At 51.9% G+C, this 64120-nt stretch overlaps 1 protein-coding gene across 1 annotated transcript; it reads left to right on the top strand.

Annotated features, from left to right (window-relative positions):
• The first annotated feature begins 27145 nt into the window (after window positions 1-27145).
• ANGPT4 (angiopoietin 4) lies at window positions 27146-59242 on the top strand. Its single transcript, XM_036245337.1, has 9 exons — window positions 27146-27525; window positions 41975-42130; window positions 43647-43768; window positions 47186-47418; window positions 50814-50929; window positions 52937-53038; window positions 54660-54826; window positions 58108-58238; window positions 58936-59242. Exons 1-9 carry the CDS (start codon window positions 27217-27219, stop codon window positions 59094-59096), a joined length of 1497 nt encoding a protein of 498 aa, XP_036101230.1. The 5' UTR covers window positions 27146-27216; the 3' UTR covers window positions 59097-59242.
• The last annotated feature ends 4878 nt before the right edge of the window (window positions 59243-64120 follow it).

The following is a 64120-nucleotide window of genomic DNA, read 5'->3' as shown; positions in this document are numbered from 1 at the left end:
GGAGCCCGGAGGGTGGTGCCGGCCGCCGCCCCTCCAGTGCTATTCCAGTGGGAGAGAACGGGGGCGCGGCCGAGCTGAGGGGTTCCTGCCACTCCGGCGGGGCCACACCGGGGCCCTCTCCCCACCTCGCTGCGCTTACCGGTCCCCATTTCTGTCTGAGGCCGCGCCACGGCCCTGCCTCTCGTTCCACCTCCTGTCACTAGAGGGCGCCACCCAACCAGAAACAGGGCAACAGCCCGGCTGGTAAGGACGTATTCCTGAAATAGGGAGGATGCGTTGCCTTTCTCTCCTAGCGAGACCTGGGAAGGGGCGGGGAGGCTGCCTCCCGCCTCAGGCGGAACGACAAGAGTTGGACCCGGCTGAGTGACATTCAGAGGACCTGAACCCAACATCCCACAGCCAGTAATCAAGATTGTGGCAGTTTCTGACTTCCTGCTAAGACACTCAGAGATGGGGGACAGTGTTATGTTTCTCCATTTTCCCTTGTAGGAAAATTTCAAACTATCCTATGTGGTCCTTCTGACTCGGGAAATGTGAATTCTTATAAAAACAGAAATAACAGTAATCATGATAATAAGGATTAATAATAACAATGTCTTACATGTATTGAGCACCTACTATGTGCCAGACAGTGAAGTGCTTTATTTCATTTCCTTTGCTCTTCTCTCCTCAATAAAGATCATAATAGCTCCCATTTGGCTGATTTGCTTTAATGTGCAAACATTTTCACATCCTTATTTCTTCCCACCCTCCCAGAAACCCTGCAAGCTAACTTATAGAAGTTAAGTTAAAGTCACTCACAATTCATCAATCTCAATTATCCATCCATTCAATAAATATGCCAAAGTGTCTGCTGTGCTGGGTGCTGGTGATAATGGCTCAGGCTTGTTGCTGGAGCTTCCGGTCTGTAGACAAGTCAATTACAATAAGGGCTTCCACAGAGGACAGATAGCCAGGCTGATAACAGAAGAATGAGGGGGTGTTAATGGGATGGTTGGGAAGGGGTCCCAGCTTCAGGACACAGAATGTGCAAAGGTCTGGAGAAGAAGCTACTAATGGAGGTGCCAACCCCAGAATTTCTAAGCCTCCTGGGCTGTCGGACCCTGGAACACAGGGACTCAGCCCTGGGGACTGCTGGCTCCCCCACCCCCACACCTCTGCCATGGCTCCGAGACTTTCATGAAACCTATCACCCACATGGTGGAATAGGTCATCCAACCAGACCTGCAGCTGAAGAGGCCATCTCAGAAAGGGGTCCTCCTGTCCCAACTGCTCAAGTACCCAGGTATAGTCTTCCCAGCTAAGGCCCCAGCAGAGAGAAGCTGGCCCCACTCCATCCTGTGTGAACTCCCGATCCTCAGAACCACAGGCATAATAAAACAGTTGTTGCTTCATGCCTCTCGGTTGGGGAGGTTTGTTTCACAGTAATAGACAAGAGGAACTGAGGTTAAAAGGGGTTACTAGCAGCACTGCTCTCCTGGGTGGGGGGCAGGGAAGTGAGGCAGACAGCAATGCCACGAATTCCATCTCCACCACGGACTAGCTAGGAGCCTTTAGGTAAGGTCCTGTACGTTTCTTTGTGCCTCAGTTTTCTCATCTGTGAAAGGGGATAGTAGGAGTATCCCTCACAGTGTCACTGCCAGGTTTAAATAATAGAAGTTTTTATTATTACATATATTTTATTTATTCATTCAACAAACATTTTGCAAACACTAAGTCTGACCAGGATCTGTGCCAGGCACTTAATATTGAAAACCTAAATCCATCCTACCCAGAGCCCTCTGAAGTGGATTTTATTATTAGTCCTACGTTTTACAGGTGAAGAATCGAAGATTCTGAAAGTAATGAAGTGAGAACTCAAAACCTTGCCCTCCACCAGAGGGCGCTCCGTGCAAGGCACCCACAGGGCACATCCCACTCAGCCCAGGGAGATGAGCATCACACGAGGAAACGCTTCCAGAGCTCCACGGTTGTCTTCCACTCCGCATCTGGAAAAGGAACTCCAAATGACTCCTACACACACCGGAAAAGAACGTCAACCTCACTCAAATTAAATGACAATAAAGTCACACAGAAGTATCATTTTTCACTTATCTGATTGGCAAGGAGCCACAATTTGAAACCACCAGGCTGTGGGTGGGCTGTAGGTGAGCTGGTGCTTTCTCCTACCTTCCTAGGGGAAGGGACATGGCCCCGCCTCTGTGGAAGGTGAATTAACGACATCTATCAGAATTACCATGTACGTGTCCCCTAACCCAGCAAGCCACTCTAGGGATTTATCCTCTAATCAGCCTCGCCCACATGCAAAATGACAGGTATACATTGTACACATCTGTTCTCTGCAGCCTACGTGTGATCACAAAAAAACAAAAACAAAAACCGGAAAACACCCTAAGTGTCTATAGCAGATGTGGTTACCTTGATCATCTTACAGGTTTCAGCTGTGACTCTGCTGCCCTCTGGAAGCATTCCCTGACAAGCCAGGTGCCTCTCTCATCGGCTCTGCAGATATGCCGGTGTTGACCCCGACTCTTTGTGTCTGTCTTGCCCATAGACTGGGAGCCCATGAGGGTGAAGCCTGGGACTCATCTCTGTGTCCCAGTGCCCAGTCCACTCTGGCACAAGGGTGGGACACAGTTGAATGTATGGATGGATGAATGAATGACCCCAGAGTGGCTCTGGGCAGGAGTGAGATCTGGTGTTACCTGTCAAGCAGCAGCCACAGTCCATGGCATCCACAGGCTGCAGCGGATCAGCATCCAGTCCCCACCCCAAGGCCCCAGCCAACAGCCTCCAATGTGGTCATTGAACCCACACTCCCCACTCCCTACTCCCCCTTCAAAGCCCTGTCTCATTCTCACACGATGAGTGTGAACAAATAAATCCGTGCAACCCCTATCTCTGTGGGCATTTGGAAATAGTTATCAAATTTACTAACATATGTATGTTTTTCTTAAATATCAGGTTTAATGCAATATAATTTACTACAGTAAATAAAATTCATTCCTTTGAGATGTAAAGTTCATTGCATTTTGACTAGCATGTACAGTCATGTAACCACCACCGCAATCATGATGTAGAACAGTTCCAGCACCCCAAAATGTTCAGGCCCCTTGGCAGTTGATCTCATCCCCCCGCCCCACCCCCACCCACCCTGGCAAACACTAAGCAGGCTGCTCTCTGCCATGTGGCTCTGCCTCTTCCAGGTCATGTTGAGTGGGGTCATACAGTAGGTAGCCTTCTGAGTCTGGTCTCTTTTACTCCACATCATGCCTTTGAGATTCCACTGTATTTTTGGATGTATCAATCAATAGTTCATTCCTTCTTATTGCTGAATAATAGTCCATTGTTTATTCATTCACCTGTTGGAAGATGACTGTTTTTGATGATTGTGAGAAAAGCTGCTATAAACATTTGTGTACAGTTTTATCACAATTTTCACTTCTCTTGGGTACATACCTAGGACTAGGATTGCTGGGTCATATGGTAGTCATATGTTTAATTTTATAAAAATTGCCACATTGGTTTTTCTAGTTCCAGTTGCTATGTCCCCTCACCAGCACTTGGTATTGTCAGTTGTTTTTAAGTTTGGCCATTTTAGTACGTGCAGTGGTATCTTGCTATGGCTTTAGTTTGCATTCACAGATAATATCGAGGATTTATTCATGTGTTTATTTGCCACCAATACCAGTATTTTAGTGAAGTATCTTTTAAAATCTTTTGCCCATTTTTATTGGATTACTTGATTTCTTATTATTGAATTGTGAAAGCTCTTTAAATATATTCTGGATACAAGTTTTTAAAATCAGATATTACTTTTGCAAACATTTTCTTCCAATGTGTGGTTTTCATTTTCTTAACACTGTCATTAGAAGAGAAATGTTTAATTTTGATTAAGTCAAGTTCATCCTTTTTTTTTTTTTTTTTTTTTAATGTTTCATGCTTTTTGTGTCTTAACTAAGAAATCTTGCCTGGCCCAAGGTCACAAAGATTTTTCTCCAGTGTTTTTGTCTCCATGTTTTACAGGGTTAGGTTTGACATTCAGATCTATGGTCCATTTCAAGTTAAATTTTGCACGTGGTAGGAGGTATGGATTAAAATCATTTTAAAAAACACATTGATGTAGAATGCAATTTCACCTCGAGAAAATAAGCCCAATTTATATCCCACATTTATACAAAGTGAATATTTGTTGCAACCTTGATTGAAAAAGTGGAACGTTGGAAACAGCCTCAGTGCCCTCACGTGAAGATGGGTTGGTAATGTGGGCACATCATGCAATGAAAACACTGCGCAGACGCAGAGCTGACACCAGCCACCAGCACCGAACCGCTGGGGGGACTGTGCACTGCTGGGGCCATCTGCTTGGTCAGTGTCCATGCTGAACAGTTGTGTGATGTTTTGAAGGTCACCTTACTCAGCCATCAAAGAGGATCAGGCACTCTTTATGGAGTGATGTAGAAAGATCTCTAAAGTGCGTTGTTAAATAACAAAAGGACAGAGCAAAGTAGTGGGTGAAGTTGGCCATCACTAGGAAAAAAATTCTTATGTGAATTTCCTTGCATGTACATAAAATATCTCTGGGAAAATTCACAAGAAATTGGTGACAGAGGCTGCCTGGGGGAAGGGACCCTGGGGGACTGGAGGAGAGAAGTGAGAGAGAGACTCACTTTCACTAAGTGCCTTTGAGACTTTGTGCTGTGGACATGTATTATACATTCAGAAAATAAATACAAAGAGAAAATTAAAATCGAACCGAAAAGCTCTACTCCTCCAGGGGTGCCTGGCTGGGGAGAGTCTGTTTGGTGTGCACAGTCCTCCACAGTTTGGAAGATGCTCTCATGTTCCTCAAGTTTTCAGGTATAACAGCTCTGCCCGGCCAGCTCAATGGAGAACACCTCTTCCTCAGATGGAGAAACTGAGGCTCCGAGAAAGGCTGACATTCCTGAGGTCTCCTGCCCCAAACGCAGGTACCATAGTTATCTTCCAGGGCCAGAGGGGTTGAGAGCCAGGACAGAAGCCTGCAGTCTAGCCCTGTGGGGACTCAGACAGAGTCACTTAAGGTACAGCTCAGAGCCGAACCCATCTGGAAGTTATCACCCCCCACACCCCAGGCTGCAGAGGAGACATGGGTGGGAGCCCTGACTGTATGCACATCTGTTCCTCATCAACACTCACGCTCTGGACCAGGCTCCAGCCCTGGAAATCCCATTCCGGGCTGGGCCAGGCCACCCTCACGCCAGTCATCTTCCCCACTGGGACCTGAACAGCAGCACATGTACGGGGAGCAGCCCTGGGATCCAGGCCTGCAGGTTCGTTGCCTCTTTACCTCTCAGAGCTTCAGGTTCCCCTAGTGGCAAGGATTAAATAAGCCAGTTCATGCAAAGCACTCAGCACAGTCAGCGTTCAGTGTAAACAAGGGCTGTTACTCATCTCTGCGCTGATCTCCCTCCCAGTCCTATCGCCATACGGTAGGTGCCCAAATACCAGCACCAACAGGGACGGTGCCCAGCACTGTTTGAAGCACTGGGTCTTTCAAACTCCACAATAGCTTGAGCTAGATGCTCCTACTAGATTGGCTGTTCTGATGACCCAGCCAAGGCTCAGAGATGTTGAGCAACTTGCCCAAAGTCACACAGCCAGCAAGGGCATAGCCAGGGTTCAAACCTGGGCCACCTGGCTGCAGAACCCCAACTCCAAAGCTCTCCCTGCGCTACCATTGTGGATCTGAACCTTTTTCCCACTGGTCCTTGATTTCTGCAAGTGCCTGTGACAGTGTGCCTGAGACAGTGTCCCCTGAGACAGTGCCCCCTGAGACAGTGCCCGTGTGACAGTGCCCCCTGTGACAGTGCCCGTGAGACAATGTCCCCTGTGACAGTGCCCCCTGTGACAGTGCGCCTGAGACAGTGTCCCCTGTGACAGTGCCCCCTGTGACAGTGCCCCTAAGACAATGTCCCCTGTGACAGTGTCCTCTGAGACAGTGACCCTGAGACAATGTCCCCTGAGACAGTGCCCCTGAGACAGTGCCCCTGAGACAGTGCCCCCTGTGACAGTGCCCCTGAGACAGTGCCCCTGTGACAGTGTTCCTGAGACAGTGCCCCTGAGACAGTGTTCCCTGTGACAGTGCCCCTTGTGACAGTGCCCCTAAGACAATGTCCCCTGTTACATTGTCCTCTGGGACAGTGTCCCCTGTGACAGTGCCCCCTGAGACAGTGTCCCCTGTGACAGTGTCCCCTGTGGCAGTGTCCCCTGTGACAGTGTTCCTGTGACAGTGTCCCCTGTGACAGTGCCCCTGAGACAGTGCCCCTGAGACAGTGTCCCATGGACAGTGCCCCTGTGACAGTGTCCCCTGTGGCAGTGTCCCCTGTGACAGTGCCCCCTGTGACAGTGCCCCTGTGACAGTGCCCCTGAGACAGTGCCCCTGTGACAGTGCCCCTGAGACAGTGACCCTGAGACAGTGCTCCTGAGACAGTGCCCCTGAGACAGTGCCCCCTGTGACAGTGTCCCCTGTGACAGTGCCCCTGTGACAGTGTCTCCTGTGGCAGTGTTCCTGTGACAGTGTTCCTGTGACAGTGCCCCCTGTGACAGTGTTCCTGTGACAGTGTCCCCTGAGACAGTGTCCCCTGTGACAGTGCCCCTGAGACAGTGCTCCTGAGACAGTGCCCCCTGTGACAGTGTTCCTGTGACAGTGTCCCCTGTGACAGTGACCCTGAGACAGTGCCCCCTGTGACAGTGTCCCCTGTGACAGTGCCCCTGTGACAGTGCCCCTGAGACAGTGCGCCTGTGACAGTGCTCCTGAGACAGTGCCCCTGAGACAGTGCCCCTGAGACAGTGCCCCCTGTGACAGTGTTCCCTGTGACAGTGCCCCTGTGACAGTGTCTCCTGTGGCAGTGTTCCTATGACAGTGTTCCTGTGACAGTGCCCCCTGTGACAGTGTTCCTGTGACAGTGTCCCCTGAGACAGTGTCCCCTGTGACAGTGCCCCTGAGACAGTGCCCCTGAGACAGTGCTCCTGAGACAGTGCCCCCTGTGACAGTGTTCCTGTGACAGTGTCCCCTGTGACAGTGCCCCTGAGACAGTGTCCCCTGTGACAGTGCCTCTGAGACAGTGTCCCCTGTGACAGTGCCCCTGAGACAGTACCCCTGAGACAGTGTCCCCTGTGACAGTGTCCCTGAGACAGTGTCCCCTGTGACAGTGCCCCTGAGACAATGTCCCTGAGACAGTGTCCCTGTGACAGTCCCCTGAGACAGTGTCCCCTGTGACAGTGCCCCTGAGACAGTGCCCCTGAGACAGTGTCCCCTGTGACAGTGCCCCTGAGACAGTACCCCTGAGACAGTGTCCCCTGTGACAGTGTCCCTGAGACAGTGTCCCCTGTGACAGTGCCCCTGAGACAATGTCCCCTGAGACAGTGTCCCTGTGACAGTGTCCCTGAGACAGTGCTCCCTGGACAGTGCCCCTGAGACAGTGTCCCTGAGACAGTGTCCCCTGTGACAGTGCCCCTGAGACAGTGTCCCCTGAGACAGTGTCCCTGTGACAGTGTCCCTGAGACAGTGCTCCCTGTGACAGTGCCCCTGAGACAGTGCCCCTGAGACAGTGCCCCTGAGACAGTGTCCCTGTGACAGTGCCCCTGAGACTGCCTCTGAGACAGTGTCCCCTGTGACAGTGCCCCTGAGACAGTGCCCCTGAGACAGTGCCCCTGAGACAATGTCCCCTGAGACAGTGTCCCTGTGACAGTGTCCCTGAGACAGTGCTCCCTGTGACAGTGCCCCTGAGACAGTGCCCCTGAGACAGTGCCCCTGAGACAGTGTCCCTGTGACTGTGCCCCTGAGACTGCCTCTGAGACAGTGTCCCCTGTGACAGTGCCCCTGAGACAGTGCCCCTGAGACAGTGCCCCTGAGACAGTATCCCCTGTGACAGTGCCCCTGAGACAATGTCCCCTGAGACAGTGCCCCTGTGACAATGTCCCCTGTGACAGTGCCCCTGAGACAGTGCCCCTGTGACAGTGCCCCTGAGACAGTGCCCCTGTGACAGTGCCCCTGAGACAATGTCCCCTGTGACAGTTCCCCTGTGACAGTGCCCCTGAGACAGTATCCCCTGTGACAGTGCCCCTGAGACAGTGCCCCTGAGACAGTGTCCCTGTGACAGGGCCCCTGAGACAGTGCCCCTGAGACAGTGTCCCCTGTGACAGTTCCCCTGAGACAATGTCCCCTGTGACAGTGCCCCTGAGACAGTGCCCCTGAGACAGTGTCCCTGAGACAATGTCCCCTGAGACAGTGCCCCTGTGACAGTGTCCCTGAGACAATGTCCCCTGAGACAGTGCCCCTGTGACAGTGCCCCTGAGACAGTGCCCCTGAGACAGTGTCCCTGAGACAATGTCCCCTGAGACAGTGCCCCTGTGACAGTGCCCCTGAGACAATGTCCCCTGTGACAGTGCCCCTGAGACAGTGCCCCTGTGACAGTGCCCCTGAGACAGTGCCCCTGTGACAGTGCCCCTGAGACAATGTCCCCTGTGACAGTTCCCCTGTGACAGTGCCCCTGAGACAGTATCCCCTGTGACAGTGCCCCTGAGACAGTGCCCCTGAGACAGTGCCCCTGAGACAGTGTCCCTGTGACAGTGCCCCTGAGACAGTGCTCCCTGTGACAGTGCCCCTGAGACAGTGCTCCCTGTGACAGTGCCCCTGAGACAGTGCCCCTGAGACAGTGTTCCTGAGACAGTGTCTCTGAGACAGTGACTCCTGTGACAGTGCCCCCTGTGACCATGTCCCCTGTGACAGAGATGCACACTGTTCTCAACCAGTGCTGTCTGAAAAATGAGCACTACAGCACATTTGGGAGTCGATGCTCCACCCTCTGGCCACCTTGAATGGAACAAGAAAACAAGAGAGGTGAGGGGACAGGCAGAATGGGAGAGGGGGTGACAGGCGCCTCCACACACCGGCTGGGCAGCAAGCTTGCAGGTCTAGACGAGCCTCCTGGGGAGGTAGGAAGTGACAGCACCACACACAGAAAGAGCAGAAAGCACACATGCTGTCCACAGCCTCGTGTCCAGGGTCTGCCTCAGAGAGTGTCCATGTGGAAAGAGGCATGACCGGGGGTTTTCCCTGCGGCCCTGGTAGAAACAGAAGGAACCAGAGCCCAGAGGTCCATCAGGGGCCGAGGCTCCACGGACAGGGTGGCCCAGCCACTTGGTGACAAACTATGCAGTGATGAAAAAGCCTGACGCAGGGCTCATGGGCTACCGCCCGGCCAGACCCCATTGTGCAGAGGACAAAGGGAGCCCCGAGGCTGCGTGTGCAGGGTGTGTCCCTCTGGAGCTTTCTGTGTGCAAAGAGCTGGGGTGGGGAGTGAAGGGGACCCGGGCACAATTTAACTCTTTGCTTTATGTTTTTCTAGATCTTCTTTCACTGACTTAATCATTGTTTTATTAGAACGCGAAGAGAGAGGGCTTGCTGCGCTGTGCCTAGCACATGGAGGGCTCCTGGGGACTGCTCGGTGCCAGGGTAGAGCTCCGATGGGGCCGTCAGGGTCCCTTCCCTGGACTGAGAGCAGTTTCATGGAGGTGGCAGGAGAGGGGCAGAAAAGCCCAGACGAGAGGACAGTGGGAGTCTGAGGGCTAAAGTCTTATGGGGGATTCACCAAGTGCTTACAGGGGCCTGGCGCCGCTAAGCATGAAGTCTTCCATTATCATCCCCTCGGTGCAGATGAAGAAACTGGAGCCTGGGGAGCGAGCAAGGGGCTGCCCACCCGCCCTCCTCAGTTTCCTGCCCAGCCTGAGCACTGCGCCAGGAGTCTGGAGCCTGGCTCGTGATTCACTCTGGCCTCTGTCCCTCGTCCCTGAGTCTTTCCAGTGCTGGATGAGGGCAGCCAGCAGCCATGGCCACGCAGCCAAGAAGGCTGGGAGAGATTAGAGCCTAGCCACATGGTTCTGGACGGAGGCGCCTCTGCATTTTAATCAAGGGGGGCAAGAAGACAGCAGCCCACGCTGCTGCTCTCCAACGGGGCTGGGGCAGAACTGGGGGAAGGGTACACCCTCAGAAAGAGGGGAAAGCACTGCATGGATGGGCCAGGAGCCAGGGTGGGCAGGGAAGCATGCCGAATGTGGGAAACACTGCCCCCTGGGACCTGATGGGGACTGTCCTCTTGGAGATAGCAAATGCTTGGGACACCACTTCCTCCCTTTTTCCTTCCTGCCTACTTTCTGCTCCCTCCAGGCTCTCCAAAAAAAAAAAAAAAGTTCCCCTAGTAGCCATTTAGGCCTCAGAGATGATTTCTGGTTCTGTCTTCTCTTCCTGGTGGAAATGATATTCTTCAGGGAGTAAAGCTTCAGAAGGGTGTCGGGCAAGGACAGCTGCAAGGCTGGGGTAGAAGAAGGCGGGGGGGGGGGCAAGCTGGGTTCTCCACCCCAGATACAGGCAGAGCATCGGGCAGCAAGGTGAGCATGCCCCTCAACCCTGGCCGATGGGTATAGGCAACAACGAGGCCAATCTGAAAGGTGGAAGGGGCCTCAGAAAGGTTCTGCATTAGAATGGTACAATAATAGTAATAACAGTCCTTCTTAGCAGTTACTGAGCACCTCATTGTACATTTAATTCTCACCATAACTCTGGGGACTGGGCCATCCCCATGGACACTGAGGGGCGGGGAGGTTAGATGGCTTGCCCACGGACAGATGGCTGGAAAGCGGTGAAGCCAGACCAGCCCCCTCCTCAGTGGGGGAGAAAAGGGAGGCCCAGAGATGGGCATTGGGGAGCACCAGGTCACACAGCAAGTTAGAGGCTGGGCAGGGGCTGTGAGGGCCTTGACTCTCAGAGTGTCTGTCCCTTTCCTTTGTTCTGCTGCAGGCTCTCCACGGTCCAGGGATGTGCCCATGTCGTTCCAAGGGCCTATGGATGCAAGCTTGGGCCTCATTTTCCCAAGGAATCTAGCCTCCACTTGTGTGGGGAGAGAGAGAGGTGTCGAATGGAGGTAAATTTGGACTGAGACCTCTTTTCTTCTCTCCTCCTTTGTCTGTACCTCCAGAGCTGGCACCCAGATGAATCTTTTCAGGATTGTCCTCTACCCCTCCCACCATTGCCCAGTCAAACTTTTCCTTTGCCCCATCCCTGCACCCTCTGCGGCCTCATCACACCCCTCCCTCTCCTGCTCACTCCTCTTTAGCCATAATGCCCTTCTTCCTGTTTCCTGAAGATGCTAAGCTCATTCTAGCCTCAGGGCCTTTGCACTTGCCCTTTGCATGTGCTGTTTCCTCTGCCAGGGACACCCTTCCCCAGAACTTCATGTGCTGCTCTCAGATTAACACCAGGGAGGCCTCCTCTGACTTGGAAATTCAGGATACCACCTCCTCCCATCGCCAACCTGAAGCTTCCCGACCTGATGCCGTCATGTTACTTGTCCTTATCTGAGCCCTTCTTGTTGATTTGCTTGTGTACTTACTGTCTGTTTTCCCTCGCTGGACTATCAGCTCCACGAGGCCCAGCATTTCCATCTATTTTGTTCACTGGCGTGACCTCAGCCCCACAAACGATGCCTGGCACATATGAAGCGAAGGCGCAAGCCCCAAGGAAAGGCTGTGCTGTGGGAAGGAAGTGTATCTCAGGGAAATGCTGCTAATCTAAAGATTCTGCCTTTTGGAAGGTATCTGCAGACACCCATGGGCCTCTGTTTTCTCACCTGTAAAATGGGGCTGACGCCAGCAGTGCCTTCCTTGCTGGTCAACGAGGATGAAATGAGATCAGGCCCATGAAGCGATCAGCCCAGTGCCCGGCAAGTGGTAAGGACTTTGAATATTGGTGGTGGCTCCCATTATTATGATCATTATTGTTAGTGTTATTATTAGTCTCTTACCTGGACTCCAGGCTTGACATCATGAGCTTCTGTCTGGTGGCCAAGGGAGGAGGGCTCAAGGCAAGTCTGGCCTCAGCACCACACAGTGTGGTCACTGCTGGCTCACCTTCTGCTTTGCTGGCACACACACGGGGGGGGGGGGGGGGGGGGTGGCCCTCTTTGACTGATCATCCATCACTTACCCTACAGGTCTTTCCAGGTCACCCTCCTGGGGGTGGATGAGGTAGGGCAACCTTAATAGGCCCAAAACATGGGGTGCAGCAAACACCATAGTGGTTTATTTCTCACTCGCCCAGCGTCTGACATGGGTGCACCCAGTAAATGAGCACTTTCCCGAGCAGTGACTTCAGACCCAAGTTTCCTCCATCTCATGGCCCTGCCACTTCCACTGTGGCTCCCAAGGGCTCCAGGCCTGTGCACCCAGCCCACAGAAGGGCAGTGGAGCTCAGTCACGTGACCTCTCCCACCTGCTCCGGCCTGCAGGGGAGGCTGGGGGCGTGGCCTTGCCGCGGGCCTGGGTTGGTTCACGTGTGTGGCGCTTGCCTCAAGTGCAAGCAGCTTTTCTGGCTGGGGTCCTGGGATTGTCAGGGAAGGGTCTGCAGAGCACCCCTCTCGGTGCTGCTCTGGCCACAGGGCCACCAGGGACAAGCACTTAATCCACTCTTTCTCATGCCATTGAGGGTCCTTCTGTCCCCAGGGTTAGAGACACAGGTACAGAGAGGTAAGATGACAGCTTGAGGCCACCCCCCTGCAAAGGTAATGGATGTGAGTTTGAACTCAAACCTGTCTGGCTCAGAAGTCTTACAGGGAGGGGGGGCAGGCTGAGGAAGGACAGGCTTGTTTTCCTCTGTTTAGGGTAGCAAGGAATGTGGTGTGATAGGATGAATTCAGGCAGAGGCATGGCCCAGTCCTGGGCACAGAAAGGACACTGTGCACCACACTGCATGTCATGCTGCCTTTACAGCTTGTCCTTTGCCCTTCTCTGGATAATTCCACTGAACTATCCCCCCCCCTCACCTTCCCCAGAAAAAGCCTGGAGGATAAATGAGCCAGTATCTCCGTGGTCCAGGAAATGATGCAAGAAAGCTTAGGCCAAGAACAAGTTGTCTTGTCCCCACGGATCCTGGGGCGTAGGGAGTATAGTCACCATTGCCCTCCTCTGCTGACAGCCCCCTGCTTTTTCACTCCAAGCCGATGAGGCGAGGGTGGCAGCTGGAGTGCTTGGCTGGCATGTCCCACCTCTGCTGGCCACGTGGTTGGCTTAGCCGTGGGGACGGGACCCCGTCAGAGCCAAGGTGATGCCTGCCTAAGGACTTGCCTCCGACTTGACACCGAGGTGCAGCAATCAGGAATGCTTTCAGCTACAAGTAACGAGGAATTTAATGCCTTGAGTTTTATTTTTCTCTCTTAGGAGAAGTCTGAAGGTAGGAGTTCAGCAGCTTGGCAATGGCAGGGCTAATGCCATGGTGATATTTGGGCCTTCCTGTCGTGGCTCCAAGGTGGTCCATGCTCCTTGACCATGCTCGTGGTCAGAGCAGCAGCATTTCGCCTCCTGCCCACTGGCGTTGGCTCGCACCACACTGGCCATCACTGTGTCACGTGCCCCCACAGCTGCACGAGGGGCTGGAAAGGTGGAGATTTAGCTACACACAGTGAAAGGAGCTAGACAGGAATGGGTGCTGCATCAGCCAATGCCAAGGCCTGTGGCGGGGCCTTCCTTTTGCCTCAGGATTTGGCTCTTTGGGGAGGTGGGGAAGGACTGGGAGGGCTGGCATTGCAGGCAGTCATCTTGCCACTATGGCTCGAGAGGCCATCGGAGAATGGAGCCAATTCTGGTGATGCTGTTTAGGACCCAGGATCCAGCTGTGCCTGAAGGCTGCCACTCTTGGATGTAGCCATTCCATGAGCAAATAATGATAATAATATATTCATTGAAATTTCTTTTTTTTTTTATCATCCTCACTCGAGGACATTTTTCCATTCTTTGTTCAGATAGAGTGGGAGGGAGAGAGAGGAACAGAGAGAGAGAGAAACATCGACGTGAAAGGGACACATAGAGTGGTTGCCACCCGCACGACCAACCAGGGCCGGGGACAAACTGCAACCGAGGTACATGCCCTTAGCGGGAACCGAACCCGGGTCTCTCCGGACCGCAGGCCGATGCTCTAACCGCTGAGCCAAACCGGCCAGGGCCATTTAAATTTCTTATTTTATTTAACATTTAAAATATACAAATATATTTCATAAAATATTTAAAGGTATTTCTATATAAAATATATATCATTTATTTTGTATAAAACAGTACATACATTTTTTTTTGCCCCCTTGGGCTACTTAGTTAAATTCTTTCTCTTGGGCAAGAGAGGCCTAGTGGTGGAAGAAATAGCGCTCAGAGTTTAGAATCAGGCCACCCGGGCTCCAGTCCTGGTTCTGCCGTGAGTTTGAGTTTGGCCAGGTCATGTCACCTCTCTGAATTCCTGACGCTTATTCCGTGAAATGGGCTACTGAGTGGACGGAGCCGAACGTGATGTGTGAAAGGTCCTGGCACAGAGCGGGCCCTCCGCACGTAGTACCTGCCTTTCTCCTTCCTTTCATTCCCTTGCGCGAAGTGTGCAGGGCTGGAGGTGAACTTCCCAGCTGTTTTGCTGTGGTGTGTGTCCACATTTCCCTCTTCCCCGCTGCTTGAGGCCAGGGGCTATGTCTGGTTTATTTCCACATCCACATCCCGGAGACCATAGGTGCTCCATAAGCTTGAATTCGACTACATAGTTCAATATTTGTCCATTTAGCAAATATTATGGTATGCCAGGTACACTGTACACAGTGGGGACAGAAGTGAGTGCCTTAGATTCAGCCATGCTCTCAGGAGCTCACAGTCAGGTGGGGGAGACAGACAGCTAATGGACAAATAAATTAAAACATGATGTCAGATGATAAAAACACCATGAAGAGCCCTGGCCGGTCTTGCTCAGCGGTTAGAGCATCGGCCTGCGGTCCAGAGAGACCCGGGCTCGGTTCCCGCTAAGGGCACGTACCTCGGTTGCAGTTTGTCCCCGGCCCTGGTTGGTCGTGCAGGTGGCAGCCACTCGATGTGTCCCTTCACGTCGATGTTTCTCTCTCTCTTTCTCTTTCTTCCTCCCTCCTGCCCTATCTGAACAAAAATGGAAAAATGTCCTTGGGTGAGGATAAAAAAAAAACAACAACATAAAAACACCATGAAGAAACCACAGTGGGGAAAGGGATAAGGAGTTTGTTCTATATGGTGTCCAGGGAAGACCTCTTTGAGGAAAGATCCTTGAGCCTAGCTCGAATAAGATACCCACTGAGAGAACAGTGATCCAGGCAGAGGGAACAGCAATGACAAAGACCCTCGAGTTGGCCTTAAAGACTTATTCATGGAGCCCTGGCCGGTTTGGCTCGGCGGTTGGAGGGTCGGCCTGCGGTCCAGAGAGACCCGGGTTCGGTTCCCGCTAAGGGCACGTACCTCGGTTGCAGTTTGTCCCCGGCCCTGGTCGGTCGTGCGGGTGGCAGCCACTCGATGTGTCCTTTTCATGTCGATGTTTCTCTCTCTCTCTCTCTCTCTCTCCCCCTCCCACTCTATCTGAACAAAAAATGGAAAAATGTCCTTGGGTGAGGATTAAAAAAAAAAAAAAAAAGACTCATGCATGGAAAATGTCTAAATAAGTGAATGAACCTATGGACAGCAACCCCTAGGCTAAGAACATTCCTCTTTCCTCAACGTGGAATTAAAAAATGACCCAAGATGCCCTGGCCAGTTTTGCCCAGTGGTCAGAGCGTCGGCCCATGGACCAATGTTCGATTCTGTTCAAGGGCATGTACCTCGGTTGCAGTTAGTCCCTGGCATTGATTGGGTTGTTCGGGGGGCAACCAGTTGATGTAGCTCTATCACATCGATGTTTCTCTCTGTCTCTCTCCCTCCCTCCTACTCTATCTAATGATAAATAAAAAAATACCCTCGGGTGAGGAATTAAAAAAAAAAAAATACCCCAAGGCCCATTGAAGAATTTCTGTCTGTCACAGAAGTTCATCTTGCTGCCAACTCAAGGAGAATGGTGTCTGCCAAGGAGGTGCTGTCTGTGGGGAACATGGGCTTGTCCTCCAGAATCTCCCGGCCTGGCCTGGCCTCTGCCTCCCCGATCTCTCCCACTGTGCGCCAGGCCTTGGCTCCGCCTTCCCTTCCGTCCAGTTACTCATTTAATCCTCCCACAACCCTTGTGCGGTAAGGACTGTTCTCTCCCCTTCCAAAGGCAGACCCTCGAGAAGGAGGTCAAGTGGCTGGCCCAGGACCGCCCAGTGGGAAGGAGAAATGAGCCCACGATGTCTGAAGCCAGAGGCCAGTGAGCCTGGTGCCCTCCTGTGGCTGGAGTGTGCAGCGATGTGGGCTAAGAGGGGCTCTCCGCCCTCAGGGGCTCCGAGTGGGCTCTGCCAGGGCCAGGCCTTGGTGTCACCCATGTCTTCAATGCACTGCTGGGCACATGGCAGGCACACACCAAATAAAATATACAAGTAAACATGAACGGATGTTGTATGTGGAGCAGGAGCACTGCACCTGGTGCACAGAAAGCCTCACTGAACGACACCGGGATGACTGTGCAAGGTCACCTGCACGACTCTTGCATTAGCCAGGGTAAGTCAGTGCATTGGTTTCTTGGCGCTGCCATAACAGAGTACAGCGAACTGGGTGGCTTCCGACGACAGAAACTGATTCTCTCACAGCTCTGGGGGCTGGAAATCGAGGTATCAGCTGGACCACGTTCCCTCTGAGACTGGGTGGAATCCTGCCTTGTTTCCTCCTGCCTTCTGATGGTGGCCACTCATCCTTGAGTTCCTTGGCTTGAAGCTGCATCAGTCCAGACTCTGCCTCCGTCTCCACATGGAGTTCTGCCCCCATATCTTCCCATCATCCTATAAGGACACCAGGCATATTGGGTTAAGGGTACAACTACTCCAGTATCACCTCATCTTAACCAATTACATCTGCAACAACCCTTTTTCCAAATAAGGTCACATTCTGGGGGTTAGGATTTTAACATGTATTCTGGGGAAATAGAGTTCAACCCAAAATAGTTGTTATGTTGCCATACAAACAGCCCAACACAACAAGGATTTTATTTTTTTCTTTCTCATGCTTCTTGTCCCCAATGGGGATCATCAGGTAAGCTCACTGAAACCACACAGGGACCAAGAATTTTGACCATTCAATGCTGCAGCTATCTCAACAGTCTCCTGGTTCTCTGCAGTTAGGGAAGGAAGTACAGAGCATCACACAACAGTTCTTCAAAGTGTCCAGTCAAATTCAATGGTTAAAGCAAGTAATGTGGTCATGCCCAGCTTCAAGAGGGAGTGTCCTAGAAGGAGAGGAGACCTGGAAATCTAGCACTAGGGATAGTCACACAATTGCCATTAAATACTTACAGCTTCGTGTTTGCACTTACAATGAAATATTAATACCACCCTGAAAACCTGAAAAGATGAGCAAGTTTTTTTTGTTTTTTGTTTTCCTTTATTGATTTTAGAGAGAGAGGAAGGGAGAGGGAGAGAGATAGAAACATCGATGAGAGAGAACATCGACTGGCCACCTCCTGCATGCCCCCACTGGGGATCAGGCACACAACCTGGGCAGTTGCCCTGACTGGGAATCGAACTAGCGACTCCTGGTGCATGGGTTGATGAAGATGAGCAAGTTTTGGATAAAAGCAAAGTCACGTCCAAGACCATCAGGATGTGAAAGAGGAGTCTTCCTGTGTAATACTGACATGCGCCATCTCCTTACAAGGATATAAATATTTGGATATTTATAACATAATTCACAGGCCATAAAAATTATCAACTTAAAAATTAGCCTGCTATATTTGGTCAGGCTAATTTGGTGAGGCGTGTGAAGTTAGCTGGTACTGATTCCGTGGGCCTTATACAGCTCACGAGCCAGACGTTCCCCACCCCTGCAAATTAGTTCGTCACAACTTTGAGAGACAGATATTATCCCCCATTTACTGAGGGGAAAACTGAGACTCGGCAACTCACCCAAGGTTCACAGGCAGGAATAAACTGAGCAAAGACCTGACCAAAGCTGTTATCAGCTCTTAGTGTCTAACAAACCATTCCCTAATTTGGTGGCCTAACACCACAAACCTTTATCATCCCCATCTGCTGTGAGTCAATTGGATGTGTCACCAGTGAGACAATGAGACCTCAGTTCTTATCTTCTTGAAGGAAAGATTGCAATCAAGAGACGATGTGTAGAAAAGCAAGCAAGAATGTATTAGCCACAGCGAAAACACACACAGGACAGTGCAACAAGAAAGGGCACCAAAGAAGCAACAGGAGAGCCTAGGCTGGGCTGCTGTGACTCACTGGGCAGTCAGAGGCCTTGGAGACAGGTTAGGGGGTTAGCCTGGGATGAGCTGCCGCTGCCCATTGCTCCCCTGGCTGCACGTCTCGTGGGGTCCCTTAAAGGGAAGAAGGGGGAAGGGAATGGCTTGGGTGTGCTCCAGAGCATGCACTGAGTCCTTTGTGTTAAGGGTATTTATCTCTCTCTCGCAGGTGGGAATCTTAGGGGAGGTCTCTGCGGAGGGTCTTAATAGACTATTCATCAGCTTTCCAGGTGTGCTTGTTCAGGATTGTGGTCTCCACTAAACACAATTGAGGCCTTGATGTTATCTTCAGGGAGTCTAAACTGCATGACTCGTGATATGAAAAGTCAGGGGGTCCAAATCACATGACCAGAGACATGCTAAGTGAGGAAAGGTTACCCTGGGGGTGAGGTTTTTGCTTTCCCAGTTTGCCCCTTTCTAGGCATCTGGGGCTTTCTGCCCTAGTGAGTTTGTGACCTGGCCCAACCTCCTTGCTCTGCTCGTGTCTAACTGCCTATAACAGATGATTCTTTCGGTCTGGGCTGGGCGGTCTAGGATGGCCTCACTCATGGATCTGCAGATTGGTTCAATGTCAGCTGGGATGACAGGATGACTTGGCCATGTATCTACCTCCCATCATCCAGTTGGCTAGCCAGGGCTGCTCCCACATCCCAGGTGAGCCAGAGCGAGAACCAGTGCACAGCCCCTTTAAAGCCTTGGGAGCCTCACATTTGAAAAGGTCCCATTGGCCAAAGCAAGTCACACGGCCAAAGCAGATTAGAGGAGTGGTGACATAGACTCCGCCTCTTAATAGGAGGAGCTGCAAAGTCATGTGGCAAAGAATCTGGTTTACCAGGGTGGGAGGAGCCTGCTCAGTTTTGCAATTTACTGCAAAAATAAGGCCCTGTGTCCAACAACAGCGAATCAGGAAAATCCCAGCAACGCCCCAGCGGAGGCTTATTCCGCTATTAAACATGTGCTTATAGAATAATCTCCTGCTGGGGAGAGTAGTTCATAATATAGTGTTAATTAAGAAAAACGGGCTATAAAATACGCATTTTTATGCACCGGTTCCCCGGCATCCGACTGCCACAAAGTAAAGCCTGACAATACTAAGGGATGGCAGGAATGTGAAGCAATGGAAATGCTTCTGCATAACTTGGCAGTGTCCTCGGGCTGGCATGGGATACACACCACGTCCAGGGAGGAGTGCCCCTCTATAATATCCTAGAGAAACCTCTGGTTGTGGGCACAAGGGCACGTGTATAAGACAATCACAAGTGCCTCGTCGGGAACAGCAGAAGAACAGAATTAACCCAAATGTCCATCCTTCGCGGGCTGAATTAGGAGTGCTGTTAAGGTGATGCTGCACAACAGTGAAAAGACATGAGCCTGGTCACAAGATCTATGTGTGGAATTCGGATAGATCTGGAAAACATACTGTGCAAGCCGGACATTGCTTATAGCTTAATCGCACATATTTAAGTTTTGAATATCTTTAATGTGCATTACTTATGGATATACAGGGGTGGGCAAAAGTAGGTTTATAGTTCTTCATATGGAAAAGAATACAATGAGTAATAAATAATAATACAAAATAAACTCTGTTTCATGTACTCACAACTGTAAACCTACTTTTGTCCACTCCTGTATATAAAATGTGCCTTATTTATGGATACATATATATGGGCAAGGAGGGAGAGGAAAATGAGATGGGGGAGGAGGAGGAAAGGGATGCCAACTTTACCTGTGATACTGTTTCATTTCTTTAAAAATCTGGGACAGATTTGCAAAATGTTAACATGCAAAATGTTGACGTGTTCGTTTGGAGTGGTGGGGTTATATTATCCTGTGCACTTTTCTGATTCCTTTTTTTCAGACAGTAAATCCAAAATAAGTAACAGTTTTTTAAAGTTTAGCGAACGTTTCTCTGTTTGTTGTTGTTGATGTTGTTTTGCTAGGAAACCCATCCAAAAATATATGCATCTATATGTAGAGGGAAGTGAGATTAGGAGGAAAATACTCCAAACCGTTAGCTCTGCTTTTGCCTCAGGCTGGTGAGAGCACAGGCAACATTTTTTCCCCTCTTGAAAATATATATATATTTTTTCTGACTATTCTATGAGGGACATGCTGTGCTTGTTTAATAAAAACAAACAAATTACAGAGGGCCCTGTTGGTTCTCTGGGTCACAGGCTCCTCTGAGCCTCCACGGGGTCCCAGGTTCCAAAATAGATTTGTGCTCTGCCTGGCAGGCTCATTTTTCACGTCCTCGAACGAGTGCCAGACGTGGGCTCAGAGGCGGCCGAGTCCCCGGGCCTGGGATAGGACTGGAGTGGCTGGTGGCCCAGCTAAGCAACACAGTAGAGGGTACATGCCCTCCACCCAGGTTCCCTCAGCTTCTAGGGAGGCAGAGCTGGGACACTCCCATTATTCAGAGGGGAAACTGAGGCTAGGGTGGGGAACCCCCAGGAAAGAGCAACAAGCGTTGCCAATAGCAGGGGCGGCTGTGTTCGGGGCCTGTCTGGCTGATAATGGACTGCCTGCTGATATGCTGGGTGACTTTGGACAAGTCCCAGAGCATCTCTGGACCAATTTCTCTGGCAGCGTCGATGGAAACAACCCCACTTTCTGCTTCACCTTTAGCTAACAGAGGGCATGAAGAATGTTTTTTATGCAAAGAGATGCTAGCTCTTTCTAGTAATACAGATAATATAATAATAACTACCAACTATTGAGCACTTACGTACATGCTAAATACTTAGCCTAAGGCTCTCCAGGAATGATCTGATTTCTCTGCCTTTGTTCCCAGGAACAGAAAGATCAGTTCTTCCAGGAAAACAGATTCCAGTGTGTTGCCTCCCTCTCTGGGTCTGTTTTCTCATGAGCTAAATGTGAGGCGAGGATCCCTGGCATCCCTGGTTATGCCAAGTCTCCACTGGATTGGAGTGGGAAAGCAGTTCACTAAGTGAGTGGCCCGGATGGGAAAGCAGGTGGGCAGGTGTTTTATGCCCATCAGTATCCGTCTCCCTCCTGGTCACTCTACCCCAGGCTTCCTTGAGAGCTACCCTACCTTCCCTCAGTCCCTTTGGCTCCCATGAAGCTGACCCTACTCCTGTCCTCAGGTGTCTGTCTCAGGTGCCTGGTGAAGGTCACACAATCACCAATGTTGGGAGAATCCAGGAGAAGCTTGTCTGGGGTAGAGTACAGGAGTAAAAAATGAGGAGTTATGTTTGAGACCTTGAGAGTCATGTTCAGAAGGCAGAGATGGTTCTGGGCCTGGGGTTCAGAAATGAGGTTGGGGGTATAAGTTCACGCACAAAGCACGCTAATGACCAAAGGCCATTCTAGGTCCAAGGTTGAATGTTTCCTTTGGGCACTGGCACATGGGCTCCCTGAGCTTGCCAACTGACCCCAGAAGGTGTCTTTCCAGCTCCTTCTCTGGGTCCTGCCACCAGCTCCTCCTCCCTGCTACCACCTTGACACAGGTGGTTCCCATTTCCCCGAGAGCTGGGAGCTCACTCTCTGTCTCCAAGCTGGACTTATGCCTAAGCCATTTTGGGCACTGGCCTGGAGGCCCTGTGTTTGAAGGTCCTCAGCAGCCTAGCATTGTATGAACTTCTCTAGAGCTTGCCTTGGCAAGATCTCCAGGAGACATGGATAGAGCCTGTTCACGCTTTCCAGTTGAGGAGGAAGAAACTGTGGCCCAAAGCCATCAGCAATCTGCCCAAGGCCACCCAAGTCTATGCCAGTCAAGCTTACCCTGTTAGTGTAGTCCAAGGTGGCTCCACAGTGCCCCTCCTGATTCCCATCTCTTGGTAGGAAGAGCCTGGCTCAAGCATTGCATTTATTTGTTCATTCACACATTCATTTGGCAGATATTTACTGAGAACATACTGCGTACCAAATGCTGGGGACAAACAAAGAGAGATGAGTAATTACACAAGTAGTTAACCTCTTAGCACCTTGAGAAGGGTTCAGATAAAGGGGTAAGTCTATGGGGGGGGGGGGGCGTTCTGATTTAAAATTTGAACAGGAAACACACAGAAAGAGAAACTTTAAAAAAAATCTCATTTGCCATTGCAACAAAAAAATTAAATACCTAGGAGTAAACTTAACCAAGGAGGTAAAAGACTTGTTCTCATAAAATGACAAGACATTGAAAAAAAATAGAGGAAGATAAAAAAAAAAAAAAAAGTAGAACCATACACTATGTTCATGGATTAGAAGAATTAACATAATTAAAATGTCCATACTACCCAAAGCAATTTAGAGATTTATTGCAATCCCTATTATAATACCAATGGCATATTTCACAGATCTAGAACAAATATTCCAAAAGTTCATATGGAACCAAAAAAGACCCCAAATAGCCACAGCAGTCTTAAAAAAGAAGAACAAAGTTGGAGGGATCACAATTTTGGATATCAGGTTATACTACAAAACCACTGTAATAAAAACAGCCTGGTACTGGCACAAGAACAGGCATATAGATCAATGGAACAGAACAGAGAACCCAAGACATTACGCTCGATTAATATTTGACGAAGGAGGCAAGAGAATATAATGGAGTAAAGACAATCTCTTCAATAAATGGTATTGGGAAAATTGGACAGGTACATGCAAAAAATGAAACCAGATCACCAACTTACACCATACACAAGATTAAATTCAAAATGTATAAAAGACTTAAATGTAACTCATGAAACCATAGAAATCCTAGAAGAAAATGTAGGCAGCAAAATCTCAAACATCAGACGTAACAGAATTTTCACTGATACATTACCTAGGGCAAGAGAAACAAAGAAAAAAATTAATAAACAGGACTACGTCAAACTAAAAAGCTTCTGCACAGCAAAAGAAACCAGCATCAACATGAAAAGAGAACCCACTGTATGGGAGAACATATTTGCCAATGTTAATTGGATAAGGGCTTAATTTCCAAAATATATAGAGTGCTCATACAACTCAACAAAAGGAAGGCAAACAACCCAATTAAAAAATGGACAGAGGACCTGAAAAGACACTTCTCCAAAGAGGACATACAAATGGCCAAGAGACATATGAAAAAATGCTCAATGTCACTAATCATCAGAGAGATACAAATTAAAAGAACTATGAGGTATCACTTCATACCTGCCAGAATGTCTGCCATCAACAAATCATCAAACAACAAGTGCTGGCGAGGGTGTGAAGAAAAGTACACTGCTGGTGGGAACGCAGACTGGTGCAGCCACTATTGAAAACAATATGCTATTTCCTCAAAAAATTGAAAATGGAACTGCCGTTTGACCCAGTGATTCAGCTTCTAGGAATATATCTTAAGAAGCCTGAAACACCAATCAGAAAGAATATATGTACCCCTATGTTCATAGCAGCACTATTTACAATCACTAAGATCTGGAAACAGCCCAAGTGTCCATCAATAGATGAGTGGATAAAAAAGCTATGGTACATATACACAATGGAGTACTATGCAGCTGTAAGAAAGAAAGATCTCTTATCCTTTGAGACGACATGGAGGAACCTGGAGAGTATTATGCTGAGCAAAATAAGCCAATCAGAGAAAGACTAGTATCACATGATCTCACTTATTTGTGGAATATAATGAACAAAATAAGCAGATGAACAAAATAGATCAAGAGACATGGAAGTAGGGAAGAGAATGAGAAATCTTAGAGGGAAGGGGGGTTTGGGGGGTGGGGTGGGAAGAGAAACCAAAAAACTTACATGCATTTAGACATAACCAACGGACACGGACAACAGCGCAGTGAAGGCAGGGAAGGCTGAGGGGTGGGGTGGAGAGGAGATGTCAGTGGGAGAAAAAGGCAAGACATTTGTAATAAAAATAATTAATTTAAAAAATAAAACTTGAACAGGGCTAAGGGGCTATATGAGCATGTGTCAGCAATATTTAAGCTAAAAAAAAAAAAAAAGAAAGAAAGATGAAAAGCAATTCTCCTGCCTGTAGCATTTCCAAGAGGTGGCCACAGCAACACACCTTTCCTGCATGTTCTTCTTGTAACAATGACATCTTTCCATAGAGAGGTGGGGTCTATGTCCCCTGCCTTGAGTCTGGGAAGACCTGACCAATAGAATGTGGTAGAAGTTCCACTGAATGACTTCTGAGGCTAAGTCAAAAAGGTGGTATAACTTCCACCTGGCTCTCTGGGAACGTGCACCTTGTAGCCCTGAGTGGCCATGTAAAAAGCCTGGCTGCCTGAACCCACCATGCTGGAGACACCATGAGGGGGGGTGGGGGGCAGCGGGGAGGGGGAATGCCCAGGCGCTGACAGGTGAGTTGAAGAAGGCCTCAAGATGACCTAGCTTAGCCACTCCCTGGCTGTAACCGCATGAGAAACCTGAGCAGACTGTCCGGCTGAGCTGCTCACAAATTCCTGATCTACAGAAACTCTGAGAAATAATAAATGGTTATTTTGGTTTTAAGCCACTCAATTTTGAATTAATTTGTTGGCAGCCACAGTAACTGGAAAACTGATGGAAGGCGGGGGTGAGGGTGGGTGGACAGCAGTGCTCTGAACAAGCCATTGCAAAGATGCACAGGTGGGCCGGGCCATCTCCCAGGCTTTCTAGAATCTTCTTTTGATCCTATCTACATTTCTTCTGTGGACAGGTAATTCTGTTTTTTCTTTTATATGGAGAGAACCTTGTGTAATTTTAGGACCTGTGTCTATTTAAGTCTACGCAGGGAAGAAAATTACATTTCATTCATTCATTCTTTCCATCCATAAGATGAAATGCATCACTTGTGCCGGGAGCTTCCCATCATCATCATGATGACCCACGAGGAGGTTTAAAGCTCTCTCTAGTGCACAGATGAGGAGATGGAGGATGAGGGGGGCTTTGTGCTTGCACACTGTCCTGGGAGGATACGCGGGAGGAAGCAGGTTGGGCTCTGGGGCCAGCCTGGAGGCTAAGTCTACCTCCTTCTTCAGTTCAGGCCAAGCCCTTCAGGCTGTGTGACCTTGGGCCAATCCTTCTCTTACCCTGGAGTTCAGTTTTCTGTAAAACGGGAGGACAATAACGCCGGGATGACTGCGAAGCTCAGCCTACTCAATCCTAACAATAGGCTCTTACTCTGGACTCATCTGTGCCAGGCACTGTGATAAGCTCTCAACCTGTATGAAGACGCTCCTTCCTTGCAACGTCGGAGGTGGTCTGACCCCCGCTAGCTGAGGCAGAGGTGAGAACAGGGCTCTTAGCACATGGGAAGCTCAGCGAATGCCGGTGCCTGATAACCGGCTGCCTTTCCTTTTCCTGCCAAAGCCCCACACACCTGGTTGAATGTTCTCAGTCCCCCGGATGAGCCCCCAGTTCAGCACTGTCCCAAGCAGCCTGCCCTGTTCAAAACTCCGACAGGATTTGGGAAAACAAAGGGAAAAAAACAATACCAACAGCCGGATCTGCCCCCACTCTGGGAGAAAGAGCAGAGAAAGCCGGAAGGCAGCCCACCCAGCAGAGCCCCAACCACCTCCTGGCACCTCCTGCCCAGCAATATGTCCGCCAAATCCTTGCCCTCACGGGGAACATTCCGGTGGGTTGGGGGAGGGGAGATAGATGAAAACTATGACACTGACCATTTCAAATAATTATTTAGACGGGGTAATTATTTAGAGATTGGGGGGAGGGTGTCAATGGGGGGAAAAAGAGACACATCTGTAACAAAAGTAAATTAATAAAAATAATTTAAATAAATAAATCATTATTTAGTGCTAACCCAGTACCAGCACGGCTCTAACTCACTTAATTTTTACACCCTGTAAAATGGATGGTATTTTCCTCCGTTTACCTAGAGGAAACAGAAGCACAGAGAGGTTAAGCGACTTGCCCAAAGTCAAACAGCTGGTACGCCGTGAAGCCAGGATTTGAAGCAGTGAACAGGTAAACAAGGAAATCAAAAATCCCCCAGTCCCCACGCTGAGGACTCACATGCATGCCTCATGCACGAGATGGGATTTACTCGGCTGCTGGATCGGAACATGGGAGCCCAGAGAGGTGAAGCTGCCCGCCCAACGTCTCAGAGTCGGCAGTCGGGGAACAGGGTTTAGAGCCAGCCACCTCTGACTGCAAGGCTGCATCCCGAGCTCTTCTCCCCACCATCTGCCTCCCCTCCAGCCAAAAGCGGCTCCAGAACAATCTGCCCCAGAACAGGACAACCTCTCAGTACTGTCGCAGGAACTGAGCCAGGGCCACCTCAGGGCATAACATCCCTTGAGGGAGAAGGGAGGACAGAGACAGTTCCAGGGTGAAGCATCCGCTTCCCTGGCCTCGAAAGCATTTGCTGTCTCCCGAAACAGGTTGGACTGGCTGCCTCCTCCCCAGCCTCACCCCTCTGCCTCCCTTTGCTCTCTCCGGGGGGCGGTTCACTTGCGTTCCAAGTGCTAACCTGGAACTAGAGCGGGAGCATGCTGGGGGCGGGGTAGAAAGGGGAGGCATGGGGTACTGAAATTTGAGATTCCAGCCTTAGTGGGAGGAGGTTGGAAAGAGAGACAGAGACAGAGACCGGAAGAGAAAGTTCAGTTGGTTTGGTTTTCTGAAGCAGGCAGCCTTGGGGGTTCGGTGTTTGCATGGGAGTCTGTGAGCTTGTGTGCACGTGTCTGTGTGTTCTTTTCTGTCCTGCTACTGGAAGGGAGGCCAGGCCCCCATTGGATAATAAAAGGGCTCTGAGACCTCTCCACAGAGCAAGGCTGCTGCGCAGACAGGGGGGCAAGAGAGCAAGTGAGGAAGGAAGGGAAAGGGGAAGAATAGAGGTGAGGAAGAGCCTGGCTGGAGCAGCAGGCAGTGGGAGGAGCTGAGCAGCTGTGGCATTTGGAACAAGTATAAATAGCTTTCTGGGTGGAGCTTGGCCAAACAGGGGTTTGCAGCTGCAGCAGCTCTGCAGGCAGACCTGTCCACTGTTGGCCAGTGGGTACATCCTGGGCTCGAGCAGGGCCCTAGAAGCTCTGACCAGACACCCCTCACCATCACCACATCTTTGGATGCTCTCCTGGCCAGCCATGCTGCTGGGTGGCCTCCTTCTCATGGTGGCTACCATGACTGTGGCCCAGCGAAGGGGGCAGGGGGCGGGAGCGCGCCGCCAGAGGCACCGAGTGCAGCATGGTCAGTGCAGCTACACCTTCCTGCTGCCCGAGCCTGAGCCCTGCCCCCCAGAGCCTGAGGCCTTCAGGGGCTCCAACAGCCTCCAGAGGGACTCGCCAGCCACTGCACTGAACCTAGGGGACTGGCCTACCCAGCGTGTGCAACACCTGGAGAAGGTGCTGGAGAACAACACAAAGTGGCTGCAGAAGGTATGGGCTGGGCTGCAGAGGGGTCTGGGCTGGGCTGCAGAGGGGTCTGGGCTGGGCTGCAGAGGGGTCTGGGCTGGGCCTGCAGAGGGGTCTGGGCTGGGCTGCAGAGGGGTCTGGGCTGGGCCTGCAGAGGGGTCTGGGTGGGCTGTAGAGGGGTCTGGGCTGGGCTGCAGAGGGGTCTGGGCTGGCCTGCAGAGGGGTCTGGGCTGGGCTGCAGAGGGGTCTGGGCTGGGCTGCAGAGGGGTCTGGGCTGGCCTGCAGAGGGGTCTGGGTGGGCTGTAGAGGGGTCTGGGCTGGGCTGCAGAGGGGTCTGGGCTGGGCTGCAGAAGGTATGGGCTGGGCTGCAGAGGGGTCTGGGCTGGGCCTGCAGAGGGGTCTGGGCTGGGCTGCAGAAGGTATGGGCTGGGCTGCAGAGGGGTCTGGGCTGGCCTGCAGAGGGGTCTGGGCTGGGCTGCAGAAGGTCTGGGCTGGGCTGCAGAGGGGTCTGGGCTGGGCTGCAGAAGGTCTGGGCTGGGCTGCAGAGGGTTGGGCATGCAGGGGGTGGGAGGCAGTGATCGGCAGCTGAACTTCCATCCCAGAGGCTTCCCAGGGCACAGAGGGCCAGGCTGATGGGTTTCTTGTCTCTGAAGGGTATAGATTGAGATAATGAGGCCCAGAGAGGGGCAGGGACAAGCCTAAGGCCACACAGCAAGACTAGGTAAGTTCAGAACTGGAAACCTGACTCCGTAACTGCCACTCATTCATTCACTATAAGACTGTTATAGGCCAGGCCCTTCCTAGGTGCTGGGGATATGGCAGCAGATAAACAGTGTGTCCCCTTTTGGACCAGTGGGGACAAGAGGCATAAAGAGATGAACAATAAAAATCTATGTCAGACGGTGAAGCAAAATGAAGGAGTGAAAAAGGCAAGAAGTGACCAGAGATGGCTATTTAAGGTCAGATAAATCGAGAAGGTGACATTCGAACCCTGAGAACAAGTGACGTGAAGGAGCAGCCCATGCAGGTATCTGGGGGAAGGGCCTTCAGGGCAGAGGGCCCAGCAGGTACAAAGGCTGTGAGGTGGGAATGCAGTCTGGGTGCTCAGGGAACAGCAGGACGGCCAGTGTGGCTGGAGCAGAGAAGGAAGGGGACAGAGGGGGAGGGACAAGACCCGAGAGGTGAGGGGAGGGCAGGCCATGTTGGGTCTTGGGGGCCTCTGGAAGGACTTCGGCTTTGGCTCTGAGCATCTTGGGAGCCTCTGCAGGATTCTGAGCAGGGAGAGGCGCACCTGAATGCGTTTAAACAGAATAGACCGTAGGAGACAGGGTGGAGGCTTGAAGCCCAAGTTGGAGGCTGCTGCAGCCACCCGGCTAGAGGTGATGGAGGCCTGAAGCAGGACAGGGCTGGGGAGCAGTGTTGGTGTCACTGGTGTTGTTGGTCAGACCCTGATATATTCTGAAGGGGGAGCCAATGGGCTCTGCTGATCAACTGAATATGAGGTGGCAGAGACAAGGAGTTAAGGACACCACCGCCGTTGTGGCCCAAGGCCAGAGCCTCTCTGGGCTCTCCTGTCCTCATTCTTTCAGCAAACACTCTGAGCACCTACTGCGTGCCAGGCCCTCGGTGAGGCACTGAGGCACAGAGGTGAATGAGGCAGGCTTGTCCCGCGGTGGGCATGGGGACAGGAAAGTTATCCTGCCGGGTCCCAGATGGGCCTGGCTGGCCCCATAAGCAGGAGCTACCCAGGGAGAGAACAGGCTCCAGGCTCCAGGCACAGGAGACAGTCTGACCGACAGCAGAGAGTGGAGAGGAGTGAACAATTCCTGGAGCTTCTGAATGTATTAAACAGCAGACAGCATTTCAGAGACCACAGTGAGAGCAAAGGAGGCAAGAAAGTTCCCCAAAGCACCTCTCCAGGGAGCGGTCCCTTCTCACCCTGTGGTTTCCACATTGTGCAAATAGTATGCCCAATCGGCAACGTTCTCTCCCCAATATGTGCATATTTATTTAATATTTATACATATGTGCCCATTTACGATAATAGATACAGGGTGTGACACAAATTATTATGAACATTAAAAAGATGACATATGGCCCTGGCTGTTGTGGCTCAGTTGGTTAGGCCACATCCCGTGTACCAAAAGGTTGCAGGCTTGATCCCTGGTAGGGAGGGCGCAGGAGGCAGCCAATCAATGTCTCGTTTTCTCATCGATGTTTTTCTCTCTCTCTGCCTCCTCCTCTTTCTAAAAATCAATTTAAAATCTTAAAAAAAAAAAAAAGAGGACATATGAAATCATGTAAATTGAAGTCTCCTCCTGTTTTCCAAGATTGCCTTGTGCACACCCTGGGTTGATGCACCTTCAAGGTGGAGAGGCTGCACTGCTATCTAACCAACCTGCTTCGTGCACACATTCGTATGCACATTCGTACGCGCATGCACTTAACCTCCTGTTTCATTCCTGCCCAAACTGTCTGTCTCTCAGCCCTCACGCACAATCTTTCCATACCCCTCTGCCCACCTGCCCTGCAACATGTCCAGCCTCCACCATCCCACCCTCAGGTCCCTCTCCAGGGACCGCTTGGCCTCACCCTCTGGAGCCGACCCAGTGGGGGCTCCATACCGCCCTGAAGTTTGTGTGTGTCTCTTCAGGTACCTGTTTCCAGTCCCCTATGGATTATTCCTCACCCTCCCTAGGCCTCCATCTTGAACCCCACTCTATCCCCTCACCAGACCGTGGACCTCCTACTGCAACAAGAAATGGGGCCCAGGAGAGAGACGCCCCGCAGCAGCGGGCCCCACACCTGCAGATTCACCTGTGCACCCTCCAGCCCCCGGAGCCTTTCTCCGGCTCGGAGAGAAGGTTCCTCCAGTGGCCAAGGCCGCTTTCCATCCTCTGCAGCCCCTCAGCCTCCTCAAACCAACCCCCCACCCCACCCGTGTCTCCATCTACTTCTCCCTCCCTGCTGGTCCTTCCCCTTCGTGTTTAATCGTATCCAAGTATCTCGCATGTTTCGGAAGGAAGAGAAGGAGGAGAAGAAAGAGAGGAAACAAGCCTCTTTGCCCCCCAGCGCCTCTGACCGCTGGCCTGGCTCTCAGAAGGCCGTACGCTCTACCTCTGCTTCCTCACTTCCCATGTCCACTGTCCACTTCCCCCAGGTCGCCTCCCATGTCCCACTGCCCACATCCAGGGGCCGAGGCTCAGTCTTCATCATGCTTGACCTCTTGACAAACTTAGTACTGCTGCCCAACACCACCCTTCCAGAAACTGTCACCATCGGCAAATCCTCATCTACAAGACATGCTGTTCCGACCGCTTTCCCCACCTCCACGGCCACACCTGGACAGCCGCCTCCATTGCCTACCTAGCCGGTCACCACAGCCGCCATCCGGGCTCCCTGTTTCCACCCTGGCCCCCACAGGACTTTCTGCACTCGGCAGGCAGAGGGGTCCTATTCAAATCTAAGTCAGATCCTGTCTCTCCTCTGCTCAAACCCTTCCCAGGGCTCCCATCTCTTCAGAATAAGCAAAAATCCTTACTTCCTGGAACACCCCTCCCCCAGACACCCACATGTGTTACCCCTGACCTGACCTCGGGTCTTTGCTTAAATGTCACCTCCCCACAAAAGCCCTCCTTGTGCACCCTAGTTATCCTCTGTCCCTTCGCCTGGCTTTGGTTTTCTCTCAGCACTTATTACCATCTGTTCTGTAAAGCACTATTTGTTTTTTTTTTCTTTGGCCTGTGAGCTGCAAGAGGGCAGGGACCGTGTGTTTTGTTCACCGCTGGGTTCCCAGGGCTAGGACAATGCCCAGCACATAACAGGTGCCCAGCGCATGTCTCCTAAACGCACGGACGCTCCTCCAGTCTCAGGTTGCTCCAGCCCCCCCACCCCCCACCCCCCCGATCCTGAAATGGTGGTTTCCCGGACTTAATCTCACTCTTGGTTTCCTCTCACACCGAGTGGCACTGCCCTCAGGGTGCCCCACACTTGCGGCACTGTCTCCAGCCTGCTCCACCATGACACCAAGTAGGCATCTGATGGGTTCCTGTGCCCCAAATCCATAGCCCTGATGTCCCCGCCCCACACATCCCCCTCTGAGAGCCCACAGTGTCTCAGCTCCAAAGTCGTCTGACACTCAGCTCTTCCTCCGACCACCTCTCCCTCAGTGTAAGGTGTTAGCACCCAGCCAGCAGCACTCTGCACCCTAGGGATGTCTTTACCCCCATCCCCTCACCCCCAGGAAGCAGGTCCCATCCACCTGGCCGCTGCCCTGGTCGCTGCCCTGGCTCAGGGCTCATCAACATCCACCTGGCTTCTCTACCCCAAGGCTCAGCTCTCATCCATCTTTGACTCCCCTGGGTGCCTGGTGCTTGGGCAACACTGGCTGAGCCAAAGGGTGGGTTTAAACCAAAGGCTTCCAGGTCAGAAGGTACCCAGCTCACCCTTTCAGCTTGCAGTGAAATGTCCTCTCCAGGCATCCGTCCACTGAGCCTGACAACCCTGGGCAGGCCCAACGCCATGGGGTGAAGATCACTGATGTAGGAGTCAGGCAGACCCGAGTTCATACCCTGACCCCAGCACTTACTTGCTACATGGCTATGGATGAGCGAGTCTCAGTTTCCCCATCTGCAAAATGGAGAAAATGACAGTCTGTCGGGGGGTGGCTTGCAAGCCTGGTGAGCTCACTCACGCGCCACTCGGCCTGCTGCCGGGCTACAGCCTCTGCTTCGTGAAGACATCGTGGAGTCCACCTGGGCAAGAAGGCAGGACAGACTGCTGGGCTTTCATTTAATTCAACATGATCTCCATTCTGAACTCTACCACTGGGTGGGGGGAGCTCAGTCTTAGTCAAGTCAGTGCATGGGTGGCGGATAACCTCAGGGTTGGGAATGTCACTGTCCATGCTGGTGTTCTCAAGGGGTCCCCAATCAAGCCTGGTCTTTGGTGGGTTCATGCAAGTGTTTGCCGTGTCATCTCCTAGGTAAGGGCCCCCTTGGGCTGAGTGCTTCCCTCACATCCCCTGGTGTTCAGGTCACTGCCACGCCACTGCCTGTGGAGCAGACCCAGAGGCCTAAACACACCGGCAGTCACTCTCCACGGGTCCTGTCGCTTCCTCGGGTGGCAGCAGAGCCTAGAAGGTGAGAGCCCCACCTCTGGAGTCCATCTGTTGGGATCCGAGACCCGTTCTTTCTCTTCCTCGATGTGTGACGGGGGCAAGTTGCTTCACCTCTCTGAGCCTCGGTTTCCCCTCTGTGAAGTGCAGTGACAGCACCACTGCGTCTGTGAGGATTTAACGAGCTGGTGCGCCTGAGTCCTCGGCCCGGTGCCAGACAGGTGGCAAACTCTCAGTAAATGTTGGCCGTTTCGGTTAGGTGCTCTCCCTGGAAATATAATTTAGGAGTCCTAATTCCTGGGTCCTTCCTCCTCCCGCCTGAGCCATTGGACCCCTGGCTCAGGGACAGGCAGCGTCTGAACAGGCGTCTTCCTCCCACTCCCCCGGCCCCAGTCAGGAACGCTTGCTGCTTTGTGTGGCCGAGGTGCGACCTCCTTCTGGCTCTTCTCTTGTACGTTCTCTGGGTCCAGAGTCTCTGAAACTCCAATGCCACGTTTTGGCTTCCTATGTAACATCCCGGAAGAAAAAAAAAGAGTTTCAAAATAGCCTTCTCTAGTAGCGTCATCATCATCATCACCATGGCCATCAGAATGACCAGGGATGACAGGGGATAACCTGCCTCCCCAGACCCAGCACCCAGCAAGATTCTGTTCATCTGGGTGGGTGCAGGGGTGCTATTGTAGGCTCCCAATGGCCAATGCCTGCCCAGTCCATGCCCCCAACGCCTCCCATGTACAGGTAAGGAAACTGAGGCCAAGGAAGGGAAGGGACTTGCCAGAGTCATGCAGCAGAAAAAACCAGCCATGATTCTCACTCCATACTCTAGGTTCTTTCTCCTGACTGGAGGGTGTCAAGGAGGTGGGGGAGGCAAGATTTGAGAGACAGTGGATGTTCCCTTCTGCCTCAGCATTTTGGAATCCCCAAATACCCACTCTTCTCCCAGCATGCAGCTGGCTGGCGTCCTTCTGCCCTGTGCTCAGATGTGCATGGGGTGGGGGGTGCCCTGCCCTGGCTTCCTCTCCCCATTTCTCACTCTGCTACCCTGAACTCCTCCCCCTTTCCTTCTGTCCACTGTTCTTACCTTCCTTCCACCTCTCTCTCCTCCTCCTCCCCCTTCCTCTTTCGGGAAGCCGGGACTCACGACCCCCACTATTGGAGGACTGCACTTCAACTCCTGGCAACAGCCAGGAATGTTGGGGGGTGGGGGCAGAGCGAGCTGGAGAGCAGGCTTCCCCAGTTGAGTCATGTGGTGCAGTGGTTAGTCGCATGGCCTCCGGGGTCACCACAGCCGGGCTCTGTGACCCAGTGCAGGCCCTTCCCTCAGCCCTCATCTGGGAGACGTGTGATGTGGGGTCAGAGCAGCAGAGCTGGGAAAGCATCCGCCCACAGCGGCTCCCTGCAATGGCGCACTCCTATTCCCGCCAGGGCCCCAGCTCCCCAGCTCTCCCGCCAGGAAGTGCCACACTCTGCCCTCTCCCATGCCCCCACAAGGGGCTCCTTCTGCAGCTGAGGAGAGCGAGGAAAACCGGGGCCAAGCACAACCGGGCTCCTGGCCCGCCCTCAGCACCAGAGGCAGCACACCTTCCTCGGAGTCTCTGGGCCCGGGCAGGGCGGGCTCCCAGCCCCGAAACGGTGGGTTCCTCTACGTTCTCGCCTGTCCCAGGAGCGCTGGCCCTGTCGCTGTCTGTCTGCCTCTCTCTCTGCCTGTGTCTCTGCCTCTGTGGGCTCTCCTGGAGCTCCCACAGTGGCCCGTGGTTTCTGTGTGTGTCTCTGTCACGCTCTGATTCTCTCTCTCGTCTGTCTGGCATCTCCCTAAGTCTCTCCCTGTCGTTCTCTCAGATTCCCCTCTAACAACTGGGCCATGTGTCCCCTACCACCACCTCTACCTCCCAGGTATCCGCACGCTCTGTCCACACTGAAGGACACGATGGCCCGATGGCCAGCGCCCACCCCCGCCAGGCTGCTCAGCTGGGGCCTCTTTCTCATCCCCTTCTTCACCCAAAGCCAAGGGGGAGGGCTCAGGGCTGGGCAGGAGCCTCTGACCTGGCACTGCCCCTAGCCTCTGCTGTTTGCTCCAGGTCCCTGACGTCAAACCTCAGAATAACTCAGCATCTCAGCCCCTCAGCCCGGCGGTCGCTCGGCCTTGCCTGACTGGACGTGGGTCAAAAGCAAATCCAGTGGGAATACAGCGTGGGGTCCTGGCCCAGCCTGAGACCCTCCCTCACTGGCCCAGACTCCCCGCTACCGCGGCCTCCCCATGCTGCCCGTAAATTCTTGTCATTTTCAGCCTTGGGTTATCCAAACAAGAAATGAATCGCGGTTGCCGAACCAAATCTCTTGGGGTTTGATTTCCTAACCTTACCCCTGGCTGCTTTCTGTTCGGGGCTGGGGGGTGCGGTGGAGAAAACAGCATCTGTTTCTTGGAGGAACGAGGCTGTTTTCCCAAGAAGGGAGCCTAGAAAGGCTGGCACCGATGCCCTTAGCCGAGGGATGGCCTGGGAGCCGCGGCGGAAGATGCCCCTAGCACGGTTTCCCCAGGGGGCAGGCCTATTTGTTCAAGCGGCTTGGCCCGGCCATCCCACTGGGGCCAGACATGTGTTTCTGGTTCTTTCCTTCCAAGCCCCAGAGCTTGGCGGGCTGGATGTATATAGACCCTCTCCCTCCTCTCTTCTTGGGCAGGAAATGTGAGAAAACAGGCCCTAGGTCTGTCCCCTGAGCCTGCACCTCTGGCCCCTGAGCGTTTGCTGAACCACAGAGCCGGCTCTGAAATGTCTGGAATGGACCCCAGGAGCCCTCTGTGGGACCTGAGGCGGGCTGAGCTGAGGTCAAGGGGTCTCGTCCCAGCGGTGCTACTAACCAGCTGTGGGGTCCTGGGGAAGCCACCTGCATCATTTGGTTCCTCTATAAAGTGGAACTGAAAAGACACCCTGCTCAGAGAGTAGGACCAACATGTACCTAATGTGTGCGAGACACGGTCCTACGAGCCTTGCGAGAATTCCTGCATTCAATTCTCACCGTAAGCCTGTGAAGCAAGATGGTGTGCCCACTGATGAATGGGGAAACTGAGGCACCAGGAGGTGACGTGACTTACCCAGGGCCACACGGCAAGGAAGGTTGAGGTCAGAGTTACACTCAGACACACCGGACACCCTCTCGCCTCAGGCCTTTGCACAGTTCTTTTCCTCCATCTAGAGTTCCCTTCCTCCTGACTTTCCCACAACGGGACCCATCTCACGCTTCCTGCTCAGACAGCCCCCTCAGGTGAGGGTTTCCCTGCCACTCTGGCTAAACCTGCCCTCAACCCTGATTATTACCCGTCTTATTTACTTCCTGGCACACTGCACTATTGGAATTGAACCGATGGATTGAGTGGAAGTGCACGGGAATCAGACAACCGGCCAAGTTTGCTCATTCCTGACTCCCTGGTACCCAGGACAGCGCCCAGCGTGTAGTAGGTGCTCGAGAAATAGTCCCTGGTGGAATACATGACTGAAGCTCAGGGTGAGGGATTCCTTTGAGGAAACATTTATTATGATGTATATGAGATGTTCAAAGGAACCTTGTGTCGGTGGGTTTGTTTTTTGTTGTATTTTATTCCATATACAATGAAATTCACCTTTTCAACATAGACTTCTATGAGTTTGTGCAAATGTGTACAGTCATATAACTACCACCACGATCATGATATAGACATTGCCAAACTCCAGAAAGTTCTTGGGTCCCTTTGCAGTCAGTCCTTGCCCCCGGCCCCCTTGCAATCATGGATTCTGACTTTTCCAGAAAGTCATATAAATGAATCAAATAGTATGTAGCCTTTTGAGTCTGGCTTTTTTCACTCAGCATACTACTTCTGAGAGTCATTCAGGTTACTGCGAGAGTTCCTTCATATTGCTGAGTAGCATTGTGGACCAAAGATGTTTATCTGTTCGCCAGTTGAAGTATTTTCTTTTTTCATTTAAATAATGCGGGAGAAAAGACGGCTAGAGTTCTCCTTGGCTACCGAGACTGCTCATCTACAGACGCTCATCTGTTGTCTTTCCGAATACCTTTCCTCTTCCCCCAGCCGCTGCCTGTCAAACCGCCACCCTTTCTTTCAACGCCCTTTTCAAATGCCCTCTCCTCAGTAAGGAGCAGGGTGTACTGTCCCCACGTCACAGATTGGTAAAGCGAACTCGGAAATATAGCCCTCAGTTACCAGAGGACCACAGCTGGAGCGGAGTAGAGCCAGAACCAAATCCAGGGTCAAGGGGGCAGGGGTAGCCCAAGGGCCCAAGCTCAGCCTCTTTGCAGGCGGGAGGGGTGCTGGGAGTCCAGGACCTCATTCCCCGTCTCAGCCCTAAACGTTTGCCAGCGTGAGGATGACAGGGAAGGGGCAGGTCCGATGGGGAGGCTGTGGCAGACCTCATCCCCTGTGGGTGCCTACTTTGGGGTCCTTCCCCTACCCTTTCAGCTGGCTCCTGAGCCCTGGAATAGACCCAACCTCCACCACACAGGCTGACAATAGTCACGGAGCCCCACCTTGGCCAAACTGGGCCCATCTGGCCTGGATTACCCACCCCGGAGCTCATGCGGGGGGGAGGGGGGCAAACTGGATGATGAGCCCCAGCCGCGGGTGGCCTCTGTCCCACCCAGCTACTTGCAGCCAAAGGACAAGGGAGAGACCAGTGAGGGTGCTGGGGGAGCTCCTGTCACTCAAGATGACCCCAGGTCACCCTGAGATCCCACCCAGCTCTGCAGACCTGAAGAAGTCCCTGAGCAAGAAGTCTTGGAACCTAGTCCACCAAGTAATGACCTTGGGCAAGTCTTCTGGGCCTCGGTTTGTTAATCTGCAAATGAGAGGCTTGGAGGATGCCTGAGAAGGTCTAGTGGCAGGAATGAACTTGCTGCAGAAGCTCAGGGCCTAGGAGTCTGCATTTTTAACCCCAGGAGGTTCATGACTCACAGGAAAGTCCAAGAGCAGCCTCAGTATAGCTCTGCTTATCCTCATCCACCCTGGCCAGCCACATGTTCGAATCCCGGGGAGCTGACCAAGATGCGGGGGGAGGGCGCAAGGGTCTGACTCGCGGCGATGAAGGTAGCCTGGCCCGGGGCAGAGGGAAGTGGGCCAATTCAAAACTCTCACCGGGATCATAGTGGCCAAAACTTACTAGTGCATTGAGTGAGACAGTTGAGGAAAATAAGAGTCCAGGGTGAGGTCTGGGTTGGGGGCTTAAGAACTGAGCAAGGTCATTTGCCAAGAGGTTGGGGATGCAGGGGCAGGTCAGTGGGAGCTGAGGAATCGAGGGTACCATGTTGGGTGCTTTTGCTTGAGATGCTGGTTAGAAACCCAACGAGTGGGTCTGACATTCAGGGAGAAGTCTGGGTGGGAGAGGAAGGGGGCGCCATCAGCATGGAGGGGTATGAAAGTCCTGGGACCCACAGCACCCCTGCTACAGGACCCCAGTGCGGAGCTTTAGACACTTTGGCATCTGATCCTGGGTAGAGCTCATGGATCCCTTTTCAGAATAATACTTTTTTTTTTTTTATCCTCACCTGAGGACATTTTTTTTTTTTTTTTTTTTTTTTGCATTTATCTTCAGATAGAGTAGGAGGGAGAGAGGGAGAAGAGAGAGAGAGAAACATCGATGAGAGAGATACATTGACTGGTTGCCACCCACACGACCACAACCAAGGCTGGGAACAAACTGCTACTGAGGCACATGCCCTTAACGGGAACTGAACCCGGGTCTCTCTGGTCCGTGGGCCAATGCTCTAACCGCTGAGCCAAACCAGCCAGGGCAGGATAATACTTTCAAATGCAAGAAATAAAAACATAAGAACACACCCAGTGATGTTGCAGCTGTAATCAGAATATTCCCATTAAATCTGCGCTCTAGCTGTAGCATTATCCAGTGGTGGGTTTGAGAATGTTCATAATTCCAGAGTCATGAGTAAAAATAGTGTTTTAAGATACTGCAACACGTGTGTTGTGATATGAAATTGTGTGTGATTTCTATTGGTAATGAAGCCCCAGGATTGGCTAAAAGTGCTATGATTTACGGCCTGTGTTCATAATTGAAGGAAATGCTGAATTTTAATTACAGGTTAGTAGACAAAAAAGGTCTTTTTTTCTCACCCATGTTCATGGACCCCCTGAATTCTCTTCACAGACCCTGCGGTCCCCGTTAAGGACCTGGGACCCAGGGAGAGAACGTTCAGAGAGACAAGGGCCCAGGATGGCCTATGAGCCTCCCCAGTGTGCAGGAACCTGGTTAGGACTCAGAGCGGAGGTGACGGGCGAGAACGAAGGAAAACCAGGGGAAGGGAGTGGTCACCTTGGTTAACTGCTGCTGAGACAGTCTAAGATGAGAACACAGACGTGTCCCTTGCCCCTGCCTTGTCAAGGAGGCCAGAACAAGGCAGTTTAAAGAGTGAAGGGCTCCTGGGCTGGGGAGACAGGCTGGGCATTTGCACAGGATTCAACAGGATGGGTGATATTTTTTCTTGAGTGTGGTAAATATACAGCTTTAACATATTATTCTTTATGCTGTGTGTGTGTGTGTGTGTATAAAGTACACCATAGTAATGTTACATTTTTTTTAAGATGAGGGTGAGAGCCCAGCTGGTGTGCCTCAGTGGACTAAGTGTCGTCCCTTGGACTGAGAGGTCCTGGTTCGATTCCTGGTCAGGGCACATGCCCGGGTTGAGGGCTCCATCCCCAGTGGGGGGTATGCAGGAGACAACCGATCGATGTTCCTAACTCTCCCTCTCTCTCTAAAAAAAAAATCAATTAAAAAAAAAATATATAGCCCTGGCCAGTTTGGCTCAGCGGTTAGAGAGTCGTCCTGTGGTCCAGAGAGACCCTGGTTTGGTTCCCGCTAAGGGCACGTACCTCGGTTGCAGTTTGTCCCCAGCCCTGGTTGGTCGTGTGGGTGGCAGCCACTCGATGTGTCCCTTTCACGTCGATGTTTTTCTCTCTCTTCCTCTCTCTCCCTTCCACTCTATCTGAACAAAAAATGGAAAAATGTCCTCGGGTGAGGATATATATATATATAAAGATGAGGGTGAGCCCTGGCCAGTTTGGCTCAGCGGTTAGAGCGTCGACCTACGGTCCTGAGAGACCCGGGTTCGGTTCCCGCTAAGAGCATGTACCTCGGTTGCAGTTTGTCCCCGGCCCTGGTCGGTCGTGCGGGTGGCAGCCACTCGATGTGTTCCTTTCACATCGATGTTTCTCTCTCTCTCTGTTCCTCTCTCTCCCTCCCACTCTACCTGAACAAAAAAATGGGAAAAAAAATGTCCTCGGGTGAGGATAAAGATGAGGGTGAAAATGGAGGTGAGAACATGTAGACAATTTGTTCAAAAAGTTGTATTGTTGTGGGGAGCAAAAAAATTGGAGGCAGCATTGAAGGGGTCTGTGGAGTCCGGATATTTTTTATTAATTTTTAGAGGGAAAGAGAAAGAGACAGAAACATCAGTGTGAGAGGAAAACATCAATCAGCTGCCTCCTGCACATGCCCTACGGGGGATCGAGCCCACAACCTGAGCATGTGCTCTGACCAGGAATCGAACCAGTGGCCTTTTGGTGCACAGGATGACTCCCAACCAACTGAGCCACACCAGCCTGGCCTTTTCTTCACTTTGTAAATGGGAGCTACTGAAGCATGTTTGTGTGTTGCAGGGGACAGTGGTGAGGGGCTGAGGATGCAGGGGAAGAAGGGGGCACTAAGGGGACTGAAGCTGGAGAAGCTCAGAAGTGCTTGTCTCCCTGGTCCTCAGTCTACTTTGTGACCTCCACACTCAGGGTCCTCACACTTAAGTGAGTATCAGTTTCACCCAGATGGCTGGATGCCACCTCAGAGTTTCTGATTCAGTAGGTTGGGTGAGACCTAGAAATGTGCATTTCTAACAAGCTCCCAGTGATGCTGCTCCAAGGACCACACTTTGAGAACCACTGTTCTAATCAATACCAGTGTGCCCACATGCGCCCTCTTCTGGATTTGACCATGCACTACAATGGAATGTGCTCCTAAAGCACTCCGGGGAGGAAGAGATGGGAGCAGATAATTGAAGTGGAAGAGGGGAGAAGAGATGAAGGGGGAAGCAGCCAGAGCCTGGCCCTCCAGCCGAGGTTACCACCTCTCCCTGGGGAGAACCAGCCTTCCCCAGGACCCTGGGAGCTGCCCTGTGGGACCTCCTGGAAGACAGAGAGAGAGTGAGGAAAGAAGCTGGAAGTGTGTGTAGGGGGGGGGGGGGGGCGGCAAGAGGCCAGCATATGTGCAGAGTGGAGAGGGAGTGCGGGAGGGGCACTGAGCCCTGAGAACACACTATTCCCCCTTGCAACTTGATCCTGGTGCCACTGCCAGACTGGCTTCTCCCGCTTTTGGGGAAAAAGATGCTCTGTCAAAGAAATGAATGTTACCTTGTCAGATCCCAGAACACTCCAGCTGGGAGAACCCTTGGAGACTTCCGGATCAGCCCTCTTCAGCAGGGGGAAAAGGCCAGGAAAATAAAAAGTCCGGTTTGTCAGACAGACCTGCAAACTCTTATACTGGAGAAGACATGTCCCTACTCTGCCGCTGGCTCTCCCCTGGGGAGCTAGATAATGGGCATGACTTTGGGGGCTATGCTCTGACCCTTGCTGCTCCCCCTTTTCTATCAATTCATTGAACTCATATTTATTGAGCACCCAGTGTGCGTTAAGCATTGTGCTAGACATGGAGGTAAAGTGGTGAGCAGGACCAAGTCCCTGGCTTCATGGAATTGACGTTCCAAGGGCAAAACAGTCAATAGACAGATAAATGTGTACTATAAAGTCAGGGGTTGATAAGTGGTAAGAAGAGACCTGAAATGACATAAGGGAGTGAGCCATGCCGATGGGGATGGTGGAGAGAGGGGTTTCCAGACAGAGGGAACAGCACGTGCAAAGGTCCTGAGGTGAGCACATGCTTGCTATGTTGGAGGGCTGCCATAGAGGCCAGTGCCTCTGAGTGAGTGAGGAAGAGAGGACTGAGAGAAAATCAGAGCGGTAGCAGAAGGCCGGGTCATACAGCCAGCTGCAGTCACAGCAGACTTTGGCTTTTCCTCAGAGTAAGATAGGAAACTTAGGAGGGTTTTGAGCAGAGGAAGAATGTGATTTGACTTAGGTTTAACGGGATCCCTCTGGCTACTGAGTGGAGGATGACCTCGGCAGAGAGGGACGAGAGTGGAGGCAGAAAGGCCAGGAGAAAGCTGTTGGAACAGTCCAAGCGACAGGTAATGGTGGCCTGGCATGGCAGGAAGGCCTCTCCTGGCTGTTGTATGTCCTTCATGGAGATGCACGGAGGGACAGCAGCCTTCCCCCAGCCCTGCCTGTAACCTCAGCCCACGGTCTCTCCACAGCTGGAAAGGTACATCCAGAGGAACCTGAGGTCGGAGCTGGCGCAGGCACAGCAGCACATAGTCCAGAACCAGACGGCCACCATGCTGGAGCTGGGCACCAGCCTCCTGAACCAGACCACTGCCCAGACGCGCAAGCTGACTGCCATGGAGGCGCAGGTACCACCGGTGAGCGGGCGGCGGGGGCCTTGACCTCTGTTCCTGGGTAATGTCAGAGCCTCCCCTGGGCCTGTATCCTCCTGCGGCCCCTCCCGATGACCCTGTCACAAAACCGTCTCCCACCAGGCCATGAGTCCTAGGGGTGACACTGGGTTTGGCTCCTTGGCCTCTGTGACTCCAGTGCCCAGGCCTGTGCCCTCAGGGGGCTCACAGTGCTCCAGGGGAGATGGATAATAAACAATTCACTGGGCCTCGGGGCCAGTGACAGAGAGGAGACAGCTGTATAAATGGGAGGGCAAGTAAACGGATGAAAAGGCAACTGACCAATGGGCACATGTGTTGAACCCCTACTATGTGCCAAGCACTGCTGGAGGTGCCTGGTTCTAGCTTAAGCACTAAGTAAAACAGGATGCATCCGGACCCCTGCCGAGCTTCCTTTCTAGGGTGTTTCAAACATAAACAGCCCTGGCCGGTTTGGCTCAGCGGTTGGAGTGTTGGCCTGCAGACCCGAGAGTGTCGGGTTCGGTTCCCACTAGGGGCACACACCAGAAAAAAAAAAAAAAAAGAACATAAACAGCATAAATAACATATCTGTGTGAGCCAGCAATAGTGCTAAGGAGACAACAACATGGATGAGAGCCACAGAGCGTGAGGGGAGAGTGCTCAGAACCACAGAGGGTGTGGGGAGAGTGCTCAGAGGGAGGAGTTGCAGGTTTAGACAGGGAGGCCAGGAAGGCACCACTGAGAAGGTGGGATTGGAGCCCTTACTGGGAGAGCAGTCCAGACAGGAAGAACAGCATGTGCAAAGGCCCAGAGAGGGGCCAGGCTGGGAGGCTCCAGGAACATCAAGAAGGCTAGTGTGGCCAGGGTGGAGATAGGGCGAGTGGTGGGCAAGGGGTCAGAGAGGTGATAGGGGCAGACAGCATCACAGGGCCTTGCAGGCCATGGTGAGAACTGGGCTTTTACACTTCATGAGGTGGGAGCCACAGGAAGATTTTGAATAAAAGGGCCACATTTTAAAAGGCTGCCTCAGGCTGCTGAGCAGAGCATGGACAGTAGGGGACAGGGGCGGGAACAGAGAACCCTGTGAATAAGCTGGCACAGGACACAGGACAAGAGATGATGAAGGCCAGGGCCAGAGCGGGGGCCATGGAGAGGGAAGGAAGTGGTGAGGTAGCCATTTGGAAGACAGAGCTGATGGGACTTGCTGATGGATTAGATGTGGGGTCAAGGGTGCCTCCTCCTGGGGCCTGAGCAGCGGGAGGAATGGAGCTGCCATGTGCAGTGATGGGAAGACCACATTTAGGGAGTGGATCATAAGCTCAGTTAGGGCCTGTTATGAGTGAGTGCGTGAATGAATGAATGAATGAATGAATGAACAACCACAAGAACTACTGGGAGGATGGGGCAGATCGGCAAGTTTCTGGAATGGCAGAACCTGTGGGCAAGTGGGCAGCTGCTGGGCAGGCTTCCTGCAGGGCTTACCTACCCCCACCCTCTCTTGCTTGCCGGGCAGGTACTGAACCAGACGTCAAGAATGGAGATCCAGATGCTGGAGACCTCGCTATCCACCAACAAGCTGGAGAAGCAGCTGTTGCTACAGGGCCATGAGCTCCACCGGCTGCAGGGACACAACAGGTGGGCACTGGCACCGGGCCAAGAGAAGGGCTAGGGCCCCAGCTGAGAGCCAGGGCTGGAGCCAGGGCCAGGGTTGAAAGCTGGACTTGGGCTAGTGCCTGGGACAGGGGCTGGGGACAGAGCTAGGGGTCTGGATTAGGACTGGAGTGAGGGACAATTTGTGGGCTAGGTCTAGAGCTAGAGCTGGGACTAGGCCAGGGCAGGGGTAAGAACTAAAATTAGGTTTGGAGACCAGACTGAACTTGGAGCGAAGGTGGACACTGGGGCTGGGCTGAGGCTGGACTGGGGACCAGGCAGGTACAGGGCCTAGTTACCCAGCCCTGGGACAGGGGCAGGCATTTTCCTGGAGCTCAAACACCCTGGTTATTTCTTCCTTTTTCCTTCCCTCCCTTCCTTCCCTTCCTTCCTTCCTTCCTTCCTTCCTTCCTTCCTTCCTTCCTTCCTTCCCTCTTTCTTCTTTCTTTTCTTCTTTTCTCCATTTATTTATTTTATAAATTTTAACAGCTTTATTGAGCTACAATTTACATACCATACAATTTGCCCTGTAAATTTTAATTTGATTTACTTATTTGTAAATAAATAGGTTTGATCTCATTCCCAGAAGCAACTGGTTGCCAGTCTCTTGTCTGCACTGGGGGAGAGTCTCTGCATTTATAGCAAATACACAGGAGGGGAACACCCTTTAAATTACAAAGAAAAAGAGTCATGGGGTGTAGCTAAGGCAGACATCTGAGGCTGATTTCATCTCAGTTTCGAGCTGAGTAGAGAAAATACTGCCGAGGTCAGGGTGCTGAAGGAGGCAAAAACCCACACACAGAGGCAGCCACAGGCCTGTGTCCAGGGCGAGACGTTATTGTTGCTCGCGTGCCCGGTCAAGATAAGGCCATAAGGATGGCCCAGCTCCCTCTGGGCTAGGAGCAGTTAATGATAGTTTGTCACCTTCTTATTCTTTTTTTTTTTTTTATCCTCACCCGAGGACATTTTTCCATTTTTTGTTCAGACAGAGCGGGAGGGAGAGAGAGGAACAGAGAGAGGGAGAAACATCGATGTGAAAGGGACACATCGAGTGGCTGCCACCCGCACGACCAACCAGGACCGGGGACAAACTGCAACCGAGGTACGTGCCCTTAGCGGGAACCGAACCCGGATCTCTCTGTACCGCAGGCCGACCCTCCAACCGCTGAGCCAAACCGGCCAGGGCCATCTTCTTATTCTTTTTTTTTTTATTTTTATTTTTTTTATCCTCACCCGAGGACATTTTTCGATATTTTGTTCAGATAGAGTGGGAGGGAGAGAGAGAGAGAGAAACATCGACGTGAAAGCGACACATCGAGTGGTTGCCACCCACACGACCCAACCAGGGCCGGGGATAAACTGCAACCGAGGTACATGCCCTTAGCGGGAACCGAACCCGGGTCTCTCCGGACCGCAGGCCGACGCTCTAACCGCTGAGCCAAACCGGCCAGGGCCACCTTCTTATTCTTATTCTCCCACCCCAAGGGGGGAGAGGGCAGGGACTGGGATGCTTTCCATCACTCTGGCACCAGGCGGCTAGAAATCAGTGAAGACGGATGTCATCAATAAGCTCGTGTGCCCAAATTCCCTCTCTTCCTGCAACATAATTTGGGATCCAGGGGAAATTCCTCCTGCCTTGGCTGGACTTAGTGTTTTAGTCTGGAGAAAGGGTCAGCGTAAGCTCACATATAAGAAAATCTCTCCCTCCTATCCCTTTCCCTCAGCCACCCCCACCCGCAGCAGTAGCTGCTGTTCCTAGTTTCTCGTGTGTCCTTCTGTCATTCAACCAACAATATTTTGGAGGAGGAATAAAAGGAAGTATTTTATTTTAGCTATTACCATATGTCAGGTGCTGTTGTAGACTCGATGCTACAGAAGTGAACAAATAGACCTAAATCCCTGTCCTGGTAGAGCTGACATTCTAGAAGCTGATATTTATTTCTTATAAATATCTATGAATAGTGACTTTCTGCCCTATTTAAACCCAAATGTAGCATTCCACTCGACTGCACCTTGGTTGTGGGGTTTTGTTTTGTTTTTTCCAGTTAACCTGGAAATGGTTCTGTAAGGGCACGACGCCCTTGCTCATTCTCTCCTCCAGCTGCATGCTTGCGGTACGACTGTCCCTGCGTTTATTTCCACATCCCCAATTAATGGGCACTGAGGTTGTTTCCAATTTTTTATATGTTTTTATTGATTTTTTGAGAAAGAGAGGAAGGGAGAGAGAGAGAAACATTGATGTGAGAGAGATACATCCATCGGCTGCCTCCTGCACGCCCCCTACTGGGGAATCGAGCCTGCAACCCCGGAAAGTGCCCTGACTGGGAATCAAACTGGGACCTCTGGGTCCATAGAACCAGGCTCAGTCCACTGAGCCACACCTGCCAGGCAGTTTCCAGTGTTTTACAGTTGCAGCCAGTGATACAATGAATAGCATTTCACATCTCATTGCACACACGTGAGCCAATCTGTGGGAGAAAACGCCAAACGTGGAAGAGCTGAGTCAAAAGCCTCTTTCTTTTTAAAAACTTATTTTTTTTCTCATTACAAAAATGCCTCATGCTTATATCATCAGACAATGGAGACATGTATAAAATGAAAGGGAAAGTCGGTCCCCTGCACCCAGCCCCTCTTCCTCCTCTCCATCTCCACCCACTCAAACCTGCTCTGCAGAAAGCACTGCACTTCGTGGGTTTTCTTTCACTCTTTCTACAACAGAGGCACCCAGTGTCCTTCCACATGTTTTTCTGTGACTTTTCCTGTAAGTTCACCTGCAACCCTCTACATTTACGTTCACACTTTTTTCTTTCTCTCTGTTTTCTCCTCCCACATGTGGGGTTAGACTAGAGAGGCATCGGTGTGCCAAGGTCGTTCCTTGCCAAGTCCTGGGCACCTTTCCAGTTCTGTGCAAATGGCTCTGCCTTCTTCCTCTTCGTGACTCGAGTGTTTCCAGGAACACCAAACAGAACAGACTCAGCCAGACCTGGCTGTTGGGCATTTGGGCTATTTCGTTTTACCGAATTACAAGCCCTCAACGGGCATTCTTGTCCTTGCTCCCTGGACATTGCTTTCTGAGAGGGGACAGCTGGATCAAAGGGCGAACGGATTTGGGATTTGATCGTGGCTACCTGTTTGCTGGCATGTTCCTCCCACCCACACCTCTTTCCTCTACTGGAGCCAAATCCGTTTCACTCGAGGACCGAGCCTCTCTTTCCTCCTCTCCTCATTCTGTGCTGCGGACCTCTGGGCTTTGCAACCCTGGCTGGACGCTCTGCCTCTCTGAGCCTCAGCGCCGGTCTATACCGTGGAGTCATCCGAGGACCCAGGGGAGAATGTGCAAGTGTGGCTGCCTGGTGGGGACGGGAGGGGGAGGGGCTCACCCCTGTGCGCCCCGCCCCGCAGCGCGCTGGAGACCCGGGTGCAAGCCCTGGAGACAAAGCAGCAGGCGGAGCTGGCGAGCCTCCGCGGGGAGAAGGAGCGGCTGCAGCGCCTACTGAGCCGCCAGAACGGCGCCCTCGCCGGCCTGGAGCGCAGCCTGCGCATCGCCAGCAGCAACTCCAGCCTCCTGCAGCACCAGCAGAGCCAGCTGCTGGAGTCCGTGCAGCGCCTGGTGCGCGTGGCGGCCCAGGACCCGGGTGAGCGGGGAACGCCCGGCGCGGAAGAAGGCAGGAGTGGGTGGGCTCATTCCCTGCTTACCCTCCCATTGTCGGGCCTGGAAGCCACCAAGGGAAAGGCCTCACCCTTCTCCCACCACTTGTGAAAGAAATAACAACGAACAATAATAATACTGGTGACAACACTCCTAACAGGAACCGATCCAGACTTCTCCCTGATTCTCTGAGTAACCTTGGGCATGCCCCTTTCCCTCTCTTGGCCTCAGTTTCCCCATCTGTTTAATGGAAATGATGATTACAACAAGGACACCACCAGCTTAGCCTAACAGTTTTGGATCCAGGATCCATACTTCTTGCCACTTGCTCAGGCTTGTCCCACCCCTCCCTGGGTCTCAGTTTCTCTGCCTATAGAATGGGGAAGTTGGACTCGGTGCTCCCCCAAGGACTTCTCTCCTCCTAATACCCTTGCCCATGAGCCCAAGAGGGCCAAACAGAAGTGAGGTGGCACCTCTGGCCCTGACTTCTGAGAAGGGAGAACAATGCAAGGGCCCATTCCCTGTTCCTCACTGGCTCCTTCTAATGGGGCCCACTGTGGGTGGCCAAGGTATTCCTGGTTCCAACTTCAAACACTTCCTGAGCACCCACTCTGTGCCAGGCCCAGTGCTGGGCGCTGGGTGCTGGGCATCAGCAGTGAACAATATAGTCATGGTTGTGTCTCTTGCCAATTTGCCCACCCCCTGTCTGTGGGTCTCTGAGGGAAGAAGGAAATGCATGTTTGTTCAGTGCCTACTGTTGCCAGATGCTCTGCTAACAGTTTCTGAACCTTCCAGACCACAAAAGGCCTAAAAGGCTGTGCTAAGGAAAGGGAACTTTGGGGGAGCCATGAACAGGGTAGGATGTTTTAGGAAGCTTCATCAGAACCATGGAGTCGAGGATGGCTTGGGGAGAGAGAAAGACCCAGGAAAGGGTTCCTACTGCCACTGGGTCGCCCTAAAGGAGCCTGGAAAGCCTTTAAGAGCAAGGAATCTAGCAACAATGCTGGATGCCAGGCACTGTGGCTGGCAGCAATTTGGGGACATAGGATGGCATCATGGCTCCATCTGAGTCAGGCAAACCCTGCTGGGTAGGGGTTTGAGACCAGAGAAAGCTATGGGCAGGAGAGGTGGATACCTTCAAAGCCATGAGATATAGAGTGATCTGAACCCATCACCAGCTGGTACATCATCCTGGCAGGGAGGCTGCCAAGATTAATCCCACCTGTAGATGTCTTATCGCTCAGCTCAGTGCACGGAGCCCCAGCAAGACACCTCTCCCCACAGGCTCACCACTAACAGTCTCCAGCTGTGGCCCAATGTCTGCTCACCAGTTGGGGGAAAGTGGTGTTGGACACTTCATCTTTGCCCAAGGCCCTGTCCTCCTGCCACACTGTCACCAGGGAAGGGTAGTACAGCGTTGTGTCTCCTCCCCATCTAAATGGAGAAACTGAAAGAGGATTAGTCACCAGGTGTAGAGCAGAAAATTAGATGGAGACAGGCACAGGAACTAGGCATCCTTGGAGTTTAGCAGGAAGCCTGCATCCCCCCACCCCCACCCCACCCTGTATTGCTTTGTCCTAGGGAGGTGGAGGCTGGCTATGGGTGGAGAACTCAGGGCGCTCAGAAGGTTAGAAGGACGAGGACACAGGTAGAAAAAACCTAACGCATGCACGATATCAGAAGCAGCGTTCGTTAACGTGGTCTGTGTGCTCAGCCTTGTGTAGGCTCCGCGGTGGAGACCCAAGAGGAGGTGGGCAGTGGGAAGGGCACGGGTTTTGCAGTCAGATGGACCACAGTTCAAGCTTTGGCTTCTTTACTTACTAGCAGTGGGACTGTGCCCAAGTCATTTAATGACTCAGAGCCTCAATTTTCCTCACCTATACAATGGGAATAATAATAGCACCTACTTCACGGAGTTGTTACACAGAGAACCAGATGAGTTCATGTACACGAAGGGGCTGAGCACAGTGCCTAGGACCTAAATGGGACAAAGCTGTACAAATGACCAGCCTAGAGAGTCAAAGGGACCCAGGCTGAAGCCAACTATGTTGGATGTCAATATCATCCCATCCTTACTGTTATAAGCCCCAAAATTATGTTTCCTGGCCCCATACTGCCCCTGGCAGCACCTGGCTAAGAAACTACAAAAATAGTGAATATTTCACTTTTATTGTTGTTGTTGTTATCACCATGTAGTTGACTGAGGAAGACAACAGTGGACAGAACCTTGGGAAAGCTGGCTGGAAATCTGAGATCAACTCTCAGCTCGGCCCTCACTGGCTGGTCAGGTTGGTCCTGTGCCTGCTCACCTCAAGGCCGGCACCTTCCCCAGGCTCAGCTGGGCTGCAGCTTCCCACGGACCAGGAGGCTGAGAGCTGGGGCCGCAGAGACTCTGCCCAGGAAATGTTTAAGCACGGGGGATTTGGGGCCTTAGTGGTTTCATTTGTGATCTAGGAAAAACTGCCTCTTTCTAATTGCCCCAGCTGTAGGACCTGGGATCCAGGTTCAAGTATGAGGCCAAAACAGGACCCACCCCCACCCCCACCCCCACAGTAGCCTCCTGGTTCCTCACTGGTGAGGATACCCATCCGTCTGGAATTTTAGCCCCATCCTTAGATAACCACTTACCTAGAGATTGGATTTTGGTGCACCTGTAGCTCAAACCTCTAATTGGATCTCACTAACAGGAGGCAGAGAGGGGAATTTTAATCCCCCTCTCTTTGTCAACAGTCACTTTTTTTCAGATTGCACCCAAGTTTCCCAGGGTGCTAGTGGAATTCGGTCATTAGTATTCTGAGGGAAGAAACATGGGCTCTCAAGTGATCAGCTCCGAGTTGGGGGCATAGTGAAGAGCCCATCTCCAGGACCACAGGGATATCCAGCTGGAGGGGTGGGCTGTGGAGGGGACCCTGGGCCTCCCACTCAAGGAAGCTCTAAGGTCAAATCCCTCCTCATGTGACCTTCCTTGAGGACCTCTCTGAGCCAGCCTTGCCCTACCCCTCTCAGGTTGGTCAAACAACCTGCGCTCTCTCTGGCCTCAATCCTGTCCTCATGCTGTGAGTCATTTACCCTCCTGGCCTCACTCAGGTCCCCTCACAGCACCCAGATCCCTGCACACACCAGGACTGGGCCCACCTGGGAGCCTTTGCATATGCTGTTCCCTTTGCCTGGAACACTCTCTCTTTCGCCACTTGGGCAACTCCTGCTCCTTACCCAGCTCACTGTCACTTCCTCTAGGAAACCTTCCCAGGTCTGATTCATCTCCCTGTCCTCGGCGCCTCCCAAGCCAGAACCTGGCACAGGGCAGGCAGAAAGGCTCCCCTGGCCTCTTCCCTCTCCTCTTAGCTCACTTCCAGTTGTTTCTGCTTTGTCCCATTGCAGCCTCCATGAGGGCAGCTGAGCAGGTGTTCCAGGACTGCGCAGAGATCCAGCGCTTCGGGGCCAACGCCAGTGGCATCTACACCATCCACGTGGCCAATATGACAGAGCCCAGGAAGGTTAGGGGGCTCTCTGGGGGCTGAGGCTATCAGAGGTACTGAGCCAAGGGGCTCATAGGCAAATACCCCTCCCCCATCGTCTTAGATTCCAAAGAAGGCAGGTGGCCCTTCCTTCTGGAATCCCCACCCAGTCAGGTCATGGGGTTAAAGCTGAAGTCCCCAAAGTGGGAAGTGCATCCTTCTCCTGCATTTTCTCCAGAGATGCTTTTAAGTCGGAATCTCGGGAAACAGTTTTGTGTTGGTTAAAGTAATGCCTGCTGAAGTAACAAACAGACCCTGAAATTCCAGGGTCTTCACACAAAGAAGTTATCTCTAGTTTCACGCAGGTTGAAGGCAGGTGTGAGGGCTCTCTGCTCCACATGGGAAATTAGGGACCATCTTCAGGGAGTGGCTCCTAAGGTTACCCTGAGCTTTGAGGTCTGGTGATCAGATGGGGAGGGGAGTCAAGGGAAAGTGTGGAGGTCAGGAAGGAGGGTTTAGGGGCCAGGCTCAGTAGTGGAAAGATCTGGGGGACAATTTGCCGGTCTTCACACCTCATACTTCCCTTTTCCATCTCCTTTCAACCCTTCTGAATATATCAAGGAGAATGGCTCTGTTTGTTTCCAGATTGTCTTTACCATACCTGCCAGACCTCCCCTTTAACAAAGAGAGGTCAGTCTCTCTATTTCTAGCTATAATTTCATAACACTATTTTTTTTTTTCATCATATTTATTTTACAATGATCTGAACAAAGGCAAGTGTTGCTAGTTTTACACTTACGGTACGGATAAGATGTCCTTTTAAAATATATTTAGTCTAAGTAATTATAGAAGTAAAAAGGGGGGATACCATTTTAAAGTAAATATTCTATATGAAATTAAGCATATTTAGCCTTGGTGGAATTTGGGGAGGTGTGAATGGCTGAAATGTGGGGACACTAATAGAGAGGGAAGAGCTGACCTGGGAGGCAAGAGATCTGGGCTCAAACCTCAGCTTCCTTCAGACGCCCTTGCCTTGAGCAAGTCCCTTCCCCTCTCTGGGTCTCAGTTTTTCTTCCTGCACCTTCATCTTTTCTTACTGAGCAAGCCTTTTCCACCTCAGAGCCTCTGCTCCTGCTGTTCCTTCCACTGGAGATGCCAGTCTCATCTCTACCTGGCAGGCACATGATCAGCCAAGGCCCTGTTCCAATGCCACCTTTTCTGGGAAGCCTTCCAGGGTTTTCCAATGACTCTTTAAGGGCTCTCCTTGTAGCTGCCCAAATGTTTGTCATCAATAGTCTGCCTGCATTATCATAGCCTCCTCCAAACCAAGCCAACACTGAGGGTCAATTTATATCTGATTTGTCTCTGACTCTTCCCATCCAGGGATAGGCACCAAGTTTGTCCTCATTGAACATGTAATGAACTAGAAAAAATAATATGTGAACAAGGTTTAGACTGAAAGATGTGATTGTCATAGATAGTGGGCGTTTTGAGAGAAAGAACTCTTTTGGTCTTACCCATAGTGGCACCCAGTGCCTTGAATGGAGCCCAACCCATAGGAAGTGCTCAGAAGACATTTGTCCACTGAATGGAATAGCATTTTTTGAATCTATACTGTGTGCCAAGCACTCTATACCTATCAGCATTTAATACTTACAGTAACCCTGCAATATCAGCAAGTGAAAAGCCTGCATTTGTTTAGTTCCTAGTATGTGCCAGGCTCTGTTCTTTAAATGATTCACCTCATTTAATTCTCACAATAACCCCAGTTTGCAGATGAGAAACTGAGGCACAAGGAGGTTAAGGTATTACTACCCCATTTTACAGATATGAAAAGAAAGGCTCTGAGTGGACGTTACCTGCCCTCTAGAAAAATGATGACAATGAGTGGGAATTTGAACCTGGATCATTCTGATTCCCTTGACCACCAGGCTCAGCCACTGTTATGTGAGGTTCTCTTAGCCAGATCACACTTGACCCATACCTGGCTCTGGCTGTATCCAAGTGCCCTCAACCCCCTCTTCCCAATCTCTCCCAATCTCTCAGGTTTTCTGTGACATGGATGCCAGTGGAGGTGGGTGGACCCTCATCCAGCGCCGTGTGAATGGCAGCGTGAATTTTCAGCGGAACTGGAAAGATTATAAACAGGTAACATTGCTGCCCTGAGAGGGGGCTTTTTTTTTTTTTTTTTTTTTGCAGTTCTGACATATATCAAATAATGAAAGTTTAACTTTCTTTTTGTTTTAATTTTTAGAACAGATGATATATATACATTGCTAATTTTTTTTTAAAGAATACAAAGAAAGGGAACAGAAAAATAGTAATCTCCCTCTCCCACCCCTGGCTGCATTGCTGAAATGAATTTCCTCTTCTTTGTACACATATGTGACCACATCTGCAGGAGAGACTTTGTCATGTGCAATTTCTGGCTCAAAGACCATGTGCATTTTACAAGATGAGAAATAGCTCTCAATTGTCTTTCAAATTCTTAATTAAATTTTGAATAAAGGGTTTTTGGCAAGCTGACTGAAAAGCTCTTACAGTTTTCAAAAGCAAATGAAATGAACAAAGATACTCAGAAGGAAATACAACAATATTAGGTTTTATGTCTGCTTGCTGTCCATTTGATAAATAAAAATAAATACCAAATTAAGCTGAGTGTTCTTGAACCTGTTGGGTTTAAAACAGTCGTTAAAATAGCAAAGAGATATAGGGTGCTTAGATGCAGAAATACACAAAAGAGTGCTGCGGATTGACCATTAAGATTCTCAGCGAGCCCTGGTCGGTTTGGCTCAGCGGTTAGAGCGTCGACCTGCGGTCCTGAGAGACCCGGGTTCGGTTCCCGCTAGGGGCGCGTACCTCGGTTGCAGTTTGTCCCCGGCCCTGGTCGGTTGTGCAGGTGGCAGCCACTCGATGTGTTCCTTTCACATCGATGTTCTCTCTCTCTCTCTCTCTCTCTCTCTCTCTCTCTCTCTCTCTCTCTCTCTCTGTTCCTCTCTCTCCTTCCCACTCTACATGAACAAAAAATGGAAAAATGTCCTCGGGTGAGGATTAAAAAAAAAAAAAGATCCTCAGCGGCACAGCCAGGCTATAATGGGGAGTGGGGCTTAGGCGTGCCCTGTCCTTGGTGCTGAATTATAGTTCTAGCCGAGGGCGTTGGTTTCTTGTCACCCGAGGTCACTGGTGATTTCTCCCCTCTTTTTTTTTTTTTACATTTCTGTGTTGCTGAAATTTTACAGTGGCTTACATGTCACTGAAAAAAGTTTGCTCTATCATTTATTCAGTTGATTAGAATCTTTCATTTTTAAATCGAGACTTAACATACATGCACCAAATGCACAAATCTTAAGTGTAAGACGGTAAATTTTTCATATGTGTTCTCCCACATGACCACCATTCAGAGCTAGATATAGGACACTCCCAGCACCCCAGAAGCCCTTCTTGTGCCCCCTCCCAGTCAGTACTTCCCCAAAGGAAGTCGCTATTGTGATTTCCATCAACTCAGATTAGCCTATTCTTAACCTTAATAGAACGTGATTCAATTATGTTTAACAGGCTTTTACATTGGTGAAAGTCTTAATATTTTTGCTCTAGGAGTTGGGGAGCTCCCCTCTCCCCAAGTCTACCCACACTGTACTTTGTGAACTTGACCATCAGGCAAAGCGGTTTTGGATAAGTGACCCACACCCCGGCCCAGCCCAGCCCCTCAGTCTGGGGCACAGCCTCACTCCTCAGCACACAGCCCACCCTGATCTTCCTCTCCTCCTAGGGCTTTGGAGACCTGGCTGGGGAGCACTGGCTGGGCAATGAGTTGGTGCACCAGCTCACCAGCAGGACAGCCTATTCTCTACGCGTGGAGCTGCAAGACTGGGAAGGCAATGAGGCCCATGCCCAGTATGAGCATTTCCAGCTGGGCAGCGAGGGGCAGCTATACAGGTGCGCTTAGGGCCCAGGCTGGTGGGTGGACTGGGCACCCTGGGCTAGTGGTTACAGAGTCTGCACCAAAGGTCAGTCCCTGGGTGTTTCCTGTTCCTACCATCTGTCCCCCATTTGGGCGCACGTCACAGGATCTGGAGGCAGCTGGTTAGCACTCAGCACATCCCAGCCACTGGGTGGGGTGGAGACAGTGTTGCTGATGCTTCCATCTTGTGAGCAGGGCAGGCCTTCCAAGGTCAGTCACCCTAAGACAGTCATTTTATAGAGGCCCAGGAGAGGAGAAGTGACTTCCCAGACTGCCCTATGCTGCGGGGTGAAATGGAAAGATCCCTGGCTGGGAAACGGGGACCTGGGCTCATCTGGTTCTGCTCTAGCTCACTTTGTAAACTTGGATGAGTCAAGGTTCTGGCTTCTCTGCACCTCTGCTTTTAACAACAGGATGAGCTTAACTATGAGCTTATTATGAAATCATCGAGGTCTCCCTCCCTCAACCTGGTTCTTGGCTCTGTTTAGGAAAAGGGATGAGCATGTATTGAGCACCCACCATATTCCAGGCACATTACTTTATTTAACCTCCCACAACACCCTGAGGTAAGCATTGCTATACCTATGTCAGTGATGTGGAAACAGGCACTGGGGTGATGCCTGTAATGGGTGGGCATTAGCCAGACAAAGAGAGAATAGGAAAAGTGTGCCAGGCAGTGGGAATTTTCTGAAAAAAGACAGACAGTTGACATTCATCTGGCCACAGATGCCCGAAGCCTGAGCAAGGCTCTTCCAAGGGCTGCAGAGATCATAAGGGAGAATCCTTGCTCATTCAGGAAAAGCTAGGAGACCGGGGTAGAGATTCTACAAAGCACAGTGGGGCCTGGAAACTACCAAAGGAGGGCCAGGGGGAGAGTGACAGAGCAGACGCTGGTCCCTGTGCCACCACCATGCAGGATCAGCTAGCTGGTGAAATTGGGAGGATCCTCGTAGGGAAACCCGGAGCAATGTGTTGGCAGTCAGCAGCTGAGGCAAGGGTGGGAGGAGCATCGTTGTTTGTCAGTCACAATAATGGGGACTTCTGGAGCCCAGCTGTGGCACATGCATAAGCCTGAAGAGAAAATGGTCAGTGGGGAGGGAGAGGGAGACACAGACAAGACCCCAGGCACATACACAGACACTGGGCACATGCTTCCCAGAGGCACTCATTCACCCAGACCTGATTACAAGTGAAAGAGAGACACACATGCACATGTGCAGGGCTCACCGTAGCCCTGGGGTACAAATAGAGCACAACATCACACAATTGCAAAGCTACACAAATAAGCACAGGCACAGACCCAGACACAAGTGCAAATGTCCTTCACAGAGGCCCTCACAGGTAAAGACGCACAACCCCAGACACAAAGTCAGGTTTCAGAGCACACCCAGGACCCACAATAGATATTCCAGCACAAACTCAAAATAAGCACACATCATACAGGAAGGTGGCATCCAAATGCTCACACCACAGACACACAGACTCATGCACAGATCCACAGACACATGAAAGACATACCTGATGTGTCTAATTTGGGGATCCCCAGAGATGCATGTGTTTGTTTGGGTTCCCCAAGACTGAGCTATGAACATATTCAAAGTGCATCTGAACATTGGGTCAAGTAAGGTTTCCTGGTCCATGACTTGGGGTTCCCCCAGAGATCTCAGATCCCTACACTGGCACTCAAAGAGGAGAGGAAGAGAGGCCGAGGCTAAGTTGAGAACTTGGGCACCAGAGAGATGCCAGTGCTGTTGGAGTGACCTGTGAGAACAATAGGCTTTGTCCAGCCCTGATTTCACACAGCCCCAACCTAAGTATGACCCCAAACCTTAGCCTGTGCCCTGAGCCTGGCTTTGAACTGATATCACTGAGCCCTCAGGAAGAGCCCTCAAAGGCCACAAGGAAAAGCCAAGACCATGTTAGCAGGTGGGCCAGCCTGCCTGTCCCCTCCCTGGCAGGGCAGTTTGCAGCACCAGTCAGTTGAGCCACAGGTGGCATGTTTAAGGGCACATTTAGAGCTTCACGACTGGCAAGAGCAATCTGGACCCTGAGAGCCATGCTCCTGCCTCACCACAGACAGAGCCCATGGGTGGGAGGTGCAGGGACCTAGCCAGGCCATATGCCCAGGCCCACGTTTCTCCTGGATCCCACTGGGAAAATCTCCCAGGCCCTGCCCTGGAAGAACCAGAGCTTCCCTGAGCTGCCCTGCTGCATCTCGCATCCACTTGCCTTCACTCAAGGGACCTTCTTAATTGCTCCCACGCTGGCTCCTTGTCTCAGTGGCCAGTGTAGCCCCTTCTCTGCTACTAGCACCCAACACTCTCCAACCAGGCTAAGTGGAAGCTTGTGCCAGCTGCGCGCCAAGGGCCGGGAACACAGGGACAGATAACAGGCAGCACTACCTGTGCCGAGCATTTATCGTGTGCCAGCTCCGCTTTGCAGTCATCACACGCAGAAGTCATCGAATCACAATAGCTGACCCAAGTCCACACTGTGAACATACCGTCATCACCACCTTACCAGATGAAGGACCTGAAGCTGGGAGGAGAAGCAGCCTGCCCTAGGTCATGCAACTGGCAAGTGGCAGAGCTGAGACTCACAGGCAGAGGAATATAAACCCTCCCCAGCTGGCTGCAGATGTGGAAGTCGCAGGGACAGGGGTTCACCCAGGGCACAGATGTGGGCTGGTGTGGTCAGGGAAGGCTTCCTACAGGAGGTGGGTGGATGTGAGGAGTTAGGATGGTGCTGGGGTTGCAAATGGTCAGCTGTTGAGAAAATGTACACAGCTTCCAAGTCAGGCCCCACTGGGCTGGGATCTGGCTCTCACCCTCATTCATTTTGAGACCTTAGGCAGGCTCCTTTGGTTCTTGGGATCTTTGTTTCCTCATCTGTAAAATGGGAATCAGCGGTATTGTGACAATTAAATGAGTTGAGTTAGCCCATGTAAAGTGATTTGAACAATGCCTGGCACATAGTAGATGTTTTAAAAAATATTAATCATTGTCCTCACTATTATTGTTATGATCATGCTCACTCCTGTGTAAGACTCAGGTTCAGCGAGGTGAGGGAGGCCTGACACACAGTGGGTGCTCAGTCCCTGAGACACAGCAGTAGGGAGGCAATCCAGGAGGGGAGATGGCCCAAGCACCCCAGGCTGAGGCTCCCCCCCAGAACAACCAGATCAGAGCCCCATCCTCAACCAGCCCCAACCTGACTCTGGGCTCTTCTCCCACCGCCACCTCCGGGTGGCTTCCAGGCTTTCTCTGAGCGGGTACAGTGGCTCGGCGGGGCGCCAGAGCAGCCTGGTCCTGCAGGGCACCAACTTTAGCACCCGTGACGCAGACAATGACAACTGCCTCTGCAAGTGCGCCCAGATGCTGTCCGGAGGTGGGTGAAGGGTTCGGTGAAGCCCCATTCACCCACAGGGGGGGAGACAGGAGAGAACCCCGGAGACCGGGAGACAGGTACAGATGGAAACAGAGAGAAACACCAGAACTGGCGTAGAGACAGAGTGGTGGAGACAGAGATAGAAGTGCACAGGAAGAGGTGGAGAGAAATACAGATCAGGGAAAGACAGAAGGAAGCACAGTGTAGGAGAGACAGACAGACCCAGAAGGACAGAGAGTGACCATCAGAGAGAGATGAGCACGGTTTGAGGGATACCCACAGAGTGACAGACAAGCACAGAGACCATCTGAGAGAGAAAGTGACAAACGCAGGATGTTAGAGACGCAGAAGGACAGGGAGCATTAGAAACCCATAGAGGGAGATGGAGACTGAGGGAGTGGGAAGGAGGACGGCAGGGGAGGGAGACAGGGACATAGAGGAATTGAGGGAAGGGCGAAGGGGTGGAGAGGCCAAGAATACCAGCTAACGCCCAGCATCACCCTCCAGAGGCTCCAGGCTGGGTAGAGGGTCTGGTAGTCCCCCTCCGATCCCCCGTGTCCTCTCCCACCCAGCCCTGTCTCCTGGGAGCTGGCTTCCTGGAGGAGGCAACAGCCTGATTAGTCTTTGGAGGAGGGGGCTGCCCTCACCCCACTGGTGGGCCCCCAGCTCCCCAAAGCCTCTTCCTCCCCTCCACCAGGGTGGTGGTTTGACGCCTGCGGCCTCTCAAACCTCAATGGCATCTACTACCCAGCCCGCCGCCACCTGCGCAAGCTCAACGGCATCCGCTGGCACTACTTCCAGGGCCCCAGCTACTCGCTGCGCGCCGCTCGCATGATGGTGCGCCCTGTTGGCGTCTGACGGCAGCTGCGCGTAGAGGCTGGACACAGAGGAGGCAGGACTTAGGATCCCCTGGACAAGCTGGGCCCAGCACAAGACAAGTGCCAGAGCCCGGTCCTGGCCACCTGGGTCTCATGAGCCAGCCCTCCTGCCCCAGGAGTTCCCAAGTTGTGACATGGTGGGCATTTGGGGGTCCTATCTCTGCAGGATTCCTCTTGTCCTCTTCTCTCCAGTCCTCTTCAGGGCCTTCAGCCAGCTGGAGGGTCACAGTGTGACCCTGAGTGAGCTGAGAACAGACAGCTTGGCTCCTCACAGGAACGCCTGGCTAGTGGTGGAATTCCAGGTGGGTAGGAAGGTCTGTGCGGGCAGGAAACTGCTCAGAGGGAGGCCAGGTTCTGTCCCTGGGGTTGGCGGCAGGCCATTGCCTGTTTCAACCTTTCTCAGCCTTAAGATGTCCTTGAACTGTCTGTTCAAGGCCGAAGGGGCTGCATCTACCCCATAATAGGAATCATTCTTTCCACCCCACACTGTCCACCACTCCCAGCTTAGCCCTGGTCTGTCAGGGGCTCTAGGAGATCCAAAAGAGATTCCTTTACCCCTAGAAGGTCCCAGAACATGTTCCACAGAGAATAACTCGGACTCCTCTCTATGGTCAAGTGAGAGAGGGAAGAGCCAGGTTAAATCAAAGTGAATGGGCATTCTTAGCTGCAGAACTTGTCAGAGCCTTTAATGTCATGTATTTTGTGATTGCCCATGAAGGGGCTAGAGTGGGCAGCTTTCTCCAAATTTACTTATTTGAAAACGGGCCCTGTTTGTTCCAGAACATCTCTCCGGGCTGTGGATGTCCGTGGATAAAGCTAATTCTCAAGTGTCATGAGGAGGAGTCTAGGGCACCATTTCCCAGCCCAGCTACTGCTCATCCTTCCTGACTAAAAAGCCACAGTCAAGGTCTCAAACAGTCTCTAAAAACAGTGGAAGGAAACTTTGGATTCAAACAGACACACACCATCCCTGAAGAAGGGTCTACTGTGGTTCTCAACCTTCCTAATGCCGCGACCCTTTAATGTAGTTCCTCATATTGTGGTGATCCCCAACCATAAAATTATTTTTGTTGCTACTTCATAACTGTAATTTTGCTACTGATATGTCTTAGGTGACCCCTGTGAAAGGGTCATTCGACCCCAAAAGGGGTCGTGACCCACAGGTTGAGAACCGCTCTAGAACTAAGTTTCCTGTCTGTGCTACCGGCCAGTATTCTACAAGGCTCCTTCTGGCCCCAGAAAGCCAGCTCTTTGCCTAGGCCCTCAGCAGCCCCTCTAAGCCCAGCTCACCCAGGCTCAAGTACAGGCACTGGCAGGGACTGTCCACACCGCCTCGGGCAGGACACCAATCTCCAGGTCCTGATCCTCCCAGGTCTAAGCCGGGACCCTACCCATCTCTTCCTGCCCCATCCAGTGTGATGCTACAGCTGGGGGTCTGGAAGACCAGGGGCTTCTTTCAGAGGACACAATCAGAGAGGGGCCACAGTCACTCTGTCACCCCACCCCCATCACTGTGTCACCGTCTCCGGTCCCATTGAGGCCTACCATGTGCACTGTGGTACTGTGGGTAAGGCTTGGAGTCAGACAGACCTGCTCCAGTTCTTTGGACTTGATGACACTCTCCTCTCTGGGCTGTGGCAAGGAGGAGATGAGACCATGTATGTCAACTTCTGAATAGAGTCTGGCGTGAAGCAGGTGCCTAATAAATATTAGTTCCCAAAGAGCTGAATGGGGTGAGAAATTGACCCCTAGTGCATGTCATCCCTTCTCCTGGACCCGGGTAAGGTCAGCAACCCCCCTAAGCCCAGCTCACCCAGGCTCAAGTACAGGCACTGCCAGGGACTGTCCACACTGCCTCGGGCAGGACACCAATCTCCAGGTCCAGATCCTCCCAGGTCTAAACCGAGACCCTACCCATCTCTTCCTGCCCCATCCAATATATTGCTGTAGCCACAGCATTTATTTTATATTATGTGCTGGAGAGGAGACAAGGGCAAAGCTGTGAGCCCCAGGGACAGACTCCTCATTTGGGGTGAAGGCCCAAATGTCTGTCTGCACTCCAGTTCTCTAAAAAGTTCAAGAAGCTGATTTGGGTTACCCCCAGGCACCTGTTCTTAAATATTTACCCTTCCTTCTCCTGTTCCTTCCTACTCCAAGCCCAGGCTCTCCAGTGCAAGGCACAGAAGTCCTCACATAACAAGGTTCACATAACAAGAAGTCTGGAAGTAGATTCAGGTGCGGTTAGATCCAGGGGCTCAAATGGTGTCCCTCTTCATCTGTTGGTTCTGCCATCTGCCACGTTGACTTCATTCCCAGTCATGTTCTGTCCTGACAGAGGGCCCCACCAGCCCTAGGCTCATGTCCTCCCAGCTCAGCATCTCTAAGACAGAGAGCTCCCCTGTCCCAGCAAAGGCATAATTCTCTCCAGCCAGGACTGGTCCTGTGCCCACTCCTGCACTTATCATTGTGATTCTGATTGACCAGACCTCGTCACATGATCATGCCTGGAATCAGGGGGTGGGGTCAGTCCTACCCAAGTCATGTAGACCAGCGTGGGGAAACAGACACTGTTTCAGGAAGCAGTGATGGTGGGAAAGCAAGAACCAGTCACCACTTTTTCTCTGTCCGTCTCTGCAACTCCCATCTCTTTTCTCTCCATTTATGCCTCCTCTGCCAGCCTCCCTGACCCCAAGGCCTGGCCCCAGGCTCCAGCTCATCCCCAGGTTGCCCCAGACTATCAAGGACACAGCTGTGTCCTGCCCAGGAAACGTCAGACCCTGCTTCACAGTACTGGCTCTGTCCCTGGAACAGCCTGGCCCCCTCCGAGCCTCCATTTTCCATCTGTGCGATAATGATGGAACACCTGCAGACCTCCAAGGGCCCTCTGACAATGGTGCTGACTCATGATGGCTGCAGACAGACCAGCTGAAGGACTCCAGGCAGCACAAGACCTTGTGGGGGACATGGCTGGTGCGGCCTTGGCCCTGGCCAGGTCTCCAAGGGGCCACTGCTCATAGGAACTGGCTTCTGGGATACCTGCACCTGCAGGCTCCTGTGCAGAATTCTTGTCACCTCTTCCTACATCAGACCACGGTCCTCTCCATTTTAGTGAAGAAATTAGAGCTCAGAGAGGGAAAGGGTTTCATCTAAGGTGGCCAGTCACCACCACAGTGCACATGACTCTATAAGCTGCCTCCCTCTTCCAGAGCTCTCTGGAGGCATTTTGGCAGTGACTACAAAAAATGTCAGACTGGTGTCTCCTCCACCAATATCAAGGGCTGAAGGAACTTTCTGGAAAGCTCTCCAAGACCTGTCTGTCTTTCCCACTGGCACCTGGTAGGTCCTGATGGAGCCAGACAGACAGAACAACGTTCTTGAGATCCCTGCATGTTCCCAGCAAAGGCAGTCTCCATGCTGGGGGAGAGAGGTCACTGTGCACACCCCAGACACGACAGCCACGGGCAAGGTAGAAGGTGGCCCTTCGCAGGGAATAGGGGAACAGCCAGCATAAGAATGGGTGTCTTGGTGGCTGGGGGATTTGGCCCCTTTTTCCAGATTTTCCATGTCTCCATGTCTGTGTGAGCTTCACCTCTCCCATTTAAAACCACTTCAGAAAGCCATCAGCGTTGCCTTGGCAACACCAGCAGTAGCATCATTTGATGGAGCAGCCCTTCAGAGAATGGAATCTGGTCCAGGCCATGTCCAGCAGAAATATGTTCCTTTCTTGTGTTAGACTAATGTGGGCATACACTGCTGATGTCCTCGTGTGGCCTGAGGGCAGGGAAGTCCAAAGGCCTGTAGTATCCACCGCATTCCTGCCCTACCTGGTGAGACCTCCCTTCCCACTTCTACACAAGGAGACTGGGATCTAGTTCACACGGAAGTCGGGCAAGGTCGACGTGGTGGACATCCAGGCCTGGCACACACGCATTTATTCACATAGCAACAGTGCACTGCGGTCAGGGCCTGGATGGGGGACGGGGATGGAGCAGTGAACAAGACACACAGCCACAGGTCCGGACTCACAGAGCTTAACAGGCAACAAGGACAGACTGGCCAAAACCAGAGTTTTTTAAATTTAAAAACTAAATTAACAGATTTATATATTGCAAATAAAATAAATAGGGGGTAGAGATAAAAGATTACAGGGGGCTTAACTTAGGGTGATCAGGGAAAGCCTCTCTCATGAAGAGATGATACTTAAATTGAGGATGAACATAAGGTGAGGAAGAGGCAGCCAGGGGAAGAACTATGGGAAGAATAGGCCCACTAGGGGAACAGCAAGTGCAAAGGCCCTGAGGTGGTAACAAGGAACTACAGGGAAGCCAGTGTGGCTGGAGCAGAGTGAGCGAGGGGGAACGTGGCGGGAGAATGTGCCCTCCGAACACCTACACCAGAGATCACCTCCCACCCCAGTGCCTGCCAAGGCCTGGATCCAGCCACCACTCTGCCTGAGTCGCTGTGGAGCTGAAGCAAACTCCTGCCCCTCTCTAGACCTCAGTGTCACAACCTGTAAAATGCAGGAAAGGGTTGTCTGAAAGGCATCCACATCCTGTTGGATAAATCTGGGTCCAGAGCCTTGTTGCATCCACTGCCCAAGCTGAGTGCCACGGGGGGGATCAGAAGGAGGAGAGTGAACAGTTCAGAGTGGCTCCTGCACACGGTCAGCCGGGGGACTTGGGTGGAGATAGCGGGCATTGACTGTATGCCTTCGCCAAGCTAGTTCTACAGGCACCATCTCTGAATCCTAGCAGGTTCTATCCTTACCCCATTTTACAGATGGAAACTGAGGCTCAGAGAAGTAAAGTGCGTTGCCTGAGGTCACACGGTGACTTAGGGTACAAGCTAAGCTGCTGTAGCTAAAAGATCTCAAAATGCAGTGGGTTAATGGTTTCTCTTTGGGCTTGAGCAGGCCTTCTGAAGACAGGGTCCCAGATGCCCACCAGCTGTCCTGGAGAACTGACAATCTCCACTGGAGCTGAGTTGTCCACGGCTGGTGGGTGG

The sequence above is a fragment of the Molossus molossus genome, unplaced genomic scaffold (genome assembly GCF_014108415.1).
Source record: "Molossus molossus isolate mMolMol1 unplaced genomic scaffold, mMolMol1.p scaffold_m16_p_6, whole genome shotgun sequence".
NCBI lineage: Eukaryota > Metazoa > Chordata > Mammalia > Chiroptera > Molossidae > Molossus > Molossus molossus.
This window is presented reverse-complemented; position numbering and strand designations above follow the sequence as displayed.

Bases quoted from the DNA above. Each gene is read 5' to 3' on its own strand.
- ANGPT4 (XM_036245337.1), top strand. From the start codon at position 27,217: ATGCTCTCCTGGCCAGCCATGCTGCTGGGTGGCCTCCTTCTCATGGTG. The intron at 42,131-43,646 runs GTACCACCGGTG...CTTGCCGGGCAG, and splicing joins TGACTGCCATGGAGGCGCAG to GTACTGAACCAGACGTCAAG. The intron at 50,930-52,936 runs GTTAGGGGGCTC...CCAATCTCTCAG, and splicing joins ATATGACAGAGCCCAGGAAG to GTTTTCTGTGACATGGATGC.